Source organism: Panicum hallii, chromosome 6, assembly GCF_002211085.1.
Source record: "Panicum hallii strain FIL2 chromosome 6, PHallii_v3.1, whole genome shotgun sequence".
NCBI lineage: Eukaryota > Viridiplantae > Streptophyta > Magnoliopsida > Poales > Poaceae > Panicum > Panicum hallii.
Window position 1 is genome coordinate 42,595,148 of NC_038047.1, and position 70,165 is coordinate 42,665,312.

The 70,165-nt window shown below is 47.9% G+C and overlaps 5 protein-coding genes across 8 annotated transcripts; 2 read left to right on the forward strand and 3 right to left on the reverse strand.

The window, feature by feature from the left end:
• Positions 1–10,301: 10,301 nt before the first annotated feature.
• On the forward strand, positions 10,302–15,283 carry LOC112897280 (paramyosin). 2 transcript variants are annotated; one of them, XM_025965551.1, is made up of 14 exons: positions 10,302–10,678; positions 11,628–11,755; positions 11,846–11,917; positions 12,002–12,115; positions 12,497–12,565; positions 12,651–12,707; positions 13,060–13,113; positions 13,196–13,258; positions 13,350–13,427; positions 13,518–13,679; positions 13,818–13,973; positions 14,416–14,496; positions 14,572–14,633; positions 14,730–15,283. In XM_025965551.1, the coding sequence occupies exons 1-14, from the start codon at positions 10,477–10,479 to the stop codon at positions 14,809–14,811; spliced, it is 1,380 nt and encodes a 459-aa protein (XP_025821336.1). In that variant the 5' UTR covers positions 10,302–10,476; the 3' UTR covers positions 14,812–15,283. The 2 variants fall into 2 exon arrangements, with proteins under 2 accessions (XP_025821336.1, XP_025821337.1); XM_025965552.1 differs by having other exon boundaries at positions 10,303–10,678; positions 13,350–13,412.
• Positions 15,284–15,907: 624 nt separating this feature from the next.
• Positions 15,908–18,343, forward strand: LOC112897931 (transcription termination factor MTEF18, mitochondrial-like). 2 transcript variants are annotated; one of them, XM_025966336.1, is made up of 2 exons: positions 15,908–16,199; positions 16,280–18,343. In XM_025966336.1, exon 2 carries the CDS (start codon positions 16,385–16,387, stop codon positions 18,317–18,319), a length of 1,935 nt encoding a protein of 644 aa, XP_025822121.1. In that variant the 5' UTR covers positions 15,908–16,199; positions 16,280–16,384; the 3' UTR covers positions 18,320–18,343. The 2 variants fall into 2 exon arrangements, with proteins under 2 accessions (XP_025822121.1, XP_025822122.1); XM_025966337.1 differs by having other exon boundaries at positions 15,909–16,183.
• Positions 18,344–25,911: 7,568 nt separating this feature from the next.
• Positions 25,912–31,523, reverse strand: LOC112896512. 2 transcript variants are annotated; one of them, XM_025964508.1, is made up of 6 exons: positions 30,997–31,523; positions 30,433–30,536; positions 29,554–29,730; positions 27,317–29,217; positions 26,923–27,121; positions 25,912–26,476 (listed from the first exon to the last, which is right to left on the reverse strand). In XM_025964508.1, exons 1-5 carry the CDS (start codon positions 31,128–31,130, stop codon positions 26,972–26,974), a joined length of 2,466 nt encoding a protein of 821 aa, XP_025820293.1. In that variant the 5' UTR covers positions 31,131–31,523; the 3' UTR covers positions 25,912–26,476; positions 26,923–26,971. The 2 variants fall into 2 exon arrangements, with proteins under 2 accessions (XP_025820293.1, XP_025820292.1); XM_025964507.1 differs by lacking the exon at positions 25,912–26,476 and having other exon boundaries at positions 26,482–27,121.
• Positions 31,524–60,530: 29,007 nt separating this feature from the next.
• On the reverse strand, positions 60,531–61,639 carry LOC112896933. Its single transcript, XM_025965053.1, has 3 exons — positions 61,404–61,639; positions 61,187–61,305; positions 60,531–61,103 (listed from the first exon to the last, which is right to left on the reverse strand). The coding sequence occupies exons 1-3, from the start codon at positions 61,522–61,524 to the stop codon at positions 60,597–60,599; spliced, it is 747 nt and encodes a 248-aa protein (XP_025820838.1). The 5' UTR covers positions 61,525–61,639; the 3' UTR covers positions 60,531–60,596.
• A 580-nt stretch (positions 61,640–62,219) lies between these two features.
• LOC112896932 lies at positions 62,220–63,428 on the reverse strand. The gene is made up of 2 exons (XM_025965052.1): positions 63,409–63,428; positions 62,220–63,295 (listed from the first exon to the last, which is right to left on the reverse strand). Exon 2 carries the CDS (start codon positions 63,292–63,294, stop codon positions 62,440–62,442), a length of 855 nt encoding a protein of 284 aa, XP_025820837.1. The 5' UTR covers position 63,295; positions 63,409–63,428; the 3' UTR covers positions 62,220–62,439.
• Positions 63,429–70,165: the final 6,737 nt, after the last annotated feature.

Below are 70,165 nucleotides of genomic sequence, written 5' to 3' on the forward strand. Positions count from 1 at the left end.
AAAAGGAGCGTTTTGATATTCTTGCCGTGCCGCTGATGGGGAGGGAATAAGGGCGCCAGAGGAGAAGGAGCTAAGGGGCAGTGGCGCGTGGAATTTTTGCAGCAGGAGGTGGCAAGGGTGGAAACAGCGGTGAACTGCAGCAGCAGGAGGTGTCAACGGTGGCCGGACAGCGGCGGTTGCAGAGCAGAGAACAGAGCAGAAACAGAGCAGCGCCAGAGGAGGAAGAGAAAGAGGATTTCCCAAGGACTGGTTTGTAATTTTAGAAATTTACAGGGACCTCTTGGTAAAGACAAATTTAACCACTGTTCTGGAGCTCAAACAAAAATATGACCCAAAATGAAAGTTGTACAACTTTTCAAGCTCTACAACTTTGTTTTAGGGTTTGAACTCCAAAACTCACAATATGAAGTTTTATTTTAAGACTTGGACTAAATTTGAATTTTATAACATCTTTGTTATTGTTAGTATAAATTATATATAACCTTGGGCCTGTTCGCAATTTGCTAAGTAAGTCATGATTACTTACATTATTACCTTTTTACTTCTAGTAATTTTGGAAAGTTACTTTTGTAAATTACCTATTTTGCATAAAAGGGCTTGTTCTTTTATAAAGTTTCATAAATACCCTTATTTCCTCAACTTTACGCAAATTTTTACACAATTTAACTCCTACATTTCTAATGCAACTGTTGGGTAAATATATATTTTTACAAGACATAGAGTAAAATATATTTACCAAACTACCCTTTACTTAATTTGAGGTTACCTCTTATCAAATTACATTTTGCAAAAACAACCCTAGTTTTTCCATAATTACGAAAATACCCTTTTTACTTAAGATTTTCAAGATCTTCACACAAACACACAAAAGTTTTACACCAACAAGCATACACTTCACACTATCAAATTATAAGCCTAGCTTACAAACACATGAACTGTCACACGCGGTCACCGCCGCGAATAGCGCCGGTGCAAGTCATTTCTCGCGCAGCGCACGAATCCCGCGCGCGCGTGGCCGATCGGTCGCGGCTGCGGCCGCGATTGGCGCCGACGCGTTTTCTTTTCCCCTCGCCGTTCCCCTCGCGCCACGCGTTTCCCCGCGTGGCCGACCGGCCGCGGTCACCGCCGCGACCGGCGCCGGCCCTTCTCCCTCCCTCTTTTTCTTTTCTTTCTTTCCCTTTATTTCTTTTTCCCTTTTTCCTTTTCTCTCCTTTTCCTTTCTTTCTTTTCTCCCTCCCCTCCCTTTTCTTCCTCCTCCCTTCCTTCCTGTTTTTCCCCTTTTCCCCCCTGCTCCTGCGCGCGTGCCCGGCCGCACCAGCCGCGCCGGCCACCGGCCCCCCCCCTTTCCCTCGCGCGCGCCTGTGCCCGGCCGCCCGTACCCGCGCGTGCACCACGTGCCGCGCCGCCCGCCGTGCCGCCCGTCGCTGGCGCACGCGCGCGGCCGCACGGCCGCCGTGGCGCACACGCCGCCGCTCGCTGTGCCGCCTCGCCGCCCGCGCCTCCCCTGTGCCGCCTCGCCGCCCGCGCCCCCCCTCTGTGCCGCACACCGCCGCCCGGCCCCCCACGTGCACGGCTGAGCCCCGTCGCAAGCCACGGGCGCCATTAATGGCCGCCTGTGGAGCCACCCGCCGGCCGCCGCCTCCCCCTACCGCCGGCCGCCTATAAATAGGCCCGGCCGCACCCCGGCACTCCCCACAACCTGCCCCGCCACCTGGCCCCTCGCCTCCACCGCCCTAGCGCCGCCACGCCGAGCTCCAGTACCCGCCGCCGCAGCCCGCCGTCGCCCCGCCTCCGCGCGCTACCTCGGCCCGAGGTGAGGCCGGGAACGAGCTCCCCGTGGTCCCCTCTCTCTTTTCCCCCTCTCACCCGAGCCGCCCCGGGCCCTAGGTGGCCGGATTTGGCCGCCGGCGCTTCCCCCCCCCCCCACTCTCCTCTGTTTCCTGTGAGGGGAGGAAGAAGAAGGAGGCCCTTTTGCGAAAAACCCCCTGGCCTCCCCTGTTTGTTCCAAAGAAACCCCTTTATCCATTCTCTTTTGCAAAAATAGCCCTACCCTTTCCGTTAATTCAAATCAAACCCCTCGGAACATAAACCTAAACATAATCGACACCTTTTAGCATGCTTGGGGTATTTCTAGGATTTACAAATAGGTCCGCACTCTTTCCGGATATTTACGAACAAGCCCTCGAACCCCCGTTTGAGCCCTGAAACCACCTTTAGCGCGTCATTTTATGTGCGAAACGACCTCCGATTGACCCGAAACTTTACCACGCCCTTTCTAGTATAGTTTTAGCCATGCCATTAAGAAACCACCCAGGGATATTGCCCCTAACTCCGTAACTAAGTTATTTCCGATTCAAGCCTATCGGTAAAAGCTTTTAGTTCTTTCGCTTGATTGTGTGTCTGTTTGTTTGCGTCGTAGGACACGGAGTGAACGACGAGGTTCCCGACCGCGACCAAGCAACTGAGGACCAGTACTGCGACCCCGAACCCGAAGGACAGTGCTCCGATCAGGACTTCCCGCAAGGGTTTGACGATGGCAAGTTCAATTCCGCCCTTTGATGCATATTTTTGTCCTAGTTTTTATAAACACAACCCAATGGCCCGTTTTATGAAATTGCATGGTTTTGCGTGCCGTAAACATGGTAGGATAGCCACCCTTGTTGTGATAACCATACCTTGGACACCTGATTTTATAAAGGAAACGCGTGTGTGTGTGGGAAGGGATAAAATGTGGTTTTGGAAAGTGAGTCAGACGGGATGGACGGCATCTCTGTGTGGATTGCCGCTGGTGTGCTCGTACCTGTGTGGTAGGGCAAGGGAGGGAGATGTCCGTCCTGTCACCCCTAAGGACCGAGTTGTTGTGACATCTCACCTAGCTTCCTGTCGTGCGAACCACTTGACCGTTGTATGGGCAACGGCTTGGCCTAACCCCACTAGTTAGTCTGATAGCCATCAGGAGAGCTGGGAGCAACGGGTGATCAAGGAGACGGGATAAGCTCTGTGTGACTTATGCCCCGGTTAAACCTCGGTGATAGGTCGAATGACCCCTTGATAGATCCCGTGGTGGCTAGTCAGGTCTAGCTAAGGTGGGTAAGGGCTTCGATGGGATCTGCACCGGCGCTAAGGTGTTCGTGTTGTGGTACCCCGCCTGTGGGTAAAGTTGCACACCTCTGCAGAGTTAAAATCTATTCGAATAGCCGTGCCCACGGTATTGGGCAAGTTACGGTGTGGTCACATAACTAGTGTTTCTCTCTGGGAATGGTTGATCCAGTGTGAGTTGTTTGGAAAGTATCCGGCAGTGGTGCCGTGTGCTACGGCGGACGGGGAGTCCGGTAGCAGTTTTAAACTAGATCCTGTGTGGATCAACACCGTGTGCCCCTCGATGCTTAACGATTTGCTTTTGAAAAATGTTTTGAAACGAACCTTTGCATAAAGTCAAGTTTTCCGCAAATGAACCATAACCTTACCCTTGGGCTATCCTGTGCATGTAATTCTGTTATAACCCCTCCGTGGGTGTGATTGGACTTGCTGAGTACGTTTGTACTCACCCCGTTCTTACTTTTCAGTGGAGGATCCCGACTACATCCCCGAGAACGACGAATAGGGTCCCGTCCTGCACCCAGTCTTGCCTGTGGGTGAGGTCACCGTTGGAGCTCCGCATGGCGCAAGACTCTGATGATCCCCTGTTCGTAGTTAGTATAGTAATATGGGTTTTTGTTGTAATCCTCGCGATAGTGGCGCTTCACTGCCCATTACCGCGAAGAGTTGTACGGTGATGTACCATCTGATGTAATAAAAGTGTTATCAGCCTCCTGGGACTGATAAAGTGACATTTTTAAGTCTTCCCTGGTGGGGGGGACGCTTCATCTAGCCATGAGAAAATGTTCGGAGATAGCTGATCTCCGGGCGCTCAGGTGGTCTTTTTTTTCCGAATCAATTTGGAGGCTACGTGTCACAAGATTCGGGTTGAAAATTTCTCTGTGAATATACGGGGGCTACGGCCACGTGCATGTTTCATATAAATTGACTTCTTAACATGAGTTTTACGGAGGCCACGGCCATGATCATGATACATCAACTTCTTATCACAAGTTGTAACGTAGGCTACGGCCACGTTCATGCTTTATCGACTTCATGTTACGGGTTTCGACGGAAGCTTCGGGGCCGTTCACGCTCTATACGAATCGACTTTCGCCACGACCTTGGATGGTCGCTCGCCACAATGATCGCATTTATTCCAACAAAATCGATCCATTCGACCGGTTTATACCCAGTTTGTTGGATGGGCTTGCATGAAGAGCTACTTCGACTACATCCTGAGTCGTTGCACTCAGGGTAGTTTCGTTTTTTGCCATAAGCACGGCAAACCCGTGGTGATGCTCGCGTTCGCTCCCAACAAGTTCAATCCGTTCGTCTGGTTCCTACCTAACTTGTTGGACGCGCTCATATGAGGAGCGATCTCGACTACACCCAGAGTCGGTGCACTCGGGGTAGTTTTGTTTTCTTTGCCATAAGCACGGCAATTCCGCGACGATGCTCGCGTTCTTTCCTAACAGGTTAGACCTGCTCGCTCGGGTTATGGCTAACTTGTTAGTTAGGTTCCTACTCGGAGCTACTGTGACTACTTGTAGGGTCGGTACACTAAGGGCAGTATCTACTATTTGGCCTTTAAGTCTGGATGATAGTACAGCTAAGGCATACACAAGTAGAGATACCAAATAAGAATATACACAAGACAATGAGTACTTATTCTTTACACCCTAATCTTGTAGTACACTTTGTACTATCTGTTCTGATATAGGTTGGGCTTCTTGGAGGTACTTGTTGAACTGCTCTTCGGTGCACTCCGCAGCCACTCCCTGCGCAAATATCCCCAGCGGGGCATCTGGCCAAAAAGATTTTACAAATGCAAGGGCATGGCCGACGCATGCGACTGGGGCTTCCGTAAGGAACTTGAGGACTCTTTCCGGCGCCCCACGAAGTCGCTCCAGCAGGGGCTGCTTGTCTGCTTCGCCTTCTTCTGTTGGATCCACCATATCCACGAGTGTCTGGGCGGCTTCCCTGAGAATCTCCAGTTCCTTCTCCCGCCGCCCTTTCTCCTCGCCCAACGTCTTGACCTGTTGAAGGCAGTCGGCGAACTGTTGCTCAGTGTCGTCGATCACCTTCTGCAGCCTCTCAACGAAATCTGTACGGTGATACAGCATGTTCTTCACGTCAGTAAGCAACTCTTCTTTACACATTAAGATTTTTCTAAGTTCTGTGGTGAAGATTTTTTTAGAATTCAAGGTAAATTGCTGAATGAAAGTATCCGAGGGAAGCAAGGGCTTACCTTGGTGCGCTTTCTTCTGCTCTTTGAGCTGCTCCTGGTGCGCCTTCTTTTGCTCCTCGAGTTGTTCTTGGAGCTCGGAGTTGGCTTTCTCGAGGTTTCACAGGTCGTTCTTGAGTAGCCAAGTCTCTCGAGTCGTTTCCTGTTTCAGCATGTCGAGCTCCCTCTACGGATAGCAGTTCTTCATCTGCTCGTCGGATATGCGTTAGTCCAGGGCAGCAAGTTCTTGGTGACCACTCACAACTGCTTTCAGTTTCTCTGATTTTTTCTGAGAGTGCGTGATCACATTCTGCACAAAAGGAGGAGATTAAGACAAGCAACTCGACAATGTATACAAGCAGAAAAGTACTCAGGTCTTACCATGGCAAAGTCATACAATTCCTTGTATGCTTTCTCGAAGGTCTTTATATTACTGTCCGTCAGCATTGGATCATCCACCAGATCGGTGGTGATGACATTCTGATACCCGGGCCCGGCCTTCAGTAGTTCCCCAGGACTCCCTGAGATCCCTGCGGCTTCTTCAGGCGGTGGCTGCTGGGCACCTGCAAGTCCAGATGCTTTCAGTACATAACGCCTGGGTCTAGGCAGCTAGCTGTGGGCGGTCAGATGCTTACCTGTGCCATCCGCAGGAGCGGCATCAGGGGCCTCGACTTGTTCCTCGCCACCAGCTCTGGCTTCGCCTTGTTGGAGCTCGGGAGGTGGCAAGTCGGGCAGTATCGCGTCTGCCTCGGGGGCTGGGTCCGTGGGCGTCAACTCTCCTGGGGCTGACGGCTCGGGGGCTGGAGTAGCTGTAGCTGGCTCCGAGGGCGTGAACTCTCCTGGGGCTGATGGCTCGGGGGCTGGGGCAGCCGTGGCTGGCTTCGACTTGCGTGGAGCGGCGCTTGCAGACCTAATGAAGCCGAGGCAGCTATACCATTACAAGTCGAAAAGAGCAGAATGTTCATTATGAAGCAAGATGCAAACTTACAGCGCAGACTTCTTCATGACGGCCTTCTTCACCCGAAAGGCCCGTCGCGGAGTACCCGTTGCTGGTGGCGGGGTCTCACCAGCCGGTGGCGCGGTCCCCGCCACGGCAATGGTAATAGCCGCAGCGGCAGACGGAGCTGATCTCACCTCTTCGAGTTCGGTCCTGGGTGGAGAAGCGGAAGGACTGAAATTGGATACTATCAGCATGCAACAATACTGATGTTTGGTGACTCAACAAGGCAGCAAACCCATACCTGGAAGCCTCGACTACTTGTGCTTTCCGCTTGCGCACCACCCGACGATCCTGCGGGATCGAAGGCAGAGCTTCGGTCAACTCCACGGCTGGTCCGGGGGAGTTGTCCCTCCTCGCCTCCCCTTCGGTTTCCTTCTCTGCCAGGGGGCTCCCGTCCTCCGTGGACTCACTGCTGTGCAGCGCCTGGGCTACCCGAGCCCTCTTTTCTTCGGCAGCGGCGCTAGGGAGAAGGTGGTCCGGCCGAGGGATATCGGGTTGCGGCGGGTAGCTGCAGTACAATTCTGTGTGCCCCTGCAGAAGATTTTCAGTTAGCAGTGGCAGAACATAACTTGTTTTCAACATAAAGTAGTCGAACACTTACCGGCTTCGGAGGCTTCTATGCAGTAAACAGCTGCGGGATGTAAGGCACTGCATCCACATCCAATAGCACCCGTCCGACCCAGCGGAGTGTGGCTTCGTCCGTCAGCTCCTCTGCGCACATGCGAGAAGGATCTTCAGCACCCTTGTACTCGAATCCAAGTACGTGGCGTTGCTGGATTGGCTGGACTCGGCGCTTGAAGAAGGAGAACATCACGGATGCGCCGGTTACTCCTATTTCCTTATACGCCGCGATGGTGTCTAGCAGCTCTTCGACTTGATCCATATCCTCCCTGTAAAGCTCGAATGCTCGATGTTCCACTCTGGCCTTACAACAGGTGGATTATTTGATTTTTCTAGGAGTTGGGGGGCATGATTTTCGATATAGAACCAATGATTCTTCCACCCGGGAATGTTGGAGGGGAATTTGTACGATAGGTACTTGTCGCCGGCTTGCTGTCTCAGTTGGATGCCGGCGCCCCCTACAACGGATGGATTCTTGGAGGTGGGTTGTGGTTTGACGCGGAAGAGGAAGCGGAAAAGATCCCAGTGAGGCTCGATTCCAAGGAAGGCTTCACAGAAATGAATAAAGATGGAAATGTGGCAAATGGAGTTCGGGTTGAGGTGATGGAGCTCAAGCCCGTAATAGTAAAGAAGGCCACGGAAAAAAGAACAAGAGGGGAGGGCCAGACTCCGTTCGGCAAAATGGTAAAATGTGACGATTTCGTCAATATTTTTCATGGGGAAAGGTTCGCGGAATGAGGGGCGCCAATTGACAATATTCTTGTCTTGGAGCAATCCCTCGGAAACTAGCCTATTGAGATCGTTGAGGGAGCACTTACTATAGGTCCATTCCCCGGTCGGCGGCTGCGCCTCCTCCTTCTTCCCTTCTTTCTCCGATTTCTTGGGCGCCATCTCCGGATCCGCTCACCACGAGTTGCTCGGGGGCTGCGGGGAGAGGGGTGGGAAGATCTGGGGAGATTGGGATTTCTTCGGGAGGATGAAGGCGGAGCGCGATTCTATTTGGGGATTTTTTGGCAGTTCTTGGCGGATTGCAGATTGGAAGCACAGTGTTTGATTGGTGTTATCGCGGGGTTAAATAACCAGCGGCTGGGAACAGTTCTACTGTTTTGAAGTTGAAGAGTCGTTTCACGGAATATTTGGAAGTTGAGAGGTCGTTTTGTGGATTGTTTAGATAAAATATTCGTTTAACCATTTTTTTCAGGGTTAATTGTCCCAAAAAAGGGGTTTTTCAAATTCCAGATCTAACTTCCATCATTTGTACCATCGTACCGGTAATTTACCATGTGGGCATTTTTACACTGCATGCCACGACTTTTGGATCCTTATCTCCAAATTTGAGGGATTTGGATTCAAAGCTCGGGGGCTGCGGGATATGTGGTAAGATTCAAGACTAATGCGACCCTCAGCCTGATTCTCCGATTCAACCTAAGGCTCGGGGACTGCTCCATATGGAGTGCGATTTTTCAATCGCACACCATATTAGAAATATAATTCGGGGCATAAGCACCTCATAGCTTCGATGCAGCCAAGTAAGTACTCGAAGAAGGACTTCAAGACGGATCTTTAAAAAAAGCCGAAGACTACTTCGAAAGTACTCGATAGGCCTGCAGTACTAAGCTACGAAGAGCTCGGGGGCTTGTCAGACCTGGGGCCACGGGACTGTGTACGTAACGTAGTTTAAAGAGGTTTAAGAGATTAAGTCCGTCTTATCTCTTATTTATCTTATTTATCTCTTATTTATCCCGTTTAAGTAGGAGATAAAGCTAACCGATACAGAAGAAATCTACTCGAGATATGTTCTGGTATGATTCCTTGGCTGATGTTGGTTAAGATCCTTGTAATCTTGGCCTCCCGAATATATAAGGGGGGATAGGGACCCTCTCAAAACAAGATCTCTGGATCATTCTACACCTAAGGGAATATAAACCACCGCATAGGACGTAGGGTATTACGCACCTTGCGGCCCGAACCTGTCTAAGTTTTGTGTTCCTTGCACCTTCAAGTTCCTGATTTCGGCGTCTCCTTACCTAAACTTACCATCTTGGGTATACCCCTCGGTGGGCAGCCGGTAAAATACCGACAGTGTCTATATTGCCATATCATCAAGATACCACCGTAGAAACTATACTCTAGACCCACAATTTCTTAATGTGAGTTCGTAATAAACCTGCTCTCTATTCTCTTCACCAATCATATTTGTTTCTCATTTATTATGAAGACACCACACTCTTCCAATGTATAACTTGGTAGTGTCTATTGCATAGGTTCTCGAGTAGACATGGGGTCTTATACAAGATCCAGTTCCTTCCTTTGCTCATTCTCTATCTTATTCATTAGAGTGGTATATAAACAGAAAGTTCCATGTGACAGTCTAATTAATGGTAAGGAAACTATCCTACATTGAGGATTGGGAGCGGCCTTATACTTTTCATGCTATGCGATATTTTTAGATATTGGAGCATGATACTATGGATTGGGATTAGCAAAATTGCCATCAAATCCGCATCTCGCTCGCCGGCTGCCAACCCCCTTGCACGGTTGCACCGAACCACTGCTCTCCAACTACCCCGATCCTCTCCGTACTGATTCCGCGGGCCCCACCGCTTGTCCGATTTCCATCAAAAGGTAGTGGTAAAACACAGTACTCCTATGTCGTCATTCATGAGGCTGGGTCTTAGGCCTCGAGTGGTTGGTTGGTTGGTTCAGTTGGTGATGCATTTGAACTTTTCATATATGCTTATAAAGTTCTCCTGCTAGTTTCCCTACCTCCACGTAGCAACATGATAGCTTAATAAGTTGAATTGTACGATGCGTGTTGTGTGCGAGTAAAAGTCAAAAAATAATTAACAAAATGTGTGTAACCGTTGGAGTAAGTTTTACTTACAAATTTTTGAGATGTAAAATTGTTCGGTAATTTCATTAATCTCAAGATCCATCAGTCCTCTCTTTGAGTGTGGGCATAAAAAGGTCATGGTGTTTGCATATATGTTCATCGTAGCGAGCGTCTGTTTCTTAGCAACGAATAACGAAAACGATACAGATTGAAGGGCAAATATTTGCATTCCCTAGGGATTAGAGTGAAATATTTATCCAAACCGACCGGCAAAAGCAACACTTGGGAGACGGAAATCACCCCCGGAGTTTGTGAAGGCTCGCCGCGAAAACGATCTCGATGTCGTGGCCGATCCCGGCAAGCCACCTGTCGCGCGCGGCCGAGCCACCTCGACGTCGACGCCGCCTCCCGGGCCCCACGCCACAGTGGCCCGGGCCCCCCTCCTTGCCCCACGTCTCGGACCCAATAGCTGGCCGCCACGTACGCCCCCGCCCCGCCACGTACCGCGTCACGTGCCCCGCGCGCCATCAAAAACATCTCCGCGGCTGGGCTGACCCTCACCCTCCCCTCCCCCCGAGCCCTGACGACACGGCACGCGAGCGAGCACGAGTCCGCCACCTCGCGGGCCGCGGCGTCGTTCGTTAGAACCAAGGATTGGATTGGCCTCTCTCGCCGAGGAGGAGGAGGGAGTTGGTGGCGAGAGGAGGGCTTGCGGGGATGGGGATCTCGAGGCCCCTCGCGGCGGCGGCGCTGCTGCTGCTGATCGCCGTCGCCGGGGCGGCCACCGAGGAGCCGGTGGCGGTGGCGGCGGACTCGGTGGCCGGCGCGGTGGAGGCCGCGGCGCGGGCCGAGGAGGCCAAGGAGGCGGCGGCGCTCAGGGCGGAGCTGGACCAGCTCAGGGCGAAGATCTCCACCTTAGGTCAGTGGCAGGCAAGCCGTTTCAAAATTAAGGGGGCGCTTGATTTACTTTCGGCCGGTGTGATTTGGCTGGGGATGATTGGTGTTGGTACAAAACGTCGAACTCATGCTTCGCTGCTAGGTTACTTTGTCCCGTTTCACTGGAATTGGTGCCGCGGTGGTGAGCTGCGAGAGTTAGGGGCCGATTCGACATGGTGGTGGGATTTTTGGGGGATGCTTGGTCGAGCTAGCGGGATCTGTTTCATGGGGGTTTAGCCTCTGGGCGCTTCTAGATGCTGTGCTCGATTGATCAATTAGCTCGGTTCTGCGGAATTTTTCTGATGTTTTCATGCTGATTACGTTCGTGAGATGAATGCCGAATTGGCTCTCTTGTTCAGGAACTGTTCGTTTCAGGGGGGAAAATCCAGCTCGTTCTGTTAGTTTCAGCACATAGATTTGTTTCTGATTGTGGTTAAAGCTTTCTTTTACTACTACTCCGTACTTCGGTTATTTACTACAGTGGGCCACTGTGTAGTAATAATAGCAGTTGCTGTGCTTTTCCCATGGATGGTGAACCCTTGCCATAATTTCTGGGGCCTTCTTGAACGACTTGTATTGAAACTTCCACCAATGAGCCAAATACACCTCACCCAGACCATACAGGCCCTTACCTTAACTTGAATTGAATACATTGCTACCAATATTGATCTCAGTAAAACTGTAAATTAATAGCAGTATGAAGAAGATGCTTGAGAGTATAAATTCAAACTGTGTCCCGACTGGAAATAACATCTTTGATTGTGTTTGCGGTGCTGTTTGTCGCAAAGCAATTTGCTTAGCTCTGCCACTTTGGCATGCTGTATTAGCTTACTCCTATCTGGCTGAAGTTATTCCAATTTTTAGTCATCCAATCGTAATGATCCTTCCAGAACTATTGTTGAAGTAGATGTCTTGTTTTCATCATTCTACAGAGTCAGGCATAGCAGAGCGGTCCCAGGAACTGAAGAACAAGGATGATGGCATTGCAAAGCTAGAGAAAGCCATTGAGGCGAAGTCACAAAAGATTGCTTCTCTGCAGGCCGAGATTGCTTCGCTCCAAGTATGCAATCTAATATGCAGCACTAACTACCATCCAATCTGCTGCACAACTTAGAAATAATCATGCCCTTTCACTTATCTGCATGCGCAGGCGAAGGGATCTATAGCTGCTGAGGAGCAGGCAGGCAAGGCCAATGCCCGGGCTGTAGAGCTTGAGAAGCAGGTATGCAATATAGAAGTTCATGAACACTTAGAATGTGCCAATTATGTGTTTGTGATTTCTCATTTTATTTTCCTCCCTTTCTAGATTGACAAGCTCAAAAAGGATATTGAGGCACAAAGCAGCCAGAGAACAGCACTTGAAGCTAGGGCTAACGATGCAGAGAAGAAGGTAGAAGAGCTGACAGCAAAGCTTAACGCTGTAAGTGCACAATCCTTGTCTATAGTGCAGTTTATGATGATTTTTGTTTGTTTGCTGTATCTGTGGTCAACTTAATTGTTTTCTGTCATGTATTATTGTAACTTAGTGTATCTGTTAGGTGGCTATGCCATCTGTTTTTTCCTTTTTTGTTAACAATAGTTACAAGATCAATTGTCTATTTATTACAAGCCTGCAACACAGTCTTATGACACTAGTAGAGAATCTATCAAGTGACTCATAGATCTTTCTATACCAGAGTTTAAAGTCCATGTGAAATTTAAAATCACATTGAAGGCTTCTCTGTGATGAAAAAAGTTTAACGAATAAGTAGTTTGGATGCTATATTACATTGCTCTTGTTTATTGACTTTTTCCTTGCTAGATCCAAAAGGAAAGCGACGAGCAAAAACGCAAAATCAAGAAGACAGAACGTGCTCTTAAAGTTGCTGAGGTTTGCGATATGTTTATTTATTATTAATGCACTTGATTGGTAGTCGTGTGGTACCTGTTACATTTTTTATTCTTTCACATTATAGGAGGAACTGATGAGGCTCCAGCTAGAAGCATCAGCTAAGGCAAAGCAGCTGACAGAGGTAAAGTCGTAAAGATTTATACTGTCACTATCACCAGCTGTACTTAATGCAAATTCAGAAATTTCAGCAATGTAAACTTGTAGCATCCTTAAAGCATGGTTGCAAGCATATAAGACAAAAAGTAGAGTGCATGCCTTCAAGGTGACTTTGTGCCCTATGTGTCATGTGGCACACTGTTATTTCACTAATGAGTTGAAACTTCTAACAGTACCTGACACTGGGCTAAGTAGAGTGCACTTATTGTGGTTCTAATGCCTTGAATGGCATATGCCTGTATTTTATGGCTTTTCCTTGATTATTCCCATCTACAACAAATATAAGATCCTGTGTGCACTCTCATTTCCTTTGGCAGGTTCATGGAGCATGGTTGCCACCTTGGTTAGCTGTGCAATACGCTCACTACATGGTAAGATTGGGACCGCGAAATACGTAATGCTGGATTTTTAATTCTTATGCTCTCTCACCACTATCCTCATCATCATTTTTAGGAGGTGGTCTCAGGCCACTGGAGTCAACATGGGAAACCTGCCATGCAGAATTTTTTGCAGAAGGTGCCTCCTCATACTACTTGCTTTTATTGTAATTTCAATATGCATTCAACAAATAAAGCCACCAATTATGTCTGCATGTCTAATATTCCAGGCATCTGAAAAATCAGCACAGGCAAAGAAATGGGCTGAACCTCATATTGAGACTGCAAAGACGGTAGTGTCTCATCACGTATTGACTCCATCTGTTCATGTACTTTCGTTCCTTTTGATTTACCTTGCAATGACAATATTCTGACAATATTACTTTATATGGTTGAAGAAATGGGTCCCTGTTAAGGAAAAATTGGTTGTCCTCAAGAAAAACGCAGAACCTTACATACAAAAGGTTTCAACAAGATCAGTGGAGTTGTACGAGTCATCATGGGACGCTGTTACACCCCATGTCGTCAAAGCTAAAGAGTTCGCTCATCCATACTATCAGGTACCTGTAGCGCTTCCTGATTCAAGAATCTGTACAATTCCACACGCCATTTTGAGGGCAGAAGTTGGTTGATTATGGTAATTCAGCACTTAGTATATGCTGTTGTTGATGTGCATTTATTTGACTATGTTGATCCAGGAAGCCAAGAAGTTTTCCAAGCCTTACATAGATCAAGTTGCTGAGATCACAAAGCCCCATGTTGAGAAAGTTAGAACTGCTCTGAAGCCGTACACTAAAAGAGTGGTTCATGCATATGGGTCATTTCTTGAGTCGGCAACCACATACCATCGCCAGGTTTGTGTTTCTTTTCTACTTTTCTTCCATTTTGTGTCACTTGGTTTTCAGTTCCTCCTTTTGCGCCATAGGCTTTAGCTCTAAACCGCACCCTGATCTGCGCGAACTTGTGCGCTACTGCTGCTCCCCACAGCCTTACCTCTGCCTCTAGATGTAACATGATATCTGTTTATGGTTACCTATGGGTTGTGCCCTTATTTTAGCAGCCTTACCTAAAGGGTGCTGCTGGGGGATTATTTAGCTGCTTCTGTATTGCCTAGTGGGCCCACTGATGTTGATAGTCTGTGTGCTCTTCTATTTTTGCTACTTCATTACTTTCATGATTTAATCTGTGTTCTGTCCTACTTTTAGCTGATCTGTTTAGTTTTTCAATCATCTGAGAAACCCCTTCTTTTTGGGAAGGCTGATATGACAAATTTTTAACATTTTCTTCATTCTATAGGCTCAAGCAACCATCTTGGACTACCTTCACCAACATGAGATAACGAAATCACTCGCGACAAAGGAGCTGGTTTGGTTCCTGGTAAGGAGACTTGAAAAATTCGCAAAGGAACCATAGCTTAGTGGTCATCTAATAAACTTATAACCTTCTGTACAGGCTTCTGCTTTGCTGGCTCTGCCTGTCTTCGTTATATACAGGCTTCTAATAAATACTTTCTGGTTAGTTTCTTTTATATCAACAACTGATTTCAATTGCAATCATCGGTAGCATGACATTAACAGGAGCTGACATTATCTACCGTTGCTTCTCTGTAGCACCAAAAAGCCTAAAAGATCTCGTGGAGGTAATGGTAACCATGGCCACAGGAGACACAAGCGCCGGCACACAGACAAGTAGATCAATTATCCAGCAGTTAGGGTTCGCCTGCTGTGTATGGTTGCATATCTTGAAGCAGGATTTGGATTGCTCTCCCTCCCTGGGGCTCTGTTGTGCCTAGCCATGGAGAAAGGAGACCGTGGAAACATTGTACACCACCAACATTTCTCTTCTTTTGCATCTTCGCCCCATGTGTAATATGGACTTCAGTTGCAGCAGACCTTTTATCTGCACCTTGCTGGGGTTCAGGGGTTAAGCCTCGGCCTTTGTTTTATTGTTCATTATTGTTTATTGTAACCTGTGAATGCGTTTGGGTTTGCGTGCATGTTCTTGTTGGTGACCTATATTCAACCCATGTATAACAAAGTGGTTGTTTAGCTACGTGGCTGGAGTTGAGCCTATTGGTCTCATCTGTGTGTGGTTGGCACAGTGACCTGATAGCTGTTGACTTTCAGTCGGTGAAGCATCATGGGAAGGAAAAATAATATCTGCATATTCACATTGAACTTGGGAGTTTTGTCATTGTGATCAGTTCCAAACCTGGCCGGCCTGGAGACTGAGTTGCAATTTTTAGGAACAGACACATTATATAGTTATTATGATTTGCCTTCTGCACCTTGGGCTGCCACTGAGCTGCAATTTCACAAGCTTTCACCATAGGACTTGTGGTTCGTGACTGCAGTGTGCCAGTGTTAGATTTGAACCCTTGAGCCGGCTGATGGCTGCTATGTCGTGGCGTGTCAATGTATGCAATACATGGAAGTGTGTCCCTGATCTGTTGCAGCAATCCAAGAAAGTTGAAAGAGCTGTCTGGTTATGATCTGCGCTTGCTCAGCACCCATGCTTTACCAGTTTAATTACCTGCCCTGCACGAGACGAGAGGTTTGATCATCAAGTAGAACACGAGCTTCACTACTTGTATATACTCCTGCAGAATGGGTATGTTGGTATAAAAATGGTATATACTGCGTATGATATAGTATGCCTTTTTTTTGGAGGACGTATTATATACTGTATATCTCTCGACCACCTTTCACCCAATCCGTGACTGCCGTCTCAAATAAATAAAAAAGCCCAACCCGTGATCGTTCGGCCCGGCCCATAAAACGATGCTCGCTAATCCACCCACCTGTCTGGGCTCTGTGATCCCAGCGCAACGGCCGATCAGAGCAGCAGCAGCTGCTTCGACGCCCCGCCGCCGCCGCCGCAGCGCATCCAGACCCCAGGTCCATTGGCGCGGCCGAACCGTCCTCCCCCGTCGGCCGCGAGCCCCACCTTCGCGCAGGCTCCGGCCGGCCTCAGAGGAGCTCGGGCACGGGCTGCCACCGCACGATCCTGCGCCGGCGACCGTTTGCCTCCGCCGCCGCCGCCGTCGCCGCCGCGATATCTCTTGGTACGCTCTTCTTCTGGTACTAAGCATCTTGCACCCGCGGGAAATATCGATCTTAATCGTTGCCTTATTTAGCGGCGTTTCCGTTTCTGCGTACAGAGGACTAGAGCCGCCACCGATGGCGGCCGTGGAGTAACATCCCAAAGCTGGCGCCTTTGTTTCCGTTACTTGCCACACTGTCTGCGGTTCCAGCTCGGTTTCCCCATGATCCTCCGCAGCGCATTGAGGGCCGCCGGCAGGCTCAGGTGGGTTCCTCGGGTCCAGCCCGTTGTGGAGCGCAGTGAGTCGTACCTCGCGCCACACCGGTGTGCTACTGCTTCCCCTTTTTGGGATGTTCAGGAACCATCACCGACTTCGAGTTGTGGGTTGGCTCCGGTTGGTCACGGGTATCAGTTGCGGCCTTACTCAGCTGCTGCTGTCCGCCGTAGGAAGGAGAAACCCTTGGGTAAGGATGATGATGATGAGGGGGTGGATAAGGAGCTCAAGAGAATTGAGAGGAGACGTGTGTACTGGACCGCACAGCAGACTTTCATGGAGTACCTCCATGTCACACGGGGGCTGCTCTTTGCCGATGCGGAGCATATAAGCAAGCACTCTCCTGCGTTTGTGAGCAAGCTGCTAGACGAGGTGAAGGATGCTATCGAGGACCCTGTGGAGGGGGGTGAGGAGGTGGTGTTCAGGTCGAAGGTGAAGAAGACTGAGGCGAGGGATCAGAGGGCCACTAAGGCGTTGGTGCGGCTGTTCCGGTACCATCCTATCAACGAGTTTGAGCCGTTCTTCGAGAGCATGGGCCTCAAACCAGGCGAGTATTATTCCTTTCTGCCTCGGGATCTCATGTTTCTTGCCGATGATGAGCGATTGCTGGAGAACTACCACGTTCTTTGCAATTATGGGTTTATGCGCACAAAGATAGGGAAGATATACAAGGCTGCTGCAGAGCTTTTTAGTTCAGGTGACAATTTGCTTCCATCTAAGCTGAGTGCTCTTGAGGATCTAGGGTTCAGTAAAACAACTGTAATAAAGCTTGTGACCTCTTGCCCTGACATACTGGTGTGTGACCTAAATGCTGAATTCAAGATCATGCAGTGGCTAGATGATGCTGGCATTCCAAGAGACTGGATTGGTCAATTCTTATCTGTACGGAAGTCGTATAATTGGAAAAAGATGGTCGAAGTTCCGCAATTTTTCACTGAATTGGGATTTGATAAGGAGGGTATTGGTAACTTGATCAGACAAAACCCAGATTTCTTGTTAGATGGTTCTGGGAAGGAACTGTTTAGAGCAGTTACAATCATGCTGAAAGCAGGGTCTGGGAAAAAGGGTCTATTCAATCTTTTCCTGGGCTTCCCAGATGTACCCACCAGGAATTTCACAAGAAACATACAGAGTGGTATACTATTGTTAGCTAACATTGGTGCAAGTGATGAGGATATTAAGCAGTTCGTAAATGCAAATGCGTCAATCCTTGGTTCTGCCCGAGTGAAGGCAGCCAACAGCATTCTTACAAATCTCAGTGTGGGAAAGACGCGTTTGTGGAAGATTATAAAGGAGGAGCCACGACAATTGATGAAATACACATTTGGGTCAAAGCTTGGCCGCCTGCCCCCTTGTGACAGGAGTACTGACAAATCACTGTTGGAGAAGGTAAAATTTTTGAAAGGCATAGGATTTGTGGAAGGCTCTGAGGATATGAAGAAGGCACTCAAAGCTTTCCGTGGCAAGGGTGATGAACTACAAGATCGGTTTGACTTTTTGGTTAAGACTGGACTTTCCCCGAAGGACGTAGTGAGCATGATCAAGACGTCTCCACATGTTTTGAACCAGAAGATACATGTCCTTGAGTCCAAGATATCTTTCCTTTTAAATGAGACATCTTATCCCCTAAGTGCTCTAGTTGCGTTCCCCTCATTCTTGTCATTCACTGTAGAGAGAACGAAAGTTAGGTTTTTAATGTACAATTGGCTGCAAGAAAGGGGGTTGGCTGCTCCCAATTTTGCTCTAGCCACTTTCCTAGCTTGTTCAGAGAAAGATTTTATGAAGTATTTTGTAGGAAAACATGAAATGGGTCCAGAGGTCTTTGAGAAGTTCAAGAGGGAGGTGGCTGAAACAAAAAACATGCATTGTACTTCAGATGATTAGTATGATATTCTTTGTTAATTGATATTTTAAGTTAGTTCCCTGAATATTGGCAGTTTTTCTATTTGTTTTTTTAACTTTTGCCTGCGCCTACAGGTTTGCTCGTTGGCTTCGTACAGATCAATAGACGCCCTACTTTTGCTAGAGCTAACTCATATGCTATTTTGATGATATCTGTGCTGTTAAAGCCATTCGATGCCTTGATGGCACTACCCACAAAAATGATTATGCGAAGGGCTCAAGGCTTTGACTTTAAATATTTTGTTAAATTGTTTGGCTGTTAAGTCTTTTGTCAACATGTTTTCAAGAATAAGGGTACTACATAGGAGAGGTTCATAAATTTGGAAAGATCTGTCAGGAAGGACTGGTTCGAGAGGTCATTATTTGCTCTAAAACTTTCAATGAACAGGAAGGATCAGACACGTCTGGATGACCTTCATGTTCAAATTTGTAAGTCTGCCAATGATTACTATCCATGTTAGTGAGACCAATTCTGCTAGTATATGCATGGCCTGTACTACTTCAAACATGAGTAGCATATATGTGAATACTGTTTTGCAAAGATGAATGGGGACTGCTGTTAATTACACAGTACTTAGTTTTGTGAGCTACTTTGCTATATGCTTGCTTTTATTGGCAATACGTGGTTCAGTAATTATGTGTTCATGATAGATATCCATTCTATTGGACATGGTGGCCTTTGAAATGCAGTATACACACTTTGATTTCAAATGCTCTGCTCATATCAGTTTCAGTAGGTTGATAAACTGATGAACGGTCAGGTAACAGCATCTGCTGATGAGGCATCATTAGCATTCTGCACTCAGAAGCTACTTGATGCCTTAGTTTTTTTTTAATTTTAAATGAAAGTTGGCTATCTAGTGTGCACTGTGCTGTCTTTACATTGGTCTGAGCAGTCTTTCCTGAACACATGCAGTGCTTGGTATCATGTTTCTTCAGTTTGCAGAACAGAGCCTGCCTGTTATGGCCTTAGCTGACTTCCTGATCCTAGTCGGAGTACTAGAATTATAAGTTACCTTTCAGATTTGAAATTGTTGGATGGACTTTGTGAGGTTTTGGACATGCAGGTAGGTGTTTGATCTCGCAAAAGGGAGGTCAAGGATCGTACCATTATTTTGGTAACAGGATGCTTATCATCGGCAAGGACAAGGAGAGTTGTGCTACCTCAGGCTCTAAGGGGAGGTCAAGGAGTGATGTGAATTCAACTAGTGTGCCGGATTTTCTTTTTATTATTTAGTGTCTGGTGTTGCGAGTTCTTATATAATGTAGGAAAAAGTCTATTTTACACTCTTGAACTATGGTGTTCGTTCAATTTTCAACCTTGATGTACAAAATCAGGAATCTTTCAACCTCCATGTATCAAAACGGCTTGATTCTCATCCTTCTCTGGTTTCGACGGCGGTTTGTGCTGATGTGGCGTGGAAAAGTCTATTTTATACCCTTGAACTACTGGGTTCGTTCGATTTTCAACCTCGCTCACCCCCCGCTGCGGAGGTGCGCGTAGACAGCGATGCGCGCGAGCGTCGGCTCCTTAGGTCACCGCTTTCCGCGTCCTCTTCGCCCGCAGACGGCGCCTCCGCGGCGGGCTCCCTCGCCCTTGCCACAGCGATAGCGACGCGTGCGAGCGCCGGCTCCTCCTCGGTCGCCGCTCTCCACATCCTCCTCGCCCACGAACCCCGGTTCCTAGGCGCATGCCTCTGCAGCAGCCTCGGACTGGGTGCTCTTGACACGCGCCTCCTCATCGCGCTCGTGCTCAGCCTCGTTGTGGATCACGCTGCCCTGGCCTCCATCGCCGGCGTCTGGGGGGACGGCTCCACGACCCCAGCGGCGACGGAGACCGGAGCGGCGTGGTCGGTGGCGAGGCCGAGGCCGGAGAAGTTGAACGTCGAGCGAGGCGTTCGACGGGGCGTGCAGGAGGTCCCGGCACTTGTCCGTCAGCCTGGACACGATGGCGACGTTGGCCAGGATGAAGAGCACGAGCACGAACAACACCCCCGACGTGAGCCACCTGGTTTCGCCACGAGGTCCACTCAGCACCCTCCTTGTTTAGCCGGCCACCGATCCAAGTCAGCGGTGATCGAGGAGGAGCCGACACTCGCGAGCGTCGCCATCGCCGCGGCGGGGCGAGGGAGGTTGAAAATCGAACGAACGCCATAGTTCAAAGAGTGTAAAATGAACCTTTTTCCGCTCCACGTCAGCACAAACCACGGTCGAAACAAGAGAAGGATTATATGTGCTACCCTACCAACGTTCCGAGCTTCCATTTTTAATGTTCTCCATTGCCTACAAAATACCTTTGTGCCTATCGTGTATGACACACACGTCTGACACACCCTTTACAACCATCTGCTTTACTCTCTCTAGAAACCAATACCAACTATCTCCGCTCTCTTTCTCCACAAACGCTATTGCCAAGGGCAGCAACTGGTTGTTACCGTCGGCTGCAACAGCAGTGAGGATAGTGCCTTTGTACCTTCCTGTCAAGAACGTGCCATCGATGCAGATAACTGGCCGACAATGTGGAAATGCCTCTATGCAGGGCCCCAATGCTAAGAATGACCGCTGCCAGACTTGCTTGCCTGGACTTGATGCACAGGGATATGTTTTCAAGTCACAGTAGCTCCCTGCATTTCTCTGACATATGGTGTGCAGCAACGCCAGGAGATTCTCGTATGATGCTTCATAAATCCCCCACCTCATCTCCAATGCCTTCTGCCTCGCCCTATATGCATTGCTGTAACTAATCTTGTACTTGAATTTCTCCTCGATGGCACATATTATAGACTTCGGCTCAAAGCTAGGATTATCCATGAACTGGGGATACATGCAGTTAGCAACAAAACCGGCTGTGAGGTTCCGGTGGTTCGCGTCTAACTGGTGGTTCACGTCTAACTGTTCAAGCTGACACGTGTGCTCCACAATTCTACTGACCTCCTAGTAATCCTTCCACTTACCAACGTATGCGTGGACTCGAGAAGGACAGCCTTCTTTCACGCAACAAACATCATATGCTTTTGGGCTGCTCTTGACTACCCTGAACTGCTTTTGCAAAGACAAAGTAGACCAACTCTTTATTGCATCCTTAAGAGCTCCCCCACTAGCGTACAAGGCACCGAGGAAAACTTCATTCTCTTTGTACTCCCAGGGGACGGTTTCTCATTAATAAGCTGTGAGAACTTGTACGTTTCCCAGTTCTTTGGCACCTCCTCACCATCCTCATCATCTGAGGAGTCCTCGTCCATAGCACGTTCGTGCTCTTCGTCCTCCCTCTGAAGCTGCTCCAGTATCTCAGGGATGTGTTCCCCCTCATCAACCTCACCCATTGGTTCACAGGGTCCATCAGCACCTTCTCCACCTGCTCCTACCATCACATCTTCAACTTCACCTTCTGAAAGCCCTTGGGTAGTCTCCATGTCTTCCTCGGCTGCATCCTCAACACCCTCTACTTCCTCATGCAATTCACTACTAGAGCCACCCTTGTGGAAAGCTTGGACAAGCAACACCAGTGGCAAACCGCACTGGGTAGCAATGGTCACGTACCTCCTCCAGTTCTGGGTACCAGCAAGCGGCATAAGCTCCTAGAACAGAACTTGACTTTTGTTCGTCGGTGCCATGACCGACAATTCATATTGCTCTGCATTAAGTTCAAATGATTTATAGAGCCAGATGTTTATTGACCCCCAAGTTCTCTCTTTTGCTCTGTACTTGTTTAGTAATGGAACTAAATTCAGACAAATCTACCCCTTCAGGACCATATCTAACTTCCCCTGAATCATAAAACAGTTGGAAACTCAAAGTTTCTGACATGCCTAACAACATACAAGACAACACCGATTATTTCATTGAACATCTTACTCCAAAATCATACTTAGAAAACCAAATTTAACCTACTACATTCTGCTAAATGTAGTATTTCAAAACCTAAATTCTGATAAAAATTTATCATAAGTTTCATCCGAAAAGTCTTCACATAAATGTAATATCACAAGTCCTAAAATCTGTTAAAATATTAATCATAAATAAAATATAGACTCCTAAATAAAATATAGTCTCCAGAAGAAAAAAATAATCCTAAATTATGTATAGTCTCAAGAAGTCTGCTAAAAAGTATTCCTAAATATAATCTAGTATGCTAAAAGTGTTCTCCTAAATGTAATATTACCAACCCTAAAGTCCGCTACAAAATTAATCCTAAATATTTTCTACTCTCCAGAAAAATGTTCTGCTACATGTAATACTACCAATCCTAAGGTCTGATAAAGGAAATCCTACAAATAATCTATTATGCAGTAAAGTATTCTCGTAGATGTAGTATTAATAGTCCTAAAGTCCGCTAAAAAAGAATATAATCTAGTATCATAAAATTGTTCTCCTAAATGTAATATTACTAATCCTAAAGTCCGCTAAAAGTGTAATCCTATTTCTACTCTCCATAAAATTGTTCTGCTACATGTAATACTATCAATCCTAAGGTCTGGTAAAAAAATCCTACAAATAATCTACTTCGGAATAGTATTCTTGTAGATTTAGTATTACCACCCCTAAAGTCCTCTAAAAAAGTATTCCTAAATATTATCTAGTATCCTAAAAGTGTTATCCTAAATTTAATATTACCAAAACCTAAAGTCCGCTAAAAAAGGATTCCTAAATATTTTCTACTCTCTAGAAAATTGTTCTGCTAAATGTAAAACTAACAATCCTAAGGTTTGGTAAAGGAAATCCTACAAAAAATCTATTATCGAGGAAAGTATTCTCGTAGATGTAGTATTACTACTCCTAAAGTCTGCTAAAAAGTAGTCCTATATATAATCTAGTATCATAGTAGTTCTATCCTAAATGCAATATTACCAATCCTAAGTTTGCTATAAAATATTCTGCTAAATGAAATACTACCAATCCTAAGGTCTGGTAAAAGAAATCCTAAGCCTGATAATGAGTACTAACACATCTAATCTAATAAATGTCATCTACTAACCGTACATCTAGTGTCTCTAGTATCACTAGATCTACTGTAATCTAGTATCACTAATGACCTAAATCATACTTAACACTAATCTAATAGCTAGAAACTCAAATATATAGCTTTTTTATGAACAATACCTGAAGCGAAGCGCAGATCTGGCAGGGGCTTCACCGCTTTCTCCACCCCCTCTCCCTTCCTCTCTTCTCCTCTCCTCCCAACCCCCTCTTTCTCTTTTTCAGAATTAAATGACATTTTAGGCTGATTTTTGGGATTTTTTTGACAGGTGGCACCAACCGCCGATTCATCCGGCTGTAAGGGAGCAGAAACCGCCGAACTACTCGGCGAATCACCTAACCACCACTTCATTCGGCGGTACCCTCCTCAGGCCCACGCGCCAACAGGGTACCGCCGCTTCATTCAGTGGTTCATCCGGCGGTTAGGTCCCCATTTGCCGCCCGCCGATTCAAACGGCGGTTTTGGACTGGCCGCATGCGCGAGCCCAGCTGGCTGCCAACATGGCGCCACCTGGCACCAAACCGCCATTTGAATTGGGATTTCAATTTAAAAATTTAGCATAAATATTTGAACTAAACAGGGTTGAAGGTGCATCTAAGGATCACCAATTTATACCCCAGCCACAAGTGCGCAACGGAAACTTGCGCGACTGGCCTGGAGTTGACGCAATGCAAGTACTATATAGGGTAATAGAGCAGAGCTGTCTGCTGTCACGGGTAGTACTGCCTGTGCCTGAAACACACCGTACCAACCATCGGCCTGCAGCTCGCTCAGAAACGCTGCCAAAAAACTCAAAAGAAGGCTGTCGCCACTACAATTTATCATGGTGTGGAGGAAGTCGAGAGGGATGGGCCGAGTCATCCTGGAGACGGACTCACAGCTGTTCAAGTTGGCACTAGAGTTGAACGCGTTTGCCCCTCATCTATTGAGTTTTTCGTTCTGTACTGCCCTAGAATTTGTAATAAGGTGGCGCACGCGGTGGCGGCGATTGGTTTGGTTGTAAGTGTCCTCAAGGTACCAACTTTTTTTTTGTTGCGAGGGTACGCTGGCTGTGCTTGAAGACATGGTGACCAAAGATTGCGCTGAATCATTAAGCTAATGAAATCAAAGTTCCTTTAAAGGAACGTTGACGAGAGGGCCGAACATCTCGGTTTCGGATTTTATTTTTAAGATTCCAAGGGAATCAACCTAAGTCCATGGCGCACTTCGGAACCTCCCTGCTGGGCCTTAACCCATTCGAAAAATGGAACGAAGATAAGACCCACTCCGCTGGGCGCGCTGCAACTGCAAAATGGGCCTGATCACCCAGACGTGCGCCGGTTTGGCCCGGCACTTCCGTGATTCCGTCTAGCCCAGCCCGGCCGAATCTCTGCCGCGCGCGTTCGGCTCGCCCGGTTCACGTCTCGGCGTGCGAACATGCGATCGGTTTCGCTCATCCGCACCGCCGCGGCCGATGCGGCGATGCCCCGGCGCTGCCCGCTGGTGAGTACCCAGCACAGGCACAGGTGGCCGCCGGGCTGGCCTCTGCCTTTTTCCAGAGACGCCGGCGCTGGCCGCTTCTTTCGGTTAGCGAGCAGGACGATGGCGGCTGGCCACCCGATCATGGCAACCTGCACGCTGCAGCAGCCGAAGGGTGTCGTAATGTCACGTGTTGGTACGCCGGCCTGAGGCCCGCCCGAAGAAGGAAGAGAGTCACGCACCGCACGGGCGCGCCGCGCTCTCAAAAATATTAAACCATCATGTATAGGTAGAATATTTTTTTATATTACTAGAATAAATTGCTCCGTGTTTAAAAAAATGTTTCATAAAAAAATCATCCAAGTTTGATCTTATTTTAAAGATTTCATCACAGAAATGTAGTCAGATTTTAATTTAAATATACGATTTTGAAAAATATAACAACTTGTGTAACCCCAATGGCCGTTTTGGTCTTTGATGATTCACTCACTGCCTGGTGGGGTCAGGCCAGGCGAGGTCAAGTGGTCCCGGCTGCGTCAGGCAGCTGGGTGAGCGGATAGGATCGGTGACTGGGCACGCGGGCTCGAGCGGGCCGACCGCGGCGTCACCGCCGTGCCAGCGCTGGTCCTAGGATGCACGGCCGTGTCGGGCCAGGTCAGTCATGGTCAGCACGCCGCCGCTCGCGCAGCTTCGTCTCCGTGGAGGACCACCGCCGACCGCGACGCAGCGGGATCCAGCAGCAGCACCAGCACATGCCACTTCCGCAGCGCGGTCGCCGCGTGTGCCACCTCATCTCGCGCGCGCTCTCCTCCGCCACAGGCGCCGCCGGGAACGGAGAGCCACTCGCTCAAACCTGCAGCGTCTGACAGGCCGGGCCCACAGGAGGCATCATCTTGATCTGGAGTTCCATTCACACACAGCCTTCATATTCGACGCAAACCTGCCTAAAAATGGAGCCGGCAGCAGCAGAGCTCATGCTGCCCGCGAGGTCACCGCGATTGCTCCTTCCTTTCTTTCTTTGTTTCTTTTTTTTTCTTGTATAAAAAACACGGCTTTTGCTTCTCAACTGCAAGTTCAAGCTATCTATCTCGAGGGCACTTTACAGCAAAAAAAAAGGAAACAAATTGAAAAAAAAAACTTTACAGCAAAAGGATGTCGCTGCCCCCGTGCATTCTCATTTCTCAACCGGCAAGGGATTTTATCCTCCCAACCCTCTTGGGCAGGAGATTAATAACCCAACAAGTAGCTGAGACCCAACCTGTCTCGATCAATGCCGTCTCCTTCAGAGTTCAGACAACAACGACGACGGAAAACGAGCCCCACGGAAATGATTGTTCAGCACAGCTCCACAGCAGCTGCCGCCTGTGTCCAAGAGGCGTACACGAACGAGCAGCCAAAATCCTTTCTCCTTGATTAGCACGGCGTCAACTCGACCCAACCCGTCAGTCTTCCTCCTTCCCCTAATGCAGCACACGCAAATCATGCGTGACAAGCCAGCAAGGAGGCCGCCACGGCTAACCCAACACCAAGATCTCCAGCGGCTTCGACGGCTGCTGCGGCGTGGATCAGATCGGAGCTGGGAACTCATCAGACCCGCTGAATTCTGACATGATTGATGATACCTTCAGAAACACACACTGGCAACAGAAAGCAGCGCACCTGGGCGGGGGTGGGGTGGGTATCCAAAGACCTGATGCTTTTCTGCTCATTGCCAAAGACAAAACAATGATTCTGAATGAGATCTGCAGTGACGCACATGGGGTACAAGAACACTACATGTTGAGCAGAAGACAATCAAGCTGGCACCACAGGTCCAACAGCAGCTAGATCATGACCAGCTAATAAGCTCAGCATTGAAAAGGGGTACATGGACATTGGACATAGCTTATTCCATCTGTTTATTCTACCTTGGAAACCTTTGTACGAGGACAAAATTGTTCTTCCATCAAGAAGTCGCTCCCTAGCACCGGAGAGAGTTTCACTCCCCCATCTCACGCAACTCGTTTGACAGCCGATCCTTGGGTGCAGCGGAGCCGCTACGTACCGGGCTCAATGGAATCGAATCGAATCTATATATACAGAGGGGCCTAGGCGCCTTGATTTTAACTACCGCGGCGGGGGGGGGGGGGGCTTCCTTATCTGAGGAGCTAATGAATCGGGAAAGAATGGGGGCGTGCGCCTTGGACGTGGTGGTTACATTACATCTCGCGGAGCAGGTTGCTGATCTTGCGGAGCTCGGTCAGGGCTGCCATGGCCGTCACCTGCCCTTTGCCTCCCAGGATGTTGTTTGAGAAGTTCTCCATGGCGCTAGGCTGGCCACGCTCTTGCTGGAACGCTGATTCGATCACCTGCACATTGCATCCAGATACCGTTTATTCCCATGCATTAGACAGCATTCTACATTTGCAAAAAAAATAAGCTATACAATAGAGAACTTCAAAGCATGAGCTGTGTTTTGATGGTGACCAGATAGAAAGTACCATCAGTAATATAGGGACTAACAGTAAGCAGTACGTAGCAACAACAGGTTTTGAACAAAATACCTGTATATTTTCAAGCATGTTCTGTCCAATGTTCTTGAGGGTGCCCATGACCTTTTTATCACCAGAAGCTAAGTTTACGCCACCACGGGAGTTATCTAAACTCACATCAGGAGGGGAAGCGCTGGGAGGAACAACACCATGTTTATCATCCGATGCCTCAACACTGCCCTTCTCCACATTGCCTTCACCTGAAGGTCTGCCAAACCTCAAGAACCATTGTAGCTTATTTATGAACGGCTTTCTTTCATTTGATACCGCACTTCTCTCAGATGGTCCAACAGGATCTGCATTTTTTTCAGATGTCTTTGCTTCTAAGGCGGCTTTGTTCTCGCAGCTACCACTGAATGACTCGTCTTGCAAAACTTCATCCCTATCATCATCACCAGCACACGAATTTGAAGTGATGCTACTTCTCTCAGAATCATTGTCAGGACAATTCTCAGGCTCATTACCAGCAGTGGCCGCATAAAATACAGGAGAACTCTCACCACTTGAACAAGTTTCTACTCTTTTTGTTGAACTCTCATCAGCAGATTTTGACTGTGAGTCAATAAGAGGATTGACATTTGTCACACTTGATTGACTTACTGTTAAAATCTCACTTGCTGGCTTTACCTTTAGATGTGAAGGCCTTTCAGCACTTGCAGCAGGCTCCTTATGAATTGAGATGATAGGGAATTCATCATGCTGAATTTTTCCAGCAACTTCACAGTCTGAATAGGAATTCAAAAGACAACGTCTCACTGAACTCTTGGTGTCATTCTTCTCACTGACTACCTTAACTGGAGAAGGATCCGACTCTGTCCTAGATAAACCAAGCCTCTGGCTCAAAGATTTCCTTAGTGACCTCTTGTAGGATTGAACCTTTTCAATCTCCTTGGGAGCTGCTCCATCCTTATGCAGGTTTCTCCACTGCTCTTCCCAGTAACTCTCAGATAATGGATGCAATGGGGTCCTTGGAGGAGTTGAAGTAGCAAGATTACTGTAAACCCTATCATAATCATAGCTATCCTTCTTTGATAGGAAAGATGGAGATGTCGTGTTTGCATCAATAGCAATGGACTGCAGAGATTTGGCTTTCTCGATTAGCTTATGCACGTCAACATTGTTTGGAAAGTTCAGTAATCTCTGAAGACATGATGTATTGATTTCAGTAGCCAACAAAGATGATCTAAGGTGAAGAATCATAGAGACTGCCATGGCTGCAATGAATGCCCCTCTAGATGAGCACAAGATCTTGAAGTTGTATTCTTCATTTTCTCTAAGCAGCATATCATTGGAACAAGCAAAAACTTCATCCCACACGACTAAAAGATCGTTGAGGCAGAACTCTCGTCCAAACAAGACCCGCAGCCAACGAAGAGCAAAATATTGTGGTTCCACATCTAGTTCAATGAAATGGCTATGAAGAGATGGCTCAACAATGGAAAGCAAATAAAACAAAGATGATGAGGCTTCAATAACAGGTGGAAGGCTTGAGCTAGATCCAACCTTGGATGCTGAGAAAAACTCCGCCATGCGAACCACTCCGCTACCTCCATCCATCAAACCATCAAATATTGAATAGGCATCATGTTCCATGAACCTTTCAGATAAGACAACACCTAGTTCACCCTCAGCCCCATACGCATCACTAAGTAAAATTATTTCTTTTGTATCCATGTCAAGCTCATCAAGACTGTTAACTTTGGAAGCTCTTTCAGAATCATTGCCATTGTCATCTCTAGAATGCCATTTTGAGTCCTTTCTTGGTTTATAACTGAAAACCATATCGGTATCTGGGAAAGGCACTCCATCAAAATCATCATTGAAACAGTCCTCATGGAGCTTCCGTACTTGAGACAGCTTATCAATGTCAACTTGAAGAACATACACTAGAGGAGCTAGTAGTTCATGCATTCCTGTGAAATAATAGTCCATAAGTTATTACATATTTGGCAATCAAAATAAAAAAATGGGAAAATCTAGTTGATAATAATGTGGCCAAACTAATGCGTCAAACTTCAACAAAACTACAGTGCTATTTGTCACTGATTTACAGAATTACAGCTTATTAGTGTGCCCCAAAGAGTTCATCTAAAAACAAGATTCAGTTTATTAGATGGTAACTGCTACCAATTTAATGAAACATGAACAGAAGGTTTCAGCCCCATGGGCAATTTTCAGAGAATGCAAAGCTAACCAGATACGCTGCAAAGGCTAGATACTGTCAACTACGTATGTAAAGTGTTTCTTACCTTGGCGATATCCACACTCCGGGTGCTGAAGGCACCACATTAACAGTATTCTTCTCAGCATGGACTGGCAATTGGGCGTTTGGAAGTAACTACCATCTTCTGGATACAATCGGGACAAGTCTTGGTCAACAGTCTTCTCCAACTCAGCCCCTCTAAAAAAACGGCCCCAGCTGCTATCTGTGCAAGTTAAATAAAAATATATGATCTTCAGCATTTAGCACTAAGTATTGGCGCAACAATGCAGCATTCTTGCATTTCACTTTTTAAAGCTGCAATCATATGGGAAGTGCAGTTTTATCTGTTCATTCCATTTATAACATTGAACCACATGAGAATTGATTATCTAGGTGTAATACAACTCTAGAGTCCGATTCAGGAAAGCTGCTGCAATAAAAAAATATAAACCTCATTATCCAGTAGTGTCCAGCATTTGAGCTTCAGCGCCTTTAAGAAGAAAACAAACTTTTACCATATTTGTTCTTGTTGGTTGTTTGGAATTAGGGGCTCCTATCTACTGGTGTAATTATGCTACTAAGAAGCACAAAGACCAGTATGTTAAAGAACATGCAAGATACACATCCTAACACTTTTACATAGATTTCTTACTAATTGTGCTCAATACTACTGGAATTTCTTGCCTAAAGGCTGGTTCAGAAAACCTCATTGGAACACCCCACCTCCACCCCACCCCCAATAAAGGTAAAAAAACTCTGATGACAGATGCAAAACAAATATACTAGTTCTCACCTGTATTAATTATTTCAAGGGTTTCGCGCCAGTAAAAAGGTAGCGAACAAAGCATCTATGTTCCGAGCATATCATCATTATGATTTCATGTTCACAGTTTGTCATCGTAAAATCTTGTCTATGACAAAATACCTGGATTCTGAGAGAGCGGGTTGTCAACGACGAGGTTGGATGATCTGTCCTCTTCCTTTGGAAGATGTGGGTCTACCATAAGGCGGCGCTTCAAACTAACATATCTACAAGAAACAGGAAACCAATACATCTTCATAAGTAGAAAGAACCAGTGCTTCATCAATCATATAAAGATGACAACTTCAGCAGGGAGAAAGAACCAGGCCTCCAATACATAGATGACCAGTTCGCAGCAATTTCTCTCATAAAAAATTCATAGCCATGTGCACAATCAAACAACCAAGATATACCAAATTTTTACGAGTTATTTCTTGAAAACGTAATCAAATTGCAGGCATTAACTCTTAGTTATTGAAATGTTTCCTTAAGAAAAGACATTTTTTTCTCATCTCAATCATTGGAGGATGAAAACAACACCCGACCCGCACGAGAACCAAATCTAAAGCAAACGAACGGCATAACAGAATTGTAGCGCACAAAACAGAACAGATGTCTGCCGACAAAAAACATCCCAAAAGAACACACGGTCGATGGGCACCACGAACAAAAGCCAATCAGCCTCACCTCCTCCGCGAATCGGCGGCCGCGCGCCGGAGCTCGTCGACGGAGGCCTCAGGCGACGCCGGCAGGATGCCGAGATTGACCCGCCACCGGACGCTTCGCAGATTCGCGAACCGCCGCCTCTCCTCCTCCGCCATGCGCCCGGCGCCCCCCTTCAGCCACAGGCGAATTTGACTCCCTCAAAGTAACAGCCCCGCAGGGAAGCCCAAGAACGAGCGTATCCACGAGACCAAACGCTATAAATAGCTGCGTGTATCTGTATCGACCCAGAAAAGGAGGATCTTTTCTGGAATAAAGATCGGGATTTTGGAGGATTTTGGTGGAGGAGAGGCGAGAGGTTGAAGGAGATGATTTTTCCTCCCCTCTTCTGTGCTCGCGAGAATGGCGTTCTAGGTTTGTTGGGGGGTGGATGATTTGGCTGCCAGGCAGGGTGGGTGAGCAGGCAGGGCCACGGAGCAACAGGAAGGGAACTAGGGAAGGGTGTCTCGCTCTCTCTCTCCTCCTCTCTCTCTTATTATCTTGCTTTTTCTATTTTCTGTTTATTAGGAGAGAGAATCCCGAAGAGGTTAGGGATTTTGTTCTCTATGGAAGGGAGGAGTTGGTTAGACAGAAGGGAGATGCTGACTAGGATAACTAGTGAGTGATTGGCTAGGTGGCTTGGCTTATTGGCTTCATCTTTTGTTCTTGTCTATCTTCTTAGAAGTATTTTAGAAAAAATATTGATGTAGTTTTCATGACATTGTTTTCCATATCACTCTTCTTCTTGTGTGTTTGGTTGTGAAGGGAGCATGAATGGATGGGAGGAGAGAGGTTGGGATGATGATGATGTGCTATTGCTGCTCTGTGGTCTATTTTGGCGAAGGGATGAAACAATAAATTTTTGGCCCATGATTTTTTGTACAGCGACTTCAAGCAAAAGGATTTATTTTCATGTTGCTTCAATGATTAGTAGGAGCCCATGTAAATATGGGTTGAAATTCAAGGCATCTATGTATATTTATGAATGCAAGCTAAAATTTGGTCTTACGGATGATATCAATATGCTTGAAAGTGCATTTTCATACAACAATGTTGCTATTTGACTAGAATTACTTGTGAATGCACGAAACATTCCAAATCCTCGAAAACTCTGTGTAGAATAACACAATTTGTGCCGGTTATAATATCCAATATTTCTTCTCGCTTAGCCAAATTCGCTCATGGCATCCGGTTTTCATTCGACAGAATTTCTTTACCTTCATGTTTGTGCTAAGAAGAGGCACGTAGATAGTATATAGGCCAAAAAAAATGCCACCCCCTTGAGAATTTTCGAATTTTTCACATGTAAACACGCATCGCTGAAAATTAACAAAGTTTCTGTAGAATCAACTTCCTTGTGAGGGATGGAGATGATTTAAGTAACTTTTTTAGGAATAGGGAAGCAGAATCACTAGTGAACAAAACCGGTTTCAAAATGTTTTGCATGAAATTCGTTGGAAAAGCTGACTGACTTCATTTGTGGTCATTTGCACCTAAAACAATTAATGCATATTAGCACGTGAAAAAGAAGTACGAGCTTGATATACGCCATTGGTAGTTCATGCATTATTGTCACTGCAGTTGCTGCTGAAAGAGCCCAAGATCGGACGAATCTTGCATACTGTAGCAACTCTCCAGGGCTGTAGCATGTAGAGCCTAGCTTTCTACACGGCATAAACAAATTGCCCGCTTTTTTTATTGGTGTTTTTGTAAGTGTATTCCATTTATGAATTCTTCAGTATTGTTTCATAGAGATAGAGAAGAAGGGTTCTTCAGTCTTCAGTCTTGTCAAGTTGATTTTTTAAAAGAAAAGAAAACCAATCACGCCATACGTATCTGATAGCTAGTGTCCTCTAAACAAAACCGGACGTATATCAAATGGGAACGCTACACACCATCACAACGCTAACGTATCACCGGCAGCCTTTTTTTTTTTAGAAGAATCACCAGCAACCTTGATATTAGAACAAATCAACAGAGCAGCTGGAGACGAATGCCAATACGCTAAGCAGCCATTGATTAGCATTCAGGTTGCTTAGAGTCTTAAAACGACAGGAGAACTACTGTACCTCCATTTTTTTTGTTGAAAGGATATACCTCCATTTTTTTGGTACAGCGATCAACAAAAATCTCAGCCATACGATGGCCACCTCAGCATCAGATCTCAGCCACACGATCGTCAACCGACCTGTCCAGACACTTGGTACACGTAAGACAAGACAACTATTGTCTTGAGAAATGCAGGGCGTACGAAACCGGCAGCAACGCGTACCCAGCAAGTTCCGGCACGTTTCCGCTCAAGCTCCGCCAGCTCACCGATGGCGACGCTCGAATCATGTTTTCTCTACGTCTTGCTCAAACTTTTGTTGTCTCGTGCAAGTAATATTAATTCAGAGTGTTTTATCGGTATCTTCCTCCACAAGTTGGAAGAGATCAGACCAGGCAATCAACCTTTTGCGCGGTCAACGGTGTTGTCGCGCCGATCAGATCTGAGAGTTCGAATGCTGACAGGCACGAGTCGAATGAGCTGCTCGAGTTGTTCACGTAGATTCATCCGATTAAAGTTCTTCGACGAGCTTTTAAGATGACTACGCTAACCGAACACACGTGAAACAAAAAGGGTAAAGAAATTAAGATGAGTACAATTACGATTAGATGCGGTGACGCTAGCCGCCGCCTCTTGCTTAATTTGCTAGGTTTTTGGTAGCTTCATGGTGTATGACTGGACGTGTGCTAGTACCTTCATGGAACTCAACATCCGTTCGACGTCAATTTCCTTTCACTTTCTTCTCGTTGTTCTTGCGTGACCTGGTAAACGATAGCGTGCTTTAGCCGCCAAAACTTCGTATTTATACTCTTTATTTAATCGCTATCACTGAATTAAACTCACGATCTGGCTGTCAAGGAAAGGAGGCTAATAATGAGGATAACAGAGCTGTCGGTGTCTGAATTTGGCTTGGATGTTTCTTTCACCGGAGTAGTACCTGAATGGTGGTACTAGCTATATACTTCCTCTATCTTTTTTACATGTCGTATTAGATTTTTTCTAAGTTAAATTTAGCAAACTTTAACTAAATTTATAGAAAAAACTAATGACATTTATAATACTAAATTTATTTCGTTGAATCCACCATGAAATATATTTTTCTGTCGATTTGATCAAAGTTAGCCAAATTTAATTTAGAACGAACCTAATATGATATTAAATAAAAACGGAGAGAGTATATACATATATGCATCATCAGATTCAGAAGAAGAACATGTCACGTTTGTACATGCTTGTCTGTCCATCCCATCCGATTCAGCAGGGCCAGCTGGCGCTGACTGTACCCATTGTAGCCGCGTACCGGCGGCAGGTTTGACGGTTTGACCTTTTGAGCTCCGGTCAACAATGTCTGTGGCAGTCAATTTAGGGCAGCGACTCATTTGGAGTACTTGTACTACAGGTGTAGTTCTCTGAATTACAATGACTGACCTGACTGCAGAAGAATGGAAGAAATTGTTACTGCAACCTGCACCTTCCTTTTTTTCAACTCACTGTCACTCACTCCGGTGAACACCTGAATATACAGGAGGTATACAATCTGAAATCATGATATTAATTTTGATTCGCTGCTGATGCAGCAATTAGGCATATTTAGGCCTTAACCGCCGATTGTGCTACTGATAGCCTGACATGGTGTGTGTGTGTGTGTGTGTGTGTGTGTGTTTTCAAGGCTTCAGAAGCAGTTGACCGGCAATGCCTGGTACTAGCAGTGGTGGTGGTACTGCTCATGTGCCCATCACTACTATTTTCTAGTGCAATCATTTGTGCTGCTACCTTGTCTGGTTAGATCCAATAGCGCAATGGACATGTCATGTACCCTGGTTGAAATATTCCCCGGGATCACCTTAATCAGAAAAGATTAAGAATTCATGCCAGGTCCACAAACCCATGTTTAGTTGGCATTATCCTTAACCATGCATGTGCATTTCTCAGTCCTAACGAAATATATGCATCATAATTCAGAAGATCAACTTAACTACGCCTATTGTATGACGATAAATGTCGGTGCAAAAATATTTTCTCAATTAATTACCCGCCAATAGTAATCTAATCACTATAGTTTTCACTAAGAAATTACAAATGCGCTTGTCATCTCCTAATCTTTTGCAGCGGACACTCGCTAAATATTCTTTTTTTCAAAAAGTTGCTAAATAGTACCAATAATTCTACTTTTTTTAAAAATGCTGTCTTGCTGACGTAGCGGTCGGTGGGGAGGAGCGACTGGACCATGCGGTGAGCCGGTGACGACAGGGGGCCGGGCCAAAGCCCAAGCGGCCGTGCATTAGCCGGCTGCCAAACAAGCAGGTGTCGCCACGCCACCGGCACCGCCTCCGGACAGGTCCGGTGAGACTCCGCTTTTGCTCGGTATAGTTAACCTTTTGCTCATGCTGCAAAGCCAATGGCGACCTCACACACCGCGCCGGCTTGTGCTTTTTTAATCGGCAAGTATGGCGCCAATAATTAGCGTACCTTAGCTCCAACCAAGCACAGTTCCGCGTCCTCAAATTTTGTCACCGGTCGCTTTCTGCCACCGGCTGAACATGCTGTCCCCTTATACTGTAGCTAATCAGATCTATGCATGCCCTTGAAATAAATAGGGTTATGGTTTGCTATGTTCTACATCACAGTGGAGGTTTGAATTTTTGAGAGCTAGTATTGTCTGGAACACGCTAGAGAGCTGCATGTCACCTCACAAATGAGTAAAGACAATTTTACATAAGTAGGTAGTATCTGGTTACACTTAGAGCATCTCCAGCAGATTACTGATCTCTCGTACCCTATATATCTTCTCTCTCCATCATCAAAAATATTTTTTATATTTTTAGTAGCTAGTGCTGTAGCAAATTACTCAAAGGATAGGGTGGTGTGTTTTGGCGATCACCAAAAAATATTTTTGGTATTGACGATGGAATTGATAATTTGCTGGAGCAACTTCCATTACCAAAAGAAAAGCTTTTTGGGTATTCGGAAGAGGGATGAGTAATCTGCTGGATATGCTAATTGTACTTCTAGGTAATAAAATTGTTGACCTAATTTAACAAGGTAATTCTGTGAGAGCAGAGACATGAATGACTTCAGGTCACTTGCTTCAATCATGTATCTATGATGCAGGGGTGTGAATGATTTTGGGTTACTTGCTACACAGCTATAAGTGGTATAGGTCTTACATTATAAGTTGCAGGGCTAATAAGCAGCCTACCAAAGTGGAATAGGTTGTCCCAATATAATGACCATCATTACTACTAACTCCTAGGATGTAATGCAAACAAAAGTAGCTAATGTGGGCTAGATTCTCCACCAATACGTGCATTATCAGCGATTTAGAGTGGACCACTAGTGGAGCCAGAGATGTCTCTCAACCACAGATCTCGGCCACCATTTCTTTTTTTTTAAATGACGCTCCAGCTGAACAAAACCAAACTGAATTACTGAACCCAACTAGAGGCTCAACAGGAGCAGGAATTTCAGAAGCCAGTCCTTAACTCTGTGCCGTCGATCCAAGAAGCATGATTCTGAAAGAAATTCACACTCAGGTAGGTCGACTGTGACAGAAAGTGCAGGAGAGTCGCACATGAAGATGCTGAACAGCAGGAGCGGAATATCCAGTAGGCACCAGGCCATGTATCAAAGAAGCACGACTAGATCTGAATATTATCTGAATTACTGAACCAACTAGAGATTGAACAGGAGCAGAAATTTCAGTAGCCAGTCCTTGGCTCTGTGCCTATGTACCATCGATCAAAGAAGCATGACTCTGAAGGGTTTTTTTTTCACATCCAGGTAGTAGATCGACTGCGACAGAAAGTGAAGGAGAGTCACGCATGAAAATGTTGGAAGAATCTAATTGTACTCAGGCGCAACGACGCAACGAGGGAAAAGGATACCGAGGAGGACGACCTGCATCGACAGCCATGTATGCGCTCCGTGGACTGGACAGGTCGGTCAGGCTTATCGGTTCTCACCACCTCCCTGTGAATTCGCAAACGGCCGTCGCATTCTTACAGCTTGCACTGCCAACGAAGTTGATGGCGTCGCTTTCATCAAAAAAAAAGTAGATGGCGTCGCTCTGAACAAGGACGAAAAGGATCGGTTGTAAACTAGCTATTCAGAGGTATATATGTATTTTAACCTGACGACTGGTGGTGTTAGGCAACAATGAAAGCATGCACACATCACTCTAGATGTCATCACGGACAGCAATAGGGAATTAGTTTTTGGGCCCAAGGAATCAGTTTTTGTGCACAATGATAATCAATGGTAGTACATTCAGATTATTGAAGTGTGTCACATGAGCACTGTTGTTAACTACCTGCACATGCTGCATCATTGTACTGGATCCAAAGGATAGAGAGAGGTGAATAATGTAGTGCCGGAAACTGGGTGTGGTTGAGAAGACAAGGATCAGAAGAGATGGAAGAAGGAGGAGATGAATTCTATAATGCGGAAAACTGGGTGTGGTTCAGAAGATAAGGATGGAATTGGTCCAACTAACATATATTCCGAGCATATCTCTCGGCTGTTTAGGTGGACTGGTTCTGAGCCACTGGTGCCACCTCGCCGCATTTTCTATGGCTGAGGATGTCGCTGAATCCCGCATGCAGTTGCATTGCCTCCTGTCAACCTTATTGATTTGATATCCATGGTGTTTATACTGACAGAAAACCTATCAAGTCTACTCTCTATCACATAGGAACATACTAAAAGATTAGGCACGCCAAAAGATTACCACTCGACATCTCGAGCTTAATTTGTATGTACAGAATTTTAAAAAAAATGATTATCTCGCCAGTATTCCTATCCTTGTGCTCAGTTAAGTTCCTTCGATTGATCAGTCCGGCCGGATGGTAATGTTTCAGTTTCAGTCTGCCTGGTGCTTCAAGCCACAGAATGGCGATCAGCTTATGTTGTCGACCTCTGAAGTCCGGCCAAGGCCGTGGCGAGACGAGGAACACGAGCAGCGCGCACATACAGACACCCCCACCACGCCGTTCTTTCACCGGCGAGCCGGTCTGAGGCGCTGTCGTCGCGTCAGGATCTACGCTGCGGACGAGCGAACGCGATGCCTGAAGCTGTGCGGTGCTCAGGGGCTGAGCGAGCCGAGGACAGGACCGCCGAGTTCGTCGTCTGCTCGATCGTGCGCCTGACCGGCTCGACGATCGTGGGTCTACAATTCCTCTTCAGAGATGCACTCCAGTACTCAGTAGGCTGCATCACTGTAGTGACTAGTGATCGAGCTATGACAGTAGACTAATGCTAGACATACGGCATGATTAGTTTTTCTCTTTCGAATCACAGGACAGACTACGACATGATTAGGTTAGAGAGCCTAATGATGTGTCTTTTGATTATTCCTGCATTATTCGGAGCATGGTCGGCGTGTGGCGGCGCCGGCATGCCGACGTGCACCGGCACGCTGCCGTGAGTGGCGCTCGTCGGACGGTCGGAGTATCAGCCTAGTGCTGACGAGAGCTTCGAGTCCACTACTGGCCGTCGAGCTAGCATGGCCGGCACATGGTGATGTCAAGGCCAGAACAAGGGATGTGTAGTGTCCTTTTTCTGAAAACAAGTTCAGGATTTGACAACAACGCTGTTGTTGGATGAAGGTGCAGGAAGGACTCGCAAGCTTCATTTTATTTCCAAATCCTTTTAGTTCAGCCAGTTGGGCCGATGGGCCTAGCTGCCCCGTGCTCCGGGGATTCTATTCCTCGCACGCGCTACTGCGCGTGATCCTATCGCAGAAGAGCTCCGCGCGCGGCTCGTTTTCGGTTTTCGATCCGGGGCTCATTTTCGGTCTGGTTCGCTTTTTGGAGGCCCATTTAGTAGGGCGCGGCCCATATTAATCTCACGACCCGTCTTTCCTGACCGGTCTGCTTTTTCCCATATTAATTCCAAACTTTTGAAAGAGTTCCAAAACTTCTTCGCTTGTTCCGAAAAAATCTCAAAAAAATAAAACAGTGTCCTAAACTTTCCAAAAAGTTCTGAAATTCTCAAACATAGAAAATTGTTCCACAAAAAATTTTCTTGCTACATAGCCGGAACTTTTCAGAAAGTATGAAAAAAAATGTTCCAAACTGTTTGAAAAGTTCTGTCATTCCAAAACTTCTCGCCGTCTCGTTTCGTTTCGGCCCACAACAAGAAATTTCGGCCCACGAAGGATAAAGAGACGAGCTGAACACACGAAATGAAAAGCGGGCCTCCGTCTCGTTTTGGCCCATGAAGGATGCCGCGCGCGGGTTGGGCGGAACTGCTTCTGCGACCCTTTGCGCGCGCTAAAAATAGAAGCGCCCCCGTGCTCGGCCATATATTATATAGCTAGCGCGTAAACACAGGCTAGGCCCAAACTCCCAAGCCCGTTTGTATAAATTTCTACGGCCCCATCCAGCAAAATGCAAAGCTCCCGCGCGTCGATCAGGCATTGCACTTTTAAATTTAATTATAGCTTGATCAGCCATATTGATTTATTACTACTGCCAGTTTTATGCGGCTCAACTTGCACAAATAAACCATATTAGAATCGTTTTTTCCCTTATTGTAACAATTTTTCTAAAACACACCTTCAAACACAATCAAGGATTATTGGAACAATAGCAAGTTTGTCAAGACTTATCGCTACTCACAGGAACATATCACAAAGGGCCTTGTTTTTTGTTCACTAGTACCTTGCGCGCGCCTTCGCGCGCGTTCCTTTTTACTGTGATTCTATTTGGCTAAGCACAATTATTTATAAAATAATAAAAAGTAAGAAAGTATGATAGCTATTAAAAGAAAATATTTGGAACTCCAAATGTAAGAAAAACTACTATAATGCATATAAAAAAACTTGCAACATTAGTACATCTATATTACCCATGTAGGAACACAAGAACGTCAGGTTTTTTTTTTAAAAAAATAGAACATCTTGCATGTAGACATGCTGGTGAGCGATGATTTGTGGCGATATCATTTGAGGTGCTTTGATTTGTGGCGAGGAACATGGCTGGTGAGTGATGATTGTCCTGACATTACATTGCATGGGTCTGTAAAAAATGTTTTGAGACAATCATTTCAATTCTTTTAGCTCCCGGTAAGAAAGCACCGCTCATAGACTGAAAAATTGATCATCGAGTGATTCTGCTAAATGATTGTACAGATTAAATTGGGGAGAAAAACATTGTGCACACAAAGTATTTTGCGATTTTCAGGAATAGAACATGAAGAATTAGTGAACTCATTTGTACCTAAGAGCTTATATTCTCCAATACTGTTAGTGTGACGAGAGTTGTACACAGACATCCATATTATAGTTTGTAGGAGGATTTACCATGTCCTCAAGATACTTTTGCTCTTTGATGGCAAGAAAAGGAAGAATTGAACTATCTATTACCTCTAAAAGTAGGTACGAGGCAGAGTATTTGGTCTAAGTCTATTACCTCCTATATGATCTTCAGTAGCCTCTGCAACATGAAACTGAACACAATAATAGACATAAGGATTAATAGCTTTTTTGGCACAAGGCAGTACAGGTTTAGCAATTTGATATTGATCAGCAGCAACATGTAAACGATGAATTAGCAATAAGTATTGGATGGATTGAATAACAATCTGGAAATAGAAGAGTATTCTACGTGCTTTTGGGAATAGAGAATTGCAGTGGATTAATATTGGCAGTAGCAAGGCCTAACTAAAATAGGGTGTTGGAAGAAGCAACATTGTTTTGAATTAATGCAAATGGAATAACTACTGCCTTAAAAATGAAATGGTTATTATGTGTTGGACTTAAAGATGCAAACAAAATCAGCGTTTCTAAAAGGAGATTAAAAAAAGTATGCAGCCGGCGGATGCAAATCGAACAGGCTAGTTCTTTTCCGCAGATGTGGCCACGCCGAGCGGGCGCGGAGGGCGCCAACTTGGTTAAGAGAGATGATGATGGAGTTGTGGTGAGGTCCATCAGTAGTAGGTCCAGGCCGTCGTGTACCTAGTATGAAGTACGAACTAGGCTGCTGTCCAGCAATAGTTATAGCGGACTGATGAGGTACCTGCTGGTTTTGTGGAGGAGCAACTCATACCTACATGCTACATACTACCAACTTGTGGAATCGCCGGAAACCCCATGCTCTTCCATATCACCAAGACCCTGCAGGCCTTCTAGGAAAACATCCAAAGCTACTCACTGGTCGCCGGGGACAATCCCCCATGCACCTACTGTGGCTATATGCACTACCCGGTGTTGTGTTGTGAACAGTAGGCGATGGAGGCCCTTGATCTAGCATGAACATAGTTAAGAAATAATGTTACAGGGGGGGGGGGGGTATTCCCTCGATCGAAATGGACGAAATTTAGAAATTCGTTGCAGAAGTTGTAAACCTCACTTGAAAATGTTGCAAAGATGGGATGTTGCAATATTTTGAACCATGCAACGTTCGTGTTTCTAGTTGCAACATTTTCAAAAAAGATGCTTGGAACAAGTGGATTTAATTTTTGCATCAAAATTTCAACACTAGCTCGGTCAATTTTCACTAGATATGCCCCCATGCTTCAATTCCTAAGTGCCAAGAGAGGGTATATAGCCCCCCAAAAACATGAGAAGGTCAAATGGTGCTGTTGTATATAGCTGTAGTGTCAATGTACCATATAGTGGCTACAATAGGGTGTTCAACGTAGCTGTGATAATGTTATAATTTCCTAAAGACTATTTAGAATTACTTTATGCAAATATCTAAAGGAAAATCTACCTTTCCAGTTATTTAAAGATACTCACGGGGCAAAGAGGGTATCCTTCATTCATTTGCGACTCTCTAACTTTCTTAGCTTTAGCTATAATTCAAGGGCGAGGATCCTGCACATGACCTAGCTACAAAGATGCCATGACTCAAAATCCGCTTGATCGTCAAGTAAAATTTTTTAACACAAACTACCAAAAAGTTATAGACATAATCTAATATAACTAAAATGAAAGCATTTTATGAATAAAAGATATATATAATCCAGCCCAATATGTTCTATCTTAGTCAAAATCAACAATAAGTACAATATCTATGCAACTAAAATTATAACCATAAAATGTTATTTCTACACATTGTAATTACCAATTAAAATACACTAAAATATAGACAGAAAAGCAATATTGATAAGTAAGAAAAAAAGAACACAAGTTATTTCTCCTACTTCAAACTATGGTTTCCAAATTCTAACCCGAGCAACATAACCATGGATTTTATCTATATTAAACAAAATCTAAAGAGATGGATGGACCCACTTGAGTCAATCATATAAGCAAATTATTTTCATGATATATGGCAATTTGCAGCCTCCTACAGTTCGATATTGTGTTTTTGCACTATGCAGATTCAGCTATTGTAAATTTCCTAACTCTAAGCTTCAGCATTAGGACCAGCATAGCCTATTTATTGTCATGCCAAGCCAAAACCTGTTTTCATCTAAAAAAACTCACTACAAACACATGAATAGGCAATTTAGTAATTACTAATCAAATAAGAAGTGTTGAAAAAAAATCAATTCACCCCTCTTGATTTTTGCAGTTAGATAGCAGATTGTCCCGCAACCTATATCTATTTGTGCACTGATCATGAAGTAATAGCAAACTTGAAAAGTAGCGGTGTGTGCACAGCCTGACCCTAAAACAATAGAGATCAGGCACATCATACACAATCAATATCCTTCGCTCCTAATGGAAATTCCGGTTCATCCATCTGCAGGCGAACACAATGGAATATATGTGCAAAAACAATCGCATAACAGCTCATTCGGAACAAATAACTGAAAACTAGGAGTTCATGGCTCGCCGGCATAAGGCAGTGGCCTAGGCGCCCTAAACATGTAGATCTAGTTAAGCATGAAGATGACTAGTTTGTTACCTCGAGCTGGTTGCGCGAGACGTCGAGCACGCGGAGCCCCTGGATCCTCCCGAACACCTCAGGGAGCTGGCGCAGCTGGCGATCCACGAGGCGCACGCTCTCCACCGGCTTGGCCTCCTCAGCCTGCTTGAGCACCGCACCACCGCCTCCTGCACCGTGGCGTTTCCGCCCGCCGCGGGCCCGTCGTCCTTCCCGCCCTCCGCCGCATCTTCATCGATGTCCGTCCCCTCCATAGCGGACCGGTACACCCTCTCGAGCCTGGCCTCGGCCTCCCGCAGCAGGGCCTCGTAGGCGTCGTGCGCCTCCTCGAGCCGCACCACCGCGCGGCACGCCTCGACGCCGCCCTCAGGGACCCGCGCGTCCCCGGCCTCCTCGGCCGCCACCACGACGGCGCGGGAGGAGTCGGCGAGCTCGTGGTCAGGCCGCGGACCGAGCGCCTGGAGCGCGGAGCGTGCGGCGGAAACGTCGGCGACGGCGCGGGCCATGGCGCGGAGCGCGGGCGGGCGGCGCAGGCCCGGCATGCGCCCGACGAGCTCGAACTTGCCCACGGTAGGCGGGGCCCGCGGGCGCGGGGGCGGCTGCTCGATGTCGAACTCGGGGGCGGCGGGTTTGGGCTTGGAGAGGGTGGGGATGCGGGAGAGCACGTAGGAGAGGACCGGGTGGGTCTGCGGCGCCGGGTCCATGGCTGCCGGATCGGGGGTGCGGAGATCGGACTGTGGAAGGCTGGAAACTGTTGTTCTGGAGAGATGCGCGGTGGTTTTGAAGACGGCGGCGGCGACGAGGAGGCGGGAGGGCTGTTCTGTTTTCATATTTTCCGTCGATGTCGGTGCCACCTCGTACTTGGGTCAGATACGCGTGTAGATGTAGAGTAGCTGCATTCTCTTCATTCTTGAGACCCATCTAACGTCTCTCTCTTCATTCTCTTTTGGACCACCAGCCCGTCTTCTAACCAGCCCACCCCCGCGCCCTCCCACCGCACGGCAGCCTTGAGGCCGGGCTAGCTCCCCCGTGGGCCCAAGCCCGTCTGGGCGCGTGGCTCTGGGCCTTAGCTGCATGGAGCCGTCGAGACTGAGGCCTGAGCTGTGCCTCCTGGATACCGATTATAGAGGTAGCTCAGGTGCACAGCACAGGGAAGGGCGGCGACCGGCGAGTCAGTGCATCCCTCCGCACCAAGTTCTGCTTGTTGCCTTCTGCCTTTCTCCAGTTTGTATCTTGTTCTTCCGCTAACACGCCTCTGGTAACAACATTCGTTTCATCCTCTTCTGAACGATGATACCACTTGGCGAGACCTGACTGATTGATTACCTGCTGAAAGAGTCACTGGCAAGGTGCTCATCGTCCCGTGGGTACACCGGTACAGATAGATGATGAGATGGGGCACACAATGCTTGATTGGTACATGTACATTCTACTTTCACCGAACTAGTACTTGTTTCAACCAAAACAACACGGTGCGCGGTGTAATCACCAGTCTGTTTACGTGTGTAGCTACTCGGTCACTTGCGAAAAGGAATACGAGACGACGACCTCTCTCTTTATTTCGATCATTTACTAGTGTATATTGTTCAAATTTGGAGCGCTAGTTCCAACAACGTCGCTTCTTGTTCCGAGACGAACTCCTGTCTTCCGCGGCTCGAAACTCTCGCTCCTTCCCTTCTGTGTACACACGGCACACACATTGACCATCCCACTAGCACTTAGCCCTATATAAGCACACGGAGATGTAGTAGGAGTATTAGCTACTCCGATCCCAGGCCACCCAATCTGCATTCTGCAATCCCGCCCAACTAAACTACTGCAAAGATGAGAGCCAGCATGTTCGACTCCTGTAGCTTCACGCATCAGTTCAAGCTCAACTTCGGGGAGACGAAGCATGTCGCCATCGGGCACTTCGTCAGCTCCGGCGACATCTCCGCCGGGGGGCACCTCTCTGCTACCCCCTGGGGGAAAGAGAAGAGGACAAGGGCGAGTACCTATCTATCTTCCTTCGACATGAGAGCGACATCAGGGTGAAAGTCGGGGCATAGGGCATTCAATCGTATGCGGTGCATGCAGTTCGTTCTCTTCGGAGACTCATCACCGGTTCTATCCGTACCTGATGAAATCCTCGTCTTAATTTTTAGTTTCAGTTATCAATTGGATTAATGATGAATTGTGCTTCTATGAAATCCTCGTATTTTGTTTCCATAACTATCATTGTTACACCCACAAATATCACCTAAAGCAGATGGCTACAGACTCACAGCGATTATTCTTAAGCAACTAATCATGCATAATCCTGATTACATTAAGACCCAACAAGCTTTCATATAACCCCTTAGAATCTTGTCCCTTGACTTTGCCGATGCCACCACGGGTACCACGGCCCACGGAAGACCTTCAGCTTCCGATGCCACCTCACCAGCATGCGGCCCCCTTATCGAATTCGATTAATGATGAAGTTGTTATGCGCCTTATCCTCTTTGCGCCACTACCATGCTGACTCTCCATAGCCTTCGTATCGTGCTACTATGAAATACTTCAGCTTGTACGGAAAACTTGCCGATGCCATGTACGGCAGTGACGGCCCACGAAAAACCTTCAGCTTCCGAAGCCACCTGAACAGCATGCGGCACCCTATTGGCTCGTCGGTGACGCAGTCGTCGGCGTCGAGCACCTCGAGACGGGGGCAGTACTGTTCGAGAAGCCCGAGCAGCGTGGAAAAGAGGAAGCGGCCGGCAGTCACGTGGAGGCTCCTTAGCGAGGCGCCCTGCGTGCATGCATACTGTCTACGAGTTAGGAAGATTTATTAATTAATTAATTGCAGTTCCATATAGAACGATCGACTGAGGGTGTGTTCGTTTTCTGGGGTCTAAAGTTTAGAGAGGTCACATCAAAGAGAATCTTATCATTTAGAAGTATTAAATAAAGTCTAATTATAAAACTAATTGCAGAACCCCAGGGCTAATTCGCGAGACGAATCAATGAGGTATATTAGTCCATGATTAGCGGATGATTACTGTAACACCACTGTGACAAATTATGGATTAATTAGGCTCATTAAATTTGTCTCGCGAATTAGCACCCATCTGTGCAAAAAGTTTTGTAATTAAACTTTATTTAATACTTCTAAATAATAAGATTCTTTTTGATGTGATGGGTCTAAAATTTAGAGGGTAGGAAACGAACAGGGCCTGAGTAGTGGATCTGGTATGTACGACCTGGCGGGAGGTAGGCCAGGAGGTCGCCGTCAGCAACGCCGCGGAAGGACTCGCACTGGCCGGCGCTACGGTCCACGGCAGCCCGCCCCATGGCCACACGTGCGTCCCAGGCTTGCTGGTCGATGTGATCCTCCTCGTTGAAGGCGACGTCGATAGTCCGCCACAGCGCGGGCTCCTCGACGGCGGCGCGCCACCATGGCGCGCACGCGAGTCCCGCGCCGCGGAGGACGTCAACTTGCCGGAGCCGACCCAGGATCTCCAGCAGGATGTCGCGGGGCAGTGCTGCCCAGTCATGTTTCTCCATAGATACCTGCAGGCATACACGAGAGAGCGAGATTATGATTGTTTTAGTAATTTTCAACATATATATATACAAACCATGCATGATCGTAACGTGCCAGGATTTGTATCATTGTAGACTAGTTGATTAGTGGGCCACGAAAAGGGTATCGGCAACGGAGGGCTCCCAGTCGGCCTATATTCGGGTACGCACATGCCGACTTGAGCTAGCTCTCTAAGCGCATGGGCTGTGGCCCAGCTTCTCTGTGGAGGCATTTGAAGCCCAAGAAAATCAGTTAAAGTCACACAAGGTCCTGGCGTGCTACGTCTGCCTATCTATTCCAGTTTGTATTTTTTTTCCCACAGACTCTGACTGCGAGTAGGTCTGCAAGTAGGCTTCACTCATGTAACAAAGAATCGCATGTAAACAAATTCATGAGAAAACAGAAATACAGGTACAATACGAAGGCTAAAGAGAATCAGTATGGTAGTAGTGGCACAAAGAGGCTGATTCATGACGACTTCATCATTAATCGAACTGATAACTGGATGGATAGTAAAAAATTCGGACGATACGAGTAGAACGCTACAGTTATAGTCTGAAAATACGAGGACTTCAACAGGTACAGATAGAACTACTGATGAGTCTGAAAATAGAATCAACTCAACTCTTTCTTTTTGCTCACAACTCAACTCAACATACTACTCAACTCAACTCAAATTTTGAAACGAAACAGGCATTAGCATTGATCAGCAATTGGATTTCCACTTGGGACACATGGACACCCACACTACTAGCTACCGAGTAACTCTTTGCTATCCTTATTCATCTGAAAAAAGATCATGCCCAGCCATTCCGCAGTCCTAGCGGGGGGTCCGCACACAATTGACGCACACGACGCGCTACACACTCACACGAACAGAGGAAAGGCATCTAATGCTAATGCATCCTTGTAGAAGCTATTCAGATAACTCGACTCCCGACGGTAGAGGTTGCTCACGAACTCTATCTCTCTGGTGACCAGATCACGGCGAAGGATGAGGTCTCTGTTCTTCTTCACGATAATCCACCTGAAACTTGCACCAGGGAAATCGATTGGGATCTCGAAGCCAACAAAGATATGATACATCCAGCTGGCATCACCCACCAGCACCTTCGCTTTCCTCACCCAACAAGCAGCAACGCTCTCCCTCACCCAAACGGACAGAATGCCATCGTCCAGGGCTACCACCTCGATCCCGTATTGCTCCGGGGCGTTGACGTCAAAAGTGCACAGACGAAGCTCTCCACCGGTGGTTCCCAGAGAACTTCCGGCACGCCTGATACAACCTTCCTCCAGCGGTGGTTGCGCGATCACCGAGACACGCGCGCCGACGAGGTTGTAGCAGATGACGGTGCCACACGTCGTCCTGCTCTTCCAGAAGAAGAAGCCGGCGGCGTAGATGCCCGGCCCGACACCATCATCACCGAAGGATGAAGCCGCATCGTGCTCCACCTCCACCTCCATCGTGTCCCAGCACGCCTCCGACGACGAGAAGCTCTTCACGGCGAGCCGGCTGTTGCTGAGACGGACGAGGACGACGACCCTGAACTGCATCAGGCCCGTCGCCGCGTCGAAGTGGTACTCAAGGGCTTCGGTCGTGTCGCGCGACGGCGGGAGGGTGGTGGGGAGCGGGATCTTGACCCATCGGTCCTCCTCCGGGCTGCAGACGTAGAAGCTGGCCGGACTGCGGCCGAGCAGGAGCCACCCGTACGAGGCCACGATGCGGATGTCCAGGTCGCGCACCGTCTTCTGGAAGAAGCTCAGTGCTGGCACCACGTCGTCCAGGTCGTGGAGGAAGTCGTAGGCCGCTCCGTCCATGTCGTGTAGCCGAAGGGTGCCGTAGATCTTGTGGCGTTGGAAGATGGAAAGGTGGGTGTAGCCTTCTGTCCCCCGACGCGCCGGCTGCAGGAAGAAGGCGTTGGGGATGTCGTCGACGAACGCAGGCCTTGGCGTCAGATGGCCACCGAGAAAAGGTGATTCCCGGAGCCGGTTGTGGACGCGCTTCGAGAGGAAAGGCATCTAATGCTAATGCACCCTTGTAGAAACTAATCAGAAAACTCGACTCCCGACGGTAGAGGTTGCTCACGAACTTTGTCTCTCCAGTGACCAGATCATGGCGGAGGATGATGTCTGTATTCTTCTGCACGATAATCCACCTGAAACTTGCACCGGCGAAATCAATTGGGACCTCGAAGCCAACAAAGATCTGATACATCCAGCACGCATCACCCACCAGCACCCTCACAATCCTCACCCAAGAAGCATCAACGCTCTCCCTCACCCAAACGGACAGAACGCCATCGTCCAGGGCTACCACCTCGAACCCGTAGTGCTCCTGGGCATCGATGTCAAAAGTGCACATACGAAGCTCTCCACCGGTGGCTTTCTCTACTTTTCTCTACTTTTCTCTTCACTAAGTGCTCTGCTTTAAGTTGTAACCAAAGCGGATGGATAAAGCACACTGCTGGCAACGAACCGCACCCCACTCCCCTGCTTCTAGAACGTTGCTTTAGTAAGCATAGAATGTCATCGTTTATAATATTACTACCTTGTTCCATTATTTGTGTCGTTGGACTCCATTTCACGATCTATTTTTCTTTTGTTTGCGTTCTGCTGTAACACTACTTGCTCGGGATTTTATGTTGGGGACGGAGCTGGCAAACTTAATTAAATCTAGAGTGCCTATCTCCTAGGGAAGATTAAAAATTGGGGCAAAAAAACTGAGGCCACGCATGCGGCATAGACATCCAACCACATTCTTTTTATTTGTCCGATCTGCTTGTTTCAAGTGGTGTATTCCAAGAAATTAATCAAAGTACTGTATCTTTTTTGGCTATACGAGGAATCAATCGAGATTTCTTGCTGATGAGCTCTCGTCAAATTGGCTGGCTGGCTCCTAATGTACTCCAAACTTTGTTCAGAATCAGAATTCAGAATTGCTTGGCCGTGTGTATCTAGCTAATAGATGAGCACAATTAGTTTCTTCAGACTTATTTGCAGCAATAAAAGATTGCGAAAAAAAGATGCTGCCGCGTAAACACTCATCGACCAGACTGCTTGGCTAATACTTCATGCAGGGGTTTGCACGCATGCAATTTCTTTGGAGCGTACTGTTGGTAGATGTAGTAGAGAGGTGGGTGCTCAAGAAATGTACACGTGGCGGGTCTCCAACAGCCAGATCAATGGAGGGGGAGGTGGGGGGGAGAATAATCCAGAAAGAAGAGCAAGCTTTGTCCATTTTGGAGTATTCGAGAGGATTTGGCTCCAAAAATATCTCAAGGGATCAAAAGTAAAAAGAACAACGGCAAGCCCCAATCCCATGGATGGTCGTTGGTTCAAACAGCCACCAGCAGGCGGGGTGGGTGCGGTGCTTTGCCTTGTTTGTTTTATTTTGCTGACGGTGGTGCTGCAGGCAAAAGATGGGGATCGTCCTTCATTTTGTTCAGTGTCGTGCTACTCCAATTCAGACCTAGCCAGTGCATTGACCATGATATGATGAAGCAGCGACGCCACGGCGACAAGCCGGAACGGCCGCGTACCCACACCTGTACAGCGTGATCAATGAAGGCCTGCCGGGTCGGTGGCAATGCGCAGCACAACCCCCACTCGAGCGATCGTGTGGGCGCCGCACCGGTCGGAAGTGGCACTACTCCGCCGATCCGCCCCCTAGCTGCATGCTATCTTCTGTCGGCCGGCTGCATGTTCGTTGGTTCGTCTCACCCCAGTTGCCACGGCACGGATCGGATGGTGAACACAATCTTGATCCACTGATCCTCCTTAATTCTTCCTAGCTCTGGTACTAAGATAGTAGGTAGGGTGCTTGTGCACGGCAATGACCTGTTGTACGTGACCTCGGCTCGCATCCCTCTTTTCCCCTACCTACGTCGACCATACGTACTGCAAAGGAAGTAAGGAACCGTGCCTGCAACGAACACCTGCAAGACGCCAAGCAATGCCAGGGCTCCTTCCTTTCAAAAAAAAAACAAAAAAAGAAAAAAGAGAAGAAGCCAGGGCTCCAACCTGTCGGCCACCATCACGCCACACGGCTGCTGAAATCTCTGGATTCGTGTCCCCTCCGGCCGGGCGCCTTGCATGCATGCATTTTTCCTCCTTAATTAAGTTCATTGGGCGCCTTGTGGAGGTTAAAACTCGTGATTATTAAGTGCCAGATTGGGAAAACGGACGCAGTATGCATGTACCAATCATCACCCACACATCAAGCGGAAGGTGGCGCTTGTGAAATGACAGGGCTAGGCTTACAAGCCCCCAACATTTCGTTTTTCTCTTCATCCCCTTTTGGACCATCCAAACTTGAGGCCCATCTAGCGTCTTTCTCTTCATCCCCTTTTGGACCACTAGCCCACCCCCGCGCCCTCCCATGGCACGGCAGCCCTGAGGCCGGGCTAGCTCCCCCGCGGGCCCGAGCCCGTCTGGGCGCGTGGCTCTGGGCCTTAGCTGCATGGAGCCGCCCAGCCTGAGGCCTGAGCTGTGCCTCCTGGATACCGATCATAGAGGTAGCTCAGGTGCACAGCACAGGGGAGGGCGGCGACCGGCGAGTCAGGGCATCCCTCCGCACCAAGTTCTGCTTGTTGCCTTCTGCCTTTCTCCAGTTTGTATCCTGTTCTTCCGCTAACACGCCTCTGGTAACAACATTCGTTTCATCCTCTTCTGAACGATGATACGACTTGCCGAGACCTGACTGATTGATTACCTACTGAAAGAGTCACTGGCAAGGTGCTCATCGTCCCGTGGGTACACCAGTACAGATAATAGCGGATGATGAGATGGGGCACACAATGCTTGATTGGTACATGTACATTCTACTTTCACCGAACTAGTACTTGCTTCAACCAAAACAACACGGTGCGCGGTGTAATCACCAGTCTGTTTACGTGTGTAGCTACTCGGTCACTTGCGAAAAGGAATACGAGACGACGACCCCTCTCTTTATTTCGATCATTTACTAGTGTATATTGTTCAAATTTGGAGCGCTAGTTCAACCGATTAAATGATACCGTGAATGAGCTCAAATGCCTTGGGTTCATTGTCCCGGATGAAAAATTCTCTCAAAATTCCTAAGATCTCTCCCGGAGAAGTATGACACAATCGTCACATTGCATGTGAGATCCGGATTGAAGACCATGACACCCACACAAATACTTGGGGAAGTGATCACTTTTGACTTATTCAAGAAGTCCCAAGTTGAAGCTCAAGCCAATGAACTGGATAAGAAAAGCATTGTACCAAAAGCCAAAGCTTCAAAGGAAGAAAGTGATGATAAAGATGATGAAGAATCGGATGAAGAGATGGCACTCTTTGTAAGGAGGTTTAGAAAAATGATGTCAAAGAGAAAATTCAATAAGAACGGCCAATCTTCAAAGAAAAACACCTTTGAAGATAAAAAGTGGTATGAGTGTGGAGAACCCGCGCATATTGCAATTAATTGCCCAAGCAAGAAGAACAAAAATATGGCAAGAAGAAAATTGAGGATAAGAAGAAGAAATACTTCAAGAAAGAGAAGAATGGACAAGCGTACTTTGTGGAGTGGGATTCCGATGAGAGTTTCGATGATGAAGATGACAAGCCATCAAGTTCTCTTACCGGGATTGCTATCAAAGAAGCTCCATCTCTCTTCCCCAAACATCATTGCCTCATGGCCAAGGGTGAATCTAAGGTAACTAATGATGAGGCTAGTGATGATGAAGAAGACTCACTTTCTTATGATGATCTTGTTAGGATGATTAGTGAGTCTGACGATGTCTTGCGCAAAAAGAGTGACAAAATTGCGGAATGGAAGAGAAAATACTCCTCTCTTCTAAATTCCTATGAGGAGCTAAAGACTTCTCATCAAAAATCTTAGGAAGCTCCATAGGAGCTCCAAGCTTTGCATGAGTTTCTTAAGAAAAGTAATAAAGTAATGAGAAGCTTAAGTAAGCTCATGTCACTCTAGTTGCGCTTGAGACCGTCAAGGACAAAATAGTTTCTTGTGCAAAATGTGATGAATTAAAATATGCTTCATGTTGTCCTAGTACATCTAACTTCTCTTGTAGCACATGTATTAGTTCTTGCACAAGTGATGCATCTCTTATCTTGGAGAATGAATCTTTGAAGAAGGAAGTTGATTGTTTGTCCGAGGATCTAGCTAAATGGTTTGGTAGCCATACCAAATTCAACCATTGTTCGACAAGTCAAAAATTCACTCTTAACCGCAATGGTATTGATTATGAGCCCAAGAAAGAGAAATCGGCTTTCATCCCTAAGAAAACCATCTTTGAGAAATCTCAAGTCAAATATAATGAGGAAGACAAAATGAAGACTTGCTTTATAAGACCATATCCATATCCTTTGATGCATCCTATGTTCTTAGAAAGAATGCTAATGGGAATGTTTGAGCTAAATTTGTTGGTCTACCTATTAGTGACACTAAAAGGAAATCAATTTGGGTGCCCAAAACTTTGGTAACTAACATTCAAGGACCCAAGCAAGTTTGGGTACCTAAACAAAAGTAATTCATCCTTATAGGTGGATTATAAAGCTGGTGGAAGACATTGGGTGATTGATAGTGGTTGCACTAATCACATGACCGGTGACAAGAAAATATTCTCTTATATTGACTATGGTATTTCCGATTTTGACAACATTACCTTTGGAGATGATATCAACGGAGAGGTAAAAGGTTTGAGTAACATAGCTCTCTCTAATGATTTCTCTCTTTCTAATGTGCTACTTGTTGATTCTCTTAATTTCAACTTACTTTCAATTGCTCAATTATATGATAATGGATATAGATGTTCTTTTACTAATAATGAATTTTAAGTTACTTCTCTAGATGGTAAAACCAACATCTTTAAAGGTTTTAGACATGAAATCTTATATCTTGTTGATTTTGCTTCTAAGAAAGCTAGCCTAACCACATGTTTGTTTTCTAAGTCATCTATGGGTTGGTTATGGCATAGAAGACTAGGACATGTTGGCATTAAACAATTAAATGGACTTATCAAGCATGATCTTGTTGTTGGTTTAAAAGATGTCAAGTTTGATAAGGATAAATTGTGTAGCGCTTGTCAAGCCGGCAAACAAGTCTCAAATTCACATCCATCCAAGAGTAGCATGTCAATGCCTTCCTTCTGGCCGCACCCCAACGCTGCCTATGCCACGGCCTTGCCGTGCGCGTCCACCCCCGCGACGCGGCCGCGACGTCACGTTCGCGTCGCGGCCAAGTCGTTGACGCCTTCCCCCGAACACCCTCCGGGCGCTCACCCCCGCACGCGCTCACGTCGCCCACACGCACACGCGCGCACCCGTCTGCCGCACCGGATCCGAACCCCGCCGCACCAGATCCCGCCAAGGCCGCCATGTGGGACCGTCCTGTCAGCGTGAAGGGGGAGAGCAGAAGCCGCCGGGCCGCGAGGAGGAGAAGGCAATGAAGCAAGCCCAGCCCGCGGGAGGAGGAGAGAAGCCGGCCTGCGAAGGAGTTAAGCCGAGCCGGCCTGCTGTGACAGTTCGTGTGTTTGTAATGCTAGGCAAATATTTTGTTAGTGTGAAATATGTGTTTGTTTGTATAAAGCTTGTGTATGTTTATGTGAAACTTTTGAAAATTTAAAAGTGCAAATAAAAAGGGTAACTTTTGTAATTACAGAAAAATCTAGGGTTGTTTTTTTGTAAAATGTATTGAATGAGGGTAATTTAAAAATAAGTAAAGGGTGATTTTGCAAATATGTTTTTCTTATTCTTTATAAATATATATATATATATATATTTATCCGAAAGTTGCATTTGAAAGGTGTGCGTTGAGGTGTGTAAGAATTTTGGGTAAAGTGGTGAAAATAAGGGTGTTTATGTAATTTTATAAAAGTACAAGTCCTTTTACGCAAATATTTGATTTACAAAAGTAACTTTAAGAGTTACTCAGGACTAAAGTGTAAAAGTGCAAGTCGTCATAACATGTCTATCCAATCATTATGACGAGTCTATCCCGTCACTATGACATGTCATAAATTCTTGCATTTAGGTCCTGAATATTTTAAAATTACACTCTTAGGACAACAGTAATTCAAATCCAACTTTTGCTCAAAATTTCACGTGCAAAGATGCGAGTTTTGAGTTTTTGAACTTGAGCCCTAAAGCAATGTTGTAGAGTTTGAAAAACTCTCCAACTTTCATTTTGGGCATTTCTTCATTCGGATTTTAAATCAACGGGAAATTTTGTTTTACAACCAGGCCCCTGCAGTTTTCTGTATTTGCGCATAGGTCCTTAGGGAAAACTGTTCCTCCTTCTCCTCCTCTGTTTCCTTATCCTGACGCTTCCCTTCTGTTCTTATCTCCACCGGCGGCATCCTTGTTTTGGCCCTGTCCTTATCTCCTCCACCTCTCTTTTTCCTCCTCCTCTAGCTTGGGCAGCCACGGCAGCAGGGCAAGGCGGCGCCACAGGTGCAGAGCAAGGCAGGCCCGAGCGGCAAGCGGCCAGGACGGGCGCTGCACGGGCGAGCCGGCGGCTGGCGGCGCAAGCGGGCTTGGGCGGAGGCCGGCCCAGGACGGCGCGGGAGCGCGCGGCCCAGGCGCGGCTCAGGCGGCCGGCCGCAGGAGGGCGAGCGGCGGCTCGGCTGGGCGCCGGGGCAGCGAGCGCACAGGAGGGCGAGCGGCAGCTCGTGGGCGCGGCGGCTCGGCGAGCGCGACGCAGGAGCGGCGGCGCGCGGATGGCAGGCGTAGCGCCGAGCCGAGCGAGTGGTGGCGGGCGACTCAGGCCAGTCGCGGCTCGGGCGCGGGCGCTAGCGGCGCTAGTGCGCGTGCGCGGAGGGGCCGGATGCGGCGCTGGTTCGGCGCGCGGGTGAGAGGAGCGAGCGGAGGCGGCCTGGGCAGAACGGTGGGTGGCGCGGCGCAGGAGGCAGGCCAGCAGGCGGCGCGCGCGTTGCGGGGATTGGAGCGCAGCAGCGGGTGCGGGTGGCTGGCGTTGGTGACCCGAACAGCTGGAGCGGCGGCGAGCAGTGGGTCACAGCGCGGCGGATCCAGGTGACGTGGCGACGCGTGCGTGAGCTGAGCGGCCCGGCGTGGGAGCGCGGTGGCGCCAGAGCGAGGCGGCCGTGGGGGCGCGCGGCTTGGGAGGAGCACTGGCGGAGCAGAACGCGCGAACGGCTCAAGCGTGTGTTGATGCGACGTGACGTAGGCGAGTTGGCGTCAGTCGAGCACGGGAGCTGGAACGGCATGGTTCAGGCGGTGCAGGAGCTCGCGTGCTGGAGAGCCGGTGTAGGCGCTGGAGCGGCAGGAACGTGGGCGGCACCGAGCGAGTGGCGCGAGCATGCGCGCGGCGACGTGCGGGAGTTGGCGGTGTGGGCAGCTGTTGAGCGACCGGAGCAGAGCAGGCCTATGGGCATGAGCAGGTGATACTGGAGTACGACATGCCGAGCAACGGCACGCGCAGGAGGAGTTACGGTGGAGGGTTTCTGCGCGAGATGTGGGAGCACGGTGACATCGGCCCTAGCTACGCCACGGAAATATCTGATGACGCAAGAGTGGCCGTGTCGAGGACGCGAGCTCGCTCGCTCGCGAGATGCGCGAGGGGCGGCGAGCCAGAAGAAAGGATGGCGAAGCAAAAGCGATGGTTATAGCGCAGCGAATTCGGAAGGAGTAGCCGTACAGCGGCCAGGTGATCAGGGCAGAAGTAACGCGGCGCGGGTTCGACGCGCAGCGTATGACCGGCGGCGGTGGTAGACCGGTTCTGAGGGCGTCACAGCGGATGGAGAGGACGGCGGAGTTACAGAACCCGGAGGTCTGAGCGAAGTTGAGCCAGCGCGTTCGCGAGTGCGAGCGGAAGCGTTCTACCGGTGGCCGACTCAGCTCGTGAGCAGGAAAACCCTAGGGTTCGCGGAGAAGTAAGTATAGCGAACCCATTCGGCTCCATCGTCTCATCCCATAAGTCCACGACGTCCAGCAACTCCTATTCCTCGTCGATCGCCGAGCAAGACCACAACACCTCAAGAAAGCTCGTGAACCCTCTCATCGAGCTCTTCCCATCGCCAATCTTGTTCGCCACGGAAAATCACTTTCCGTCTGTTCTTCTCCACAACCAAGGTCTGCCCTAATTCTTTGAATCTTTCTAATGCCGGCGATTCCTTTGCCGGAATATCGTCGTTAACTTCCTGTTATCGGTTTTCCCGAACCAGGGACTTGATTGCTATGTTTTAGAAAGTTCTAGGGTGTTCTTTGTAAAATTTCCAAAACTTTCAGCACTTCAAATCTATGAACTTCTACATTTCATAGATTTCCGTAGGAAGTTCATAAAAATGTAAAATCAGTTCTGTTTGAACCCTTAGGTCAAAATCTACGAGTTTCATGTTGTGATCTTAAGTGAAAGTCTTTGATGTGTGGTCTAGGTCAAATGTTAAGGAATGAATGTTTTGTTGTGCTTTATATTGTATGCATGTGTTTTAGCTGAAAGATAAATCATAGGATGTATGTTTCAAGTGGAAAAGTGTGGTAATTAGTTAATACATCACACAAACGCTCATATGCCTGCCATCAAGACATTGTTCTCGTCTTGATTGCAACCTTCTTAAGACCCTTTTTCGTATAAGGATTCCTGTTAGTCCATGTGTATCTGCTGCTTAGCTAATACGTCTCGACAGCTATGCTTCAGTGTCAGGTTTTCAACCCAACTGCTAAACATCCGTTTCCTTTGAGTTTAGAATACTTCTGTGTAACAGTTATCAGCCGATGCATTTCTTTTGGTATGCTTCTACCATCGGCTGGTTAACTGATACGATTGTTATCTTTCGAGTATCGGCTATTGCCGATACAATTCTTTTGTTCTGTCCTACATCAACTGCACAGAGACGATGTATCGAAAAGACACCCACAATCTTAGGGTTCTTGCTATCGGCCGATCCAAGCCGATTCTAGTCGTTTTCCGTATCGGTCAAACACGGCCGATCGATCCTTAGTTTTCCCACCCTTATCTATACACTTCTATGAGTCGATTTATCAACTGAGAAATCGGCTACATATCTATCGGTTCTATACCCTTAACCATACCCCATCGGCTATACGTCACTCAATAGTTGTGCTGACGTAATCGAGTCGATACAACCACACTTAGTTACCTAGATAACACCTAAGCACATCTCAGTTAAGACAACTAATTTAGGAATCATCATTCTGCCAAGGTAATCGATGATTTCATCGATCACCTAGGAAACCGACGCACTCATCAATCAGCTAAACCCTCGTTGTTTCCAATCGGCTCTGTTGTAATCTTCAACGAGTAGCCGATTCTAGTTAGTTGCCCCCTAAAGCTCTGTCTAGGTTTAGTTCAGATCTTTTTGGTTGTTATATGAATAGTGTGTTAGATAAGTGCTGGATTGTAACTTTGTTGTGAAATAAAATAGTTTTGTGTGCACGCTTGAATGTAATGTTGCATTACATGTAGATATGACTACTTCGGCAACGGTACCTACGAGATTTCCCCGGAGTCTACGAAGGATGTTCCTAAAGATCAAGTGAACGTCACCAAGGGATTAACTGAAGTCCCGAACTAAAGTTCGGAAGATGTTGACTTACTGACTTCAGACCCACCAGTAAAGGCAAGCCCCGGTGCACATCCCAATATTTCAAGTTATTACAATTTCATTATTATATTATATATCTTGCATTACGTCTAGGAGTTGAGATGAAACCCTAGATGCATGATCTCATAGGAATCCAATGTATTGAACCCGAGTCCTTATCGGATAGATGCTCCGCTAATTGGACCGGTAGAAGTCGAGTGATTTCCTGTCACTCGCGCGATATAGGAGTTGCATGTTTACTATTCTGCAACCATTATAAGGATGACGGACAGGGTCATGTGTTGTATCATGACCTGAAAGTTTACCCTGTCTGTTTTGATAAAAGCTTTAAGGTCGAAATGTGTGGTAGTGGTGGCTAAGTTTTTGAAAGTACTAGCCACATGCCGCGAAATATGGTAAGCGGTAAGCCTAGTAACCAATCGGCCCGGCAAGTGGACATACCTCCCACCACTCGATTTTATGTTATGTTCACACGCACCGACGTGTGGGAGTACGTTCTGCATGGCAGACAGGAATACGGGTTTTGTAGTCGCGCTACAGACGTATGTCCTGCACACATTGGGTGTGCGTACGGTCCTACAGTCGCTTATGGTGGACCTGATCCACGACCCGGAATGAAAGGCAAACGGTTGCTTCGGAACGATCGTTGGATCTTCCAAGCGTGTGTGTTAGGTTTACCTTGCAAGGTTAAATTCGATTCGAATCGTCCGCCTCTCACGAAGCTTGAGATTGCTTATCCCTTTTACCACATTGAGTAAGAAGTGGAACTAATGATAGATAATCTTGATGAATGATAATCACTACCTTGCTTGCTTAGTATAGGTGCTAATCTAGAATAATTACTCAACTAGAAGATGAAAGCTAAAACTTGAAAATAGTACATACTCCTTGTTACTTTTCAGCTGAAAATAAACCCAGAGCCTTTACAATGCCTTCATGAGTCTAGTTATGGGCTAAAGTATACCCAAACCCGGGTAAGCCTTGCTGAGTATTAGTATACTCAGCCTTGCTAGTTTTATATTTTTCAGGTAAAGCCTTTGAAGACCCTACTCTTTCCCTGTCATGGCCTTGTGCTCTTCCAGAAGGTTGGTCCGTGGTATGGGATCCGTCCCCGACCAACGTTGGTGATACCGAGTGATGTCGTGCCTGGGCTTAGCATGACATCTGTCTTAACGACGTGTTGTAATCGTCGCGTATGTTTTCCGCTGCCAAAACCATAGCTTTAATGGTTTGTAACCTTTTCTCTAGATTTGAAACTTCATACTTCTTTTGGAAATTCTTGTAATGTAATTCTCTATGATGTAAAATGTGATGGTGATTGTATCTCTGGACTCACCTTCGTGTGAGGTAACCTTATTGATCCTGTGTATCGGTGGTTTATCGGGACGTTACCCGACAGGCCAAAGGATTATACCGTTTGAAGGACGTTGGAGCCCTCGGAAGTGGACTCGCGTACTTGAGCCGGTATAATTCAGGTTGGTTCTGCCACACCTGCACGCCCAGCCAGCCCACTGCACGAGCCGGCCTGCTGAGCCGCGGGCCGAGCTGAACCACGTGCCGAGCCGAGCCTTGTTGGGCCAACCGAGCCGGCCCATCTGAATTGAGCCCAGAACCAAGCCGAGCCCCTTTCCCTTTTTCTCTTCCCGGCCTGACCCGAGGGGCCCACCTGTCAGTCTCAGGGCGAGGCTGACCAGTGGGGCCCGTTGACCGTGGACCCACCTTGACCGTTGACGATCAACGTTGACCGGTCACCGCTGACGTCAGCAGGGCCCACTGCTGAGGTCAGCAGACCCGGACCCCCCTGATGACGTCATGCTGACGTCAGCATGCCACGTGGCACGCCCTGGTGCTGCCACGTGTCACCGTTTGATGATTTTCTTTTCCGAAATTCTTTTATCAATTTTAGAAATAGGTTTTCCCTTAGAAAATTCATAATAAATCAACTGGACCTCCGAAAATTATGAAACCAGTTCCATAATTCTTCTAAAATCATGAACCACCCGTTAGAGTAGGCATTGTGGTGACTTGGATCTTATTTGCAGGGTTTTGTGTATAGTTGCACTTTGGTCCCTACTCTTACTCGTATTTACGAATAGGACCCGACCACGAGGAGTTGACCGACGGCCAGGACCACCCGGAGGCCCAGGAGGACTTCGGAGAGACGCCAGGTTCACGCCCATCTACGATTTGAATTCCTATTTGGCATTTGCTGGTAGATATGCTATCGCTATATGTGTACTTATACCGAGATGAACTTGCATGGCCCAGTTCATGTACCTTGCTCCTTGCCAACCTATCTTACTTGTTTATTATATGAAATACCTTGCAAATCCTTGAATGTGTATGTGTGGAAAATGGATGGATAGTCTTGGCGTGTGTGAAGTGGTTCTCTTCAGGAGTTGGCATAGTTTTTAAGGCGATAAGGCGAGGTAAGGCGAGCGACCCCCTTTTTACCTTTTAAGCGGGTAAAGCGTAAGGCGAGGCGACGCCTTAATATAATATGAATATAGGAAAAATATAGGAAAATAGTCTCAAATAGATAGCAAATAGTAGCAAATAGTAGCAAATAGATAATGCTCTCATATCTCAAGTAGCCACTCTCAATATCCATCATCAAACTCATCGAGAATGGGAGGATCCATGCTTTGTTCACCATCTTCGCCACCGACCTCTTCATCACTATCACTCACATCTATGTCATCATGTGGATCGTCCTCAATGTCTTCACTACCCCCATCATGTGAATCTTCTTCAGGTTCTTCTAACCTAGCCCTTCCATGCCTTTGGGAGCCTTCAGTGTAGTTCCGCCTAGTAGCTTGCCTTGGAAGGTTGCGACCTCGAAGCGACACTGATGCTCCAGTAGCTTCATCAACATGATCCCATGTCAAGGCAACAAGGTCATTGTCGCTCCCACCTTCTCTGTGAACAACCGATGAGTCTATCCACTCATTGTCCCAATCAAAATCTTCAATAACTAATGGATCATAACTTGTGCCAGCTTTCTCCTTCCTCTTTATAAATCTACTTTGCATCTTTCGGTTGTATGAAACAAAGACCAAGTCATTTAACCTCTTGTGTAACAACCGGTTCCTTTTCTTTGTATGCATCTAGAAAAAACAGCAATGGCAACCAAATGAGTAACTAACAAGACACGAAGCACAAAGACCATAGGTTCATATCCACTACTTACAAATTCGAAGGTGCTCCAATTCCTCTCACATCCGGAAGATGAAGCACAAAGACCAACCACACGTTTTGCAAATCTTTGAAGTTCAAAGGCTCGGCCACCATATGAACGCCACCAATCAACTAGAATGACAAATGCATACAGCCACACACATAATAAGAGTTAGAAAAGAGTTGACACTAAACAGCCACACACACATACATGATAGAAATAGACTTACGTGGGCTTTTTGCTTGAATATTTTGGAGTGCCAACTTGTTTGAAAAGATAGGTCCTCGTTGGTCCTCATAATGCATGGCATAATCATCAATCTTAGCACGAACTACCTCATCTTGTTCCATCCTTGCAAGCACATCATTGAAACAACTTCTCAATTCTGCAACATATCTATCATCTCCTTTTTTTTTGGATGGCAAAGAATTTCCCAGGGTTCAAATAGAGTGCAGCTCCATACAATGGATGATTCATTTGATCCTCCCACCGCCTCTCATGATGTGTGTGATCTTGTTCAGCAATGCTTGCTTATTTTGGGTAGGGAAGCTTAACTTGATTTTTTTTTCTTTTGCAATATTCATTAAGGCTGCAACTTCAGCCATAGCTGGTTTCTCATCACCATCAGCTGCCCTAAGCACAATAAGAAGAGGTGCTGAAGCTCTAAGACAATCTTCAATTGAGGACCAAAAGACCTTTGCTAGAACAATATCACACACATTCTTGCCAGCTTGTGTCTTTGCCAACTTGTTATAGTTCCATATATCACTCACAAATAGTCCTCTCAATGCATCTCTATGCTTATGTAAGCTCTTCAAAGTAAGAAAACAAGTGGCAAATCTAGTGGCTGCAGGTCTTACAAGATCCATCCCACCTGTCTTCTCCCTCATCGCTGCTAGAATTCTTCCATGCCTATAAATAAAAGTGGTGATTTGTTTGGCTTGTTTAATAGGCTTCTCAAATTCTCTCAATTTTCCAATATCTTCCAACATTAAGTCCAAGCAATGTGCTGCACATGGGGACCAAAACAATGTTGGAATCCGCTGCATTAGAAGTTCTCCTGCTGCCTTATAGTTAGCTCCATTGTCGGTGACTCCTTGAACAACCTTGTCTCTTCCAATGCTATCTATCCTCTTCTCAAGCAAATCAGCTAGCAATAGTGCATCATGCTTTTCAGCTAATGCATCAACTGACTCCAAGAAGTAAGTCCCCTCTGGGCTATTGACAAGAAAGTTGATCAAGTGATGCCCCCTTCTATCGGTCCATCAATCAGACATTAGTGTGCAGCCATAATTCTTCCATGCCAACTCATGTGCAGCCCTCATGCTACTCACATCCTTGACACACTCACGAAGTAAAGGCTCTCGCACCTCATGCATGGTATGAGGCACATACCCTGAACCATATTGTGCGGTGGCCTCACAAGCAATCTGAAACTGTCGCGAGTTTATGGTATTGAATGGCACACCACACTCATAGAACCACAAAGCCCATTGCTTGTTCACATATTCTCTGTCAGCCTTAGACTTTATGCTAGCCTCTATGGTGGTTTGGTGTGCGCTTGACGATCGCCTATCATCCACCACTTGTTCAGGAGTTCTCCTAAGCATTGTTGCAACTTTTCCAACCTCTTTTGCTGTGCTAGTGGGTGTTTTTGAAGGTTGACCTGCTGTCCTATACTGGAATGTGGCCCTCCTTCTCTTGGCAGCTGTCCCTGAGCTTGGATGAACAACCTCAACCTCTTCGCTGTCTTGCTGTTCCTGCCCTCTCCCTCTCTGTTGCTGTTGTCGATCATCATTGTCATCATCATCAATGAAGATTGGTCTATTTCTCTTATTCTTGTCCAAATATGCTTTCATCTCTTTCCTAATCTCAGTAGTAGTCTGGGAACACATGGTCGTGTCTGCATAACCTCCAGCAAGGTGCTCTTTCAACCTCTTGATTCCACCTGTTGTCACTGTCTTGCAAAGGATGCAAGTGACCTTATCTCGGTTCCCAATTTCTGTCCAGTACCCATACTTCCATCCGGGATCATTGGATTTCGTTCTCCTCTTTGGATCAGCCATGGGATCATAGCCATCTGCATTTGTTGGAGCAGCAACAGAGCCAGCACTCTCCATCCTACAAACACATCACAGAGCAGGAGCATGACACAAGTCACACAACATCAATGCACATCTCAGTATCTCACCAGAGGACTGAGAGGAGAGAGGAGAGGGAAGAGGCGCTAGTACCTTGAGCTGGTGAGCTCTAAGCTGACCAGGGGAGGGACCGAGAGAGAGCAGAGCCGAGCCGCAAAGCAGAGCCGCAGAGACCCCGCGGGCGCGCGGCAGAGCAGAGCCGCAGAGGGGGAGGGAGGACTGGAGGAGCTCGCCGGGGAGGGAAAGGGGGAGGGAGGAGAGGGAGGAGCTCGCCGGGGAGGGAGAGGGGGAGGGAGCACCGGAGCAGAGAGGTGCGGGCGCGGGCGCGCGGCAGAGCAGAGCCGCAGAGGAGGAGGGAGGACTACAGGAGCTCGCCGGGGAGGGAAAGGGGGAGGGAGGAGAGGGAGGAGCTCGCCGGGGAGGGAGAGGGGAGGGAGGAGCTCGCCGGCGGAAGGGAGCGCCTACAGATCCGCCGCACCAGAGCCGTCGCGCCGCCGCCTTGCGATTCAATCGGATTCCAGGGATTCTGTCAAGGGGGTCGGGGTTCCAGGGCTTATAAACCCTAAGGCGACGCCTTCTAGGACGCCCCGAGGACGACATGGCGACGCCCCGACGCCTTGGCGTCCAAGGCGGACGCCTTAGGGCCTTTTCAGGGCGACGCTGACGCCTTGCCGTTGAAACTCGCCTTACCGCTTAAGCGTCGCCTAGGCGACGCCTAAAAGACGCCTTAAAAACTATGGGAGTTGGTGATTAGGGTTTAGCCGGGAGTGGGCAACCTAACTGGATCGTGGATCGAGGGCTTGGGGTGTGTATCTTGGCACACCCTACGGAGTACCTGTGGCGGGTACAGCTTTGGTTACGAGTTTGGGGTGTTGGAGGCACCCGTTAAGGGTGCAGTCGCTGACCACCGTGGTGGATACGCTTTTGACGAAGATGCCCGCTTCGGCAATTAAGGACCGGGTGAGAGTAACTATGATTTGTGGGAATCTGTTAAGCGTACACACCACTTACCCATTATGAAGGTGGGCCCGGTCCGGGGTTAGCAAGCGCGGTACCAAGCCGGTAGGAGGATCGAGTATCGGTGCAGGGGGAGGAGGTGCTGACCTCACGTTCCCCGAGACGCATGGGAGGCTTCACAGTCCCGGGGCGACCTCCCGTGGGAGGATGCGCCCAAGACCCGGGAAAGCCTGATGGTGCCGTGGCTCCTAATTCCGTTTCAGTAGACCGGTGTTTCGTATGCTAGTCGGCTGATCTCCGGCTAGTGTCGATTCGAGTGGGTCCAGGTGTACAACCCCTGCAGGGTGAAAACTATACGTATAGCCGCGTCCTCGGTCATGGACATCCCTACTCCTTTGTTGCGCTTATTAGTTAGAGTTACTCATGTTTTCTACCTCCCTCTAGACTAACTTCTTGCCAGGGGCAGTTGAGATGCGAGGAGAGGGAGTTGTCGCATCGACTTGGTGGTTTTGGAAGGTGTGTGTTGACCGGGAGTCCGGGATGCCGGAAGAGCCCGAGTCGGGAATGAAAGGAGATGTGTATACTTATATGTATATTTATTGCATGCATAGGAAAACCCCAGCTTTACCTCTTGAACTCTAATATACCCGTAGTATAGACCACCATAAAGCTTGCATTCAGATGGTGACGTGAACCTATCCCATTCCTTGGGGATAGCCTGGTACGATGCAGGATCCGATCCGGAGTTCGACCCCAACGACGACGGATGGTACAACTGAGGCCCGAGCTACGCTCAAATCGCCTGTGGAGGAGGTTCCCGAAGATGACGAACGGCCGAAGACCTAACTACCGTTTTGCGCCTTCTGCTTGTTCGATCTAGCCGAGGGGCTTGTAATAAATTCTGTACTACAGATCCTTTGGATTTATGTAATAATTAAACCCGTGTTTGACCTTATAATGAGTATGACTGTGATATTATGCCTGAAATAAGTTCTGTATGTGATAGCGTTTGATCCAGGGACTATCACGATGATACAGGGAGTCGGATTCCTCGATTCGGGAATCCGGTTCGTTTCAGTTGGTATCAGAGCCATGCTTGACCGTAGCACGAGCCTTAGACATGGTCGGTAGACCTAAGGAAATCTATATGATTCTATCCACTTACTATAATACCTTGGACTATTTTTCGTCGATACCTTGACTCAGTTTTCCTCCACTCTTGAGTTATTCTCTTACCTACGCTGACTCAATTCCTACGTTCCTACGCAGGGTAGCAACCGCGATGACGACCACGATGGAGAGTGTGAACCACGACCCCGAGCTGTACGCGGAGTACCACCAGAGGGGTGTCCTCAAGTGGTTTGAGCGCGTGGTGGAGCACATTGGCATCGACCTGGCCTACATCAAGCTCTCCCTGAAGTCGACCACCGCCCTCCCATACCACTCCAAGATCGCCACACTCGTTGTCTTACCAGACCCCGCAGTGCCCGACTTCGAGGGTAAGATGGTCTACAGCTTCGGCGTACTCACCGAGATAGCCGTCCAGTCAGCCGCTCGAAAGATGACGATGGAACTACTTGCCCAGTTCTGGCAGACCAAGTTTGCGGAGACTCCTCTTTCCGCTTACTACCTCGGGCCGTCCTGCCCAATGAGGATCCCGAGGCCGTCTACCTGGAGATGTACTATGCCCTGGTTCAGGAGACCGGAGGGGACCAGCCCATGGTCCACACCACCGGTTCTTACCTCTACGACCTGGACCACCTAGTTGTGAACCTTTCCTTGGAGAGCGAGCAGCTCCACCAGGGGTTCTGCGAGAGTGTGAGGCACATCCTCGTTCTGCAGCACGAGATTCAGGGGTGGAACCAGATCTACACCACAACCCAGTTAGAGGCCCGCCGCAACCGGGTGTGCTACATGGAGGCGAACATGATGCGTGAGACCCAGACCCAACAGAGGATGGCCGCCGAAGCAAAGCTACTCCAAACCGAGACCGAGCTCCAGAAGCTCCGGGAGGAGAAGGCCGAGTGGGAGCTCAAGGAGAAGGACTACCTCGCCACCATCAGCAAGCTCAAGGACCGGGCAACCGACAGTGAGGCCGAGTGCCGCCATCTGCAGACTCAAGTGGACGACCAGCAGGACTTCATGACCCTTCACGGCTACTTCGAAGCCAAGGTGGAGGACCGGGTGAAGGAACTGGAGACCAGACTGGAGAGGAACAAGAGGAACATCGCCTTGCTAACCCGCACTGCCGTGTACCTCCGCGACAAGGCTGCACGCGCCTTGCAGACGTGGGAGATTTCCGACTCGATCCGCGTCGATGAGATCCACGAGCTGAGGAACCAACTACCCGAGGAGAGCCAGCCCATGGTGAGGAAGGAGGACTTCAAGCTCATTCCCACGGAGCTTCGCCTACACCTGTGCCCCCACGAGGAGATGCCGCCCGCGATCGAGACCGAGGAGGTGGTGGAGGCCGTCGCAGCCATCGACGCCATCTTCCCAGAGGGCTACCCGGAGGACTACAAGCGCGTGCTGTCCTACAAGAAGCCGCGCGTCACCTTCTACTAGAGAGTGAGTCAGTGTCTTAGGTAGGGGTAGATGTAGGATAAGTAGCCGCCGATGGTCCATTCCGGCGAGAGTTCTCATGAGTCTTGCTCTGAGCCGAGAGTCCTATGATGTCACGAGTTCAGGTAGACACGATAGGAGTCGCCACTCTTTTTGTAAGCATTCACGATGTATTCTTAGAGTGTGAGTTGGGGGTGTTATCTCGAAGGCTTAGGTGTTGACCTTGAGATAACGCCGGTGTTTCCTTGTACTGCCTGAATGATGTCTAAATGGATGGATGTTATTTCTTTTATTCTCGCATCTTTTTGATAATTGCTTTTATTCTGAATGTTATTGCTTTTAGTTCTGCATCTTTTTCGGATAATTGGCATGTTTTGCCCATGTGTGTATTCTTTTACTTTGGGTGGTGAGTGCCGATGTTTACATGAGAGAATTCCCCTTTCACCCTATACAGGAAATGTCGATTCGGAGATCCGACCGCTTGATGGCCCGCTTCGAACAAGCCGCCCAGGAGGAAGCCGCAGCCGAGGCACGCGGACGAGGCCGCCCGTTTGGCCGTGGGCGCGGATGTGCTGCCCCAGCACGTGCCCCGGCAGCAGGACGTGGAAGAGGCAGAAGACCTGCCGCGGGTGCCGCACCCCGCATCTTTGGGGAGGCACACCGTGGAGACGAAGCCGATGAGGAGGATGTCGACGAGGGAATCAACGCCGAGCCCGCGCAGTAGCCACCGCCACCACCGCCGACACTTGCGGAGATCATGGACAGGCAGACTCAGCTACTCCAGCGCCTGGCCGAGTCGGTTGATCAGAGGAACCACGAGGCCCACCGTCATGGCCCGCCTGAAGAGGACCTCCAGCGCAAGATCGAGAGATTCATCCGCCTGAAGGCCCCGACTTTCAGCTACGCGGAGGACCCCTTGGAGGCCGATGACTGGCTGAGAGTGATCGAGACCAAGCTGGACCTCACCAACTGCACCGACGAGGAGTGCGTCGCACTCGCCGTCCACCAGCTCGAGGGTACTGCCAAGTCCTGGTGGGACAGCTACTGTGACTCCCACCATGACCCAGCACACATCTCGTGGGAGGAGTTTGCCAGGGCGTTCCGTGAGCAGCACGTGCCCCGGCAAGTGACGATCCAGAAGGCCCAGGAGTTCCGTACCATGACTCAGGGTACGATGAGGGTGGAGGAGTACGAGCGCCACTTCACCAAGATGATGAGGTACGCTGCAGACGACACCAACACCGAGGAGAAGCAGTTCTGGTTTCTCCGAGGACTACACCATGGCATCCGTCAGATCATGACGGGATGCGAGTACCCATCGCTCCGCAGCTTGGTCAACCGTGCCATTGCTGTGGAGAGGGAGAGACTGGGATGGGAAGACCGTCAGCGCAACAAGAAGCGCCAAACCGACCACCAGGTACGAGACTGGCCCTTCCAGAAGGCAAGGAACGCGCCACCCCTGCCACCGAGGAGCGGTTTCCGCTTCGGCTCCTGTCAGCCGAGCAGGAACTACGGTGGGGGAGGCGACCACTACTCCGGCAACAAGACCCACGGAGGACAGAACCAGGGAGGACGCAGCTACCACCGCCAGCAGCCGGCACAGAGGACCAACAGTGGCTCGACGCCGTTTGTTTGCTTCACTTGCAACCAACTGGGCCACAAGTCCTATGAGTGCCCCGAGAAGAAGACCTCGACTCCAGCTCGCGCGCCTGGCTCCGCCGGCAGGCCCGCTCAAGCTCCACGCTCCGCAGACCGTGGCCGTCTCACCCACCTGACTGAGGAGGAGGCCCGGGATGCCCCCGATGTCGTGACAGGTGAGTACCTTATCAACGACTCTAAAGCCTTGGTGTTATTTGACTCTGGAGCCACTTGCTCCTACATCTCTTCGAAGTGTGTTGCACAAAAATCCCTTCCGATGACCCCGAGAAGCCATCCTATCATCACCAACTCCCCGCTGGGGGATCATAGGTGCACACTAGCATGTAAGGGAGTGAGAATCACGATTCAGGGACTGCCATTCACAGCTGACTTGACAATACTGCCATCAGAGGGGATAGATGTCATTTTGGGGATGGACTGGTTGACTGCACACAAGGGTGTCATATCTTGCTCGCCCAGGTTGGTGACACTAGAACACCCTAGTGGGAAGAAGATCGAGGTGGAACCGTTGAAGTCCCGAGATGTACCTCGGGTGTACAATTTGAACAACTTGGAGAAGAGGACACTCGAAGACGTGCCAGTGGTTTGCGAGTATCCTGATGTGTTTCCCGAGGAATTGCCGGGTCTACCACCGGACAGGGATGTCGAGTTCGTGATTGACCTTCTGCCAGGGACGGCACCGATCGCGAAGCGACCCTACCGCATGTCCGCAGAAGAATCGCCGAGTTGAAGAAACAGCTGAAGGACTGCTGGATAAACAGTACATCAGGCCTAGTGCATCGCCATGGGGATCACCCGTGTTGTTCGTGAGGAAGAAGGATGGAACCATGAGGTTATGCATCGACTACCGATCGCTGAATGCCGTGACCATCAAGAACAAGTATCCGTTACCTAGAATCGATGATCTGCTTGACCAGTTGAGAAAGGCCAAATTCTTTAGTAAGATTGATCTGAGATCCAGATACCATCAGATGAAGATCCGGGAGTGTGACATTCCGAAGACAGCGTTCGTGACCAGATATGGCCAGTACGAGTCCACCGTAGTATCCTTCGGACTGACCAATGCACCCGCCTACTTTATGATCATGATGAACAAGGTGTTCATGGAAGAACTAGACAAGTTCGTCGTAGTCTTCATTGACGACATCTTAATCTACTCTGAGACCGCCGAAGAACATGCTGAGCGCCTGAGGATAGTGCTCGAGAGGTTGAGGCAGAACCAGTTGTATGGCAAGTTCAGTAAATGCGAGTTTTGGCTAGAGAAGGTTGCCTTCCTAGGCCACGTGTTGACTGCAGAGGGGGTTGCGGTAGATCCCGAGAAGATCGAAGCAGTGTTAGAATGGCAGCAGCCGAAGAGTGTTACCGATATCCGAAGCTTCCTGGGTTTGGCAGGCTACTACCGGCGATTTATTGAGAACTTTTCCAAGATTGCCAAGCCTATGACCGAGCTACTCAAGAACAACGTACCGTTCGTATGGTCACCCAAGTGCGAAGCCAGTTTCCAAGAGCTTAAGTCCTGACTTACTACCACCCCAATCCTCACTCTTCCGGACATCCGGAAGGACTTCGTGGTCTATTGTGACGCTTCTCGTCAGGGCCTGGGTTGTGTGCTGATGCAAGATGGTAAAGTTGTTGCGTATGCCTCCCGACAGTTGAGGAAACACGAAGAAAG

Bases quoted from the DNA above. Each gene is read 5' to 3' on its own strand.
- LOC112897280 (XM_025965551.1), top strand. From the start codon at position 10,477: ATGGGGATCTCGAGGCCCCTCGCGGCGGCGGCGCTGCTGCTGCTGATC. The intron at 12,566-12,650 runs GTTTGCGATATG...TTCACATTATAG, and splicing joins GTGCTCTTAAAGTTGCTGAG to GAGGAACTGATGAGGCTCCA. The intron at 13,680-13,817 runs GTACCTGTAGCG...ATGTTGATCCAG, and splicing joins TCGCTCATCCATACTATCAG to GAAGCCAAGAAGTTTTCCAA.
- LOC112897931 (XM_025966336.1), top strand. From the start codon at position 16,385: ATGATCCTCCGCAGCGCATTGAGGGCCGCCGGCAGGCTCAGGTGGGTT.
- LOC112896512 (XM_025964508.1), bottom strand. From the start codon at position 31,130: ATGGCGGAGGAGGAGAGGCGGCGGTTCGCGAATCTGCGAAGCGTCCGG. The intron at 29,218-29,553 runs GTAAGAAACACT...ATTATTTCACAG, and splicing joins GGAGTGTGGATATCGCCAAG to GAATGCATGAACTACTAGCT. The intron at 27,122-27,316 runs GTATTTTGTTCA...TGCAATGTGCAG, and splicing joins ACATGCTTGAAAATATACAG to GTGATCGAATCAGCGTTCCA.
- LOC112896933 (XM_025965053.1), bottom strand. From the start codon at position 61,524: ATGGAACAAGATGAGGTAGTTCGTGCTAAGATTGATGATTATGCCATG. The intron at 61,306-61,403 runs GTAAGTCTATTT...TTGTCATTCTAG, and splicing joins TATTCAAGCAAAAAGCCCAC to TTGATTGGTGGCGTTCATAT. The intron at 61,104-61,186 runs GTAAGTAGTGGA...TGTTTTTTCTAG, and splicing joins ATTGGAGCACCTTCGAATTT to ATGCATACAAAGAAAAGGAA.
- LOC112896932 (XM_025965052.1), bottom strand. From the start codon at position 63,294: ATGGAGAGTGCTGGCTCTGTTGCTGCTCCAACAAATGCAGATGGCTAT.